This window comes from Mustelus asterias, chromosome 20 (assembly GCF_964213995.1).
Source record: "Mustelus asterias chromosome 20, sMusAst1.hap1.1, whole genome shotgun sequence".
In the NCBI taxonomy this organism is placed as follows: Eukaryota; Metazoa; Chordata; class Chondrichthyes; order Carcharhiniformes; family Triakidae; genus Mustelus; species Mustelus asterias.
Window position 1 is genome coordinate 69,930,320 of NC_135820.1, and position 72,089 is coordinate 70,002,408.

The following is a 72,089-nucleotide window of genomic DNA, read 5'->3' on the forward strand; positions in this document are numbered from 1 at the left end:
TACACATCTTGGGATATTAATGGGGCAATTTAGCATGGCTAATCCACCTCACCTACACATCTTGGGATATTAATGGGGCAATTTAGCATGGCTAATCCACCTAACATCTTTAGATTGTGGGAGGAAACCGAAGCACCCGGAGGAAACCCACGCAGACACGGGGAGAACGCGCAAACTCCGCACAGACAGTGACCCAAGCCAGGAATCGAACCCAGGTCTCTGGCACTGTGAGGCAGCAGTGCTAACCAGTGTGTCACTGTGCTGCCTATACACTGATTGAGCTGACTGTTTCAGAAAACAGTGTGCAGTATCAAAGAAAATCTAAGTCATCTTTTTTATATGTGATGAACACAGAAAATGCAGGAAATGCCCAGGAATTTGGGCAGCATCAGTGCAGGGAAACAAGAGCTAACATTTCATGTTGATGACCTTTCATTGGAACAATCCTTTATCTGTCAATTTAGGTGAGTGTGGCAGGTTGGGTGCAGAAACGACTGAAGTATAAAAAATCCTCCGGCAATCAATTTTGAATGGACCTACCATATATTAAGCTGATCTTTCTCTAGCTGCAACTGCAACACTATTCTGCACCCTCTCCTTTCCTTCTCCCCTATGTACTCTATGAAGCGGTACAGTGGCTCAGTGGTTAGCACTGCTGCATCACAGCATCAGGAACCCAGGTAGAATTCCCAGCCTTGGGTCACTGTCTATGTGGAGTTTGCACGTTCTCCCCGTGTCTGTGTGGGGATGCTCTGGTTTCCTCCCATTGTCCAAAAATGTGCAGGTTTGGTGGATTGGCCATGCTAAATTGCCCCTTAATGTTGGGGGATTAGGGGGGTAAATACAGGGGTAGGGCCTGGGTGGGATTGTTGTCAATGCAGGCCAGGTGGGCCGAATGGCCTCCTTCTGCACTGTAGGGATCCTATTCTATGAGCAGTATACTTTGTCTGCACAGCGTGCAAGAAGCAATACATTTTCACTGTATCCCGATACACGTGACAATAATAAATTGCATCAATTTCGTTTGCTCCTTGGGATAGAAGCTCGCTTTGCAAAAATTTTCAATTTTAACCCAGCAAAAATGTATGAGTAAAAGAAAATGCCTTTTTACCAAAGCATTTGGGAGTGTGAAGGAGAAGCATGAGCAAAGCAGTGATGTGTTTGGAATATTCAACATGCAGAAAATCCTTCAGCAACAATATTGCAAGTGGGGGTTTGCTCATATTAATAATAATAATTCAACAATATGTAGGCAAAACCTATAGGAACCCGGTTGATGTCTTTTAATTGCTATCCTACTGCATATTGAGAATTTATATTGTTGTTCATTGGTGAGATGCTGGCACCATTGACAAGATATTTGTTGTAAGACGTTTAACAACACCAGGTTAAAGTCCAACAGGTTTATTTGGTAGCAAAAGCCTCACAAGCTTTCGGAGCCCCAAGCCCCTTCTTCAGGCAAGGGGCTTGGGGCTCCGAAAGCTTGTGTGGCTTTTGCTGCCAAATAAACCTGTTGGACTTTAACCTGGTGTTGTTAAACTTCTTACTGTGTTTACCCCAGTCCAACGCGGCATCTCCACATCAAGATGTTTGTTGCCCATCCCTGATGTGCACCCTGAGGTGGTGCTTTGATTCAACTTCAATGGCTTGCTCGGCCATTTCAGTCAGCGGTTGAAGAAAAGGTAGGAATCAGGTAGGCAGTGGCGCAGTGGTATGGTTGCTGGATTTGTAATCCAGAGACTCAGGGCAATATTCTGGGCACCCGGGTTCAAATCCCATCACGGCAAAGATGCTGAAATTTGAATTCAATGAAGAAATCTGGAATTAAAGGTCTAATGATAACCATGATTGTTGGAAAAACCCATCTGGTTCACTAATGTCATAGAAATCATCATAGAAACCCTACAGTGCAGAAGGAGGCCATTCGGCCCATCGAGTCTGCACCGACAACAATCCCACCCAGGCCCTACCCCCACATATTTACCCGCTAATCCCGCTAACCTACGCATCTCAGAACTCTAAGGGGCAATTTTTTTTTTTACCTGGCCAATCAATCTAACCCGCACATCTTTGGACTGTGGGACGAAACCGGAGCACCCGGAGGAAACCCACGCAGACACGAGGAGAATGTGCAAACTCCACACAGACAGTGACCCGAGCCGGGAATCGAACCCGGGACCCTGGAGCTGTGAAGCAGCAGTGCTAACCACTGTGCTACCGTGCCGTGCCGTGCAAATCCCGACAATGCAGAAGGAGGCCATTCAGCCCATCGTTTCTGCACCAACTCTCCGACCGTGTATCTTACACAAGCCCTCCCACTCCCCCCCGCCTGTCACCCGTGTCCTTTAGGGAAGGAAATCTGCCATTCTTACCTGGTCTGGCCGACGTGTGGCTGCAGACCCTCAGCAATGTGGCTGAATTGGCCTTGCAAGCCACTTAGTTCTGGGGCCAATTAGGGATGGGCAGCAAATGCTGGCCCATCCGGCGATGCCCACATCCCGTGAAGGAATAAAGAGATAAAAAGGCCAGACGACAGGTAAGGATGGCGGGTTTCCTTCCCTAAAGGCCGTTACTCAACCAGTCATTAACAACAATCTCACAGCTTCAATCATACAATCCCTACAATGCAAAAGGAGGCCATTCGGCCCATTGAGTCGGCACCGACCACATCCCACCCACATATTTACCCTGCAAATCCCCTGACGCTAAGGTCAATTTAGCATAGCCAGTCAACCTAACTCGCACATCCTTGGAGGAAACCAGAGCACCCGGAGGAAACCCACACAGACACAGGCTGAATGTTCAAACTCCACACAGACAGGAACCAAGGCTGGAATTGAACCCGGGTCCTTGGCGCTGTGAGGCGGCAGTGCGAACCACTGTGCCACCACTGTGCTGCCCCAAAGACTGACAAATTCCAGCTTTCAGGATATTCAGAGAATCATAGGATCCCGACAATGCAGAAGGAGGCCATTCAGCCCATCGTTTCTGCACCGACTCTCCGACAGTGTATCTTACACAAGCCCTCCCACTCCCCCCCCCCCCCCCCCCCGCCCCCACCTGTCACCCTGCTTTGTGGTTACTTTTACTGATACCAGCTATTTATTTTCAGATTATTTTCCAAAAACTGAATTCAAAATTCATACTATCCCCCTGGGAATTGATCTCATTGGATTATTAATCCAAATTTTGGGATGACTCATCCAGTTCGTGTAACGGGCACAACAGCCAGAAACCTAGCAGTTTATAAATTGTAACATCAGTCAGTGAAAGTGATTGCAATACCAGTGTCGGATTAGTTAGTTAGGATGAAGCGAGGAAGCTGTTTGTCTGATGCCCTGGTTACGTTGCGCCATACCAGCCTCACAAAGTAACTTGGGCATGCTTCCTTTGAGCACTGCAACCACTTTAGAACTAAGAGGCAGCCAGACGACGGTCTGTTCCTAGCACTTTCACCCTCCTGTGAGAAGTGACACAGGTAGCTCGTTCAGATGATTTACGAGGCAGCATGCGAAAACTGACACTCTAAACCTGTCTTTCTTCACCATATATATATATATATATATATACCTATCAAAGAGGATTATTAACTGTACATTCTGGTTGACACTCCACGCAAAATGCTCCCCAAAAATGGACATGCAGACACATCGGCTGTTGCCCCTCTACAAAGCAGAATGATCATCTTAGGCAGCGAGCAACTGATTGCATTTTACATTTCTCAACCTTATCAATCTGGCTTCTGAGAATGATATTTCCAAAAAGATTGTTCCGAGTTTTCCTGTTCACCGCCAACCCAGCCTATGTGTCTGTGCAGGTCCCACGTTGTATTTTAACAGATGACTCACTTTTAATGTTTTAAAACAAAAACTTATCAAGGTCCCCATTTAAAAAATGGAACAGTTACAAAGAATTATTTTGATTTGATTTGATTTGATTTATTATTGTCACATATATTCGTACACAGTGAAAAGTATTATTTCTTGCGCGCTATACAGACAAAGCATACCGTACAAAGAGAAGGAAAGGAGAGAGTGCAGAATGTAGTGTTACAGTCATAGCTAGGGTGTAGAGAAAGATCAACTTAATGCGAAGTAGGTCCATTCAAAAGTCTGACGGCAGCAGGGAAGAAGCTGTTCTTGAGCTGTTTGGTACATGACCTCAGACTTTCGTATCATTTTCCCGACGGAAGAAGGTGGAAGAGAGATTGACTTTACAATGTTGTATTTTTTCCCATTAACAAAATATATTTTTTAAATGTAACTATTAAATCAGCATGACGAGGGGATTTTCACACTGACATCTTTGCAATGATTTGATTGGATTTGATTTATTCTTGTCATCCGTACTAATATACAGTGAAAAGTATTATTTCTTGTGCGTTATAATTAATGTAAGCCTACTTGTGACGCTAATAAAATTTTGATAATTAGTGAAACTTCACCAGGGAAAAGAAATATTATAACACCTTTCATAGAATCCTACAGTGCAGAAGGAGGCCATTCGGCCCATTGAGTCTGCACCGACCACAATCCTACCCAGGCACCATCCCCGTAACACTATGCATTTACCCGACATTAAGGAGCAATTTAGCATGGCCAATCCACCTAACCCACACATCTTTGAACTGTGGGAGGAAACCGGAGCACCCGGAGGAAATCCACGCAGACATTGGGAGAATGTGCAAACTCCACACAGACAGTGACCCGAGGCCAGAATCGAACCTGGGTCCCTGGCACTGTGAGGCAGCAGTGCTAACCACTGTGCCACTGTGCCACTTGTCACCAAATTCTCCACCTTCACTGCAGCAAGTGTGTGGCGTGAATGGGCAGTAAGATAGTGCCCGATGATATCGTTTCAAATCAGGATGGTGTGTGGCTTGGTGGGGAACTTTCAGGTGATGATATTCCCATGCATCTGGTGTCCTTGTCTTTCTAGGTGGTAGAGATCGTTGGTTTGGAAGATGCTAATGAAGGAGCCATGGTGAGTTGCTGCATTGCATCTTGTAGACGGTGCATACTGTTGCCACAGTTTGTCGGTGGTGGAGGGAGTGAATTTTGGGGTGGTGGATGGGGTGCCAATTCGTAATGCTGCTTTTGTCCTGAATGGCGTCGAGTTTCTTGAGTGTTGTATGAGCTGCACCCATCCAGGCAAATGGAGTGAAACTTGAACCCACAACCATCTGACTCAGAGGCAAGAGTGAACTAGTTCAGAAGAGCCCAATCATGTGTTGGGGCTGAATTAAGATAATTGCAGATCATCAACCCAATGCCAACTGAATAAGTATTGTACCAGAGGAGTGTGGCAGTTCTCCTGTTGGTGACCATTTTCTAAGGATAAATTATTTGACTCGCGGCATCGTGACAAAATATGGGTTCAGAAATCTGCTGTCAGCCACAGATAAGGGCTGGAAATTCACCGCCCCGCCCACCACGGGAATTGGAGCAAGCGAGGGGCGGAACCTTGTTAGGTCCATTGACCTTGGGCAGGATTTTACGCTTTCGGGACGAGCAAGGCCGTAAAATCCCACCCAAGGTCTCTTGGATGTAGCCATCCTTGGACCAATATATCTGGTGACCATGTCTCTGATCTCCATGCCTCTCTCACTCCGATTTGGCCATTGTGTGCCAGTTCACTCTGGTCCGGCAAATTTCCTCTTCATTGAGAATCATAAGACCATGAGACATGGGAGCAGAATTAGGCCACTAGGCCCATCGAGTCTGCTCCGCCATTCAATCATGACTGATATTTTTCTCATCCACATTCTCCTGCCTTTTCCCCATAACCCCTGATCCCCTTATTAATCAAGAACCTAACCATCTCTATCTTAAAGACACTCAATGACCTGACCTCCACAGCCTTCTGTGGCAAAGAATTCCACAGATTCACCACTCTCTGGCTGAAGAAATTCCTCTTCATCTCTGTTTTAAAGGATCGTCCCTTTAATCAGGAGACAGGTGCTTGGTGACAAAATATAAGGGATGGAATGGTACCTGGAGGGCATTCTCCCAAGACGGCAGCAGAAAATGGAGTTTCTAATGGGTATGGTTTGTTGATGTAAGTTAAGGTCCTGCCTACCTTTTCAAGTGGATATAAAATAACCTATAGTTTCTTCAAAGAAAAGCAGTGGAGTTGTCCCTATTTTCCCAGCCAATATTAATTCCTCAGCCAACAAAACAAAAAACAGATTATGTGGTCATTATCTCACTGCTGTGCACAAATTAAGAAGTCTCACAACACCAGGTTAAAGTCCAACAGGTTTATTTGGTAGCAAAAGCCACTAGCTTTCGGAGTGCTGCTCCTTCGTCAGGTAAGTGGGAGTTCTGTTCACAAACAGAGCATATAAAGACACAAAATCGATTTACAAAATAATGGTTGGAATGCGCACAAATTGGCCACTGCATTTTCCAACTTAACAGGGACTACACATCACTGGCTTTAAGTCCTTTGGGATGTGTTGAGAAGGCTGCTATATAAATGCAACAATTCTTTCCAAATTTGTGACTCTTTAAGACAGTTGGTTGAGCACAAGTATCTTTGTCAATGAAATCTTGCTGCTCCTGCTGTGCTAATAAATGAACCAATATGTTCAACGACGTGCTGCTCACAATTGGCCAATCCTCTAGGTGCCCTTAGGGCTTATATTGGCAGAATTGTTCCTGCAAGGTTAGCAATTCAGGACTGCATGGACGTTTGCCAATTTTTTTTGAGCTACAACATAACACCGCCTGGTTCTTTCACCCCCACCCACTTCTAACAGACCAAATGGTGCAGAAGCCATGATCAGCACACTTTAAGACCTCAGCAAGTAGGAAATATGCCTCTTGACTCCACTGAAAAATTAACTGGTAGACATGAACAGCCACGTACTGACCGACTCAAGAATAGCTTCTTCCCTGCTGCCATCAGACTTTTGAATAGACCGACCTTGAGTTGATCTTTCTCTATACCCTAGCTATGACTATAACACTACATTCTGCACCCCTCTCCTTCTCTATGAACGGTATGCTTTGTCTGTATAGCGTGCAAGAAACAATACTTTTCACTGTGTGATAATAATAAATCAAATCAAATCAAAAAGCTGCTTAACTTCTGAATGGCTGAAGACTGAATTTAACCAACACCAGGTATTTACGAACATACGTACTAACCAATGAATTGGAAACAAAAATAGGCCATTTGGCCCTCAAATGTGATTCCGACTTGATAAGATATGGAATGACCTGATTATGGTCGCAACCCTACTTCCCCGTGCACCCCCTGAATCCTATCAATCAAGAATCTATCTGACTCAGTCTTAAAAATATTCACTGACCCTGCTTCCACTGCTCTCTGGGGAAGAGAATTCCACAGGCTAATGACTGTCTGAGAGAAAAATATTCTCCTCATCTCCATCTTAAATAGGAGACCCTGGCTGGAATTTTACATCCCCTCCTGCCACGGAATCGGAGTGGGCGAGGGGCGGACAACTGAAATGTCCGTTGATCTCGGGCAGGCTTTTACGATTTCAGGACAAGCAAGGCCGTAAAATCCAGCCCCTATATTTTCAAATAATGTCCACTAGTTCACTATTCTTTCCCATTAGGGGAAATATCCTTTCAGCATTTACCTTGTCAAGTCCCCTCAGGATCTTACCAATAAGGTGACCTCTCACTCTTCTAAGCTCCAATGGATACAGGTCTAACCTGTCCAACCTCTCGTTTGCTATTAATATCTGTGGAAGTTGGAAGTGAAAATTAAAGGTTACAGGTCCAAAATAGAATTCCAAAATTATAGATGTGTTCGGAGGGACAGCTCCCTCTCTTCAAATGTTAACCAATCAGCTGTACATTTTTAGCAATTCCTAGACTCTAGGGCGGCATGGTGGCATAGTGGTTAGCACTGCTGCCTCACAGCGCTAGGGACCCAGGTCCGGTTCTAGCCTCGGGTCACTGTCTGTGGGGAGTTTGCACGTTCTCCCCGTGTCTGCGTGGGTTTCCTCCGGTGGGTGCTCGGGGTTCGTCCCACAGTCCAAAGATGTGCGGGTTAGGTGGATTGGCCATGATAAATTGCCCCGTAGTGTCAGGGGGACTAGGAGGGTAAATACGTGGGGTATGAGGAAAGGACCTGGGTGGGGTTGTTGTCGGTGCAGGCTCGATGGGCCGAATGGCCTCCTTCTGCAGTGTAGACGCCAGGATTCTAAGAGGGATACAAATCGTCATTGCTTAGTGCAGACATCAGCTTTGCTGCTCTATTCTTTGATTCCTACAGCAAGTCATCACCAACAGAGCCAATGCCATCTCTGTCCCTCGAGTCTCTGACACCAGCTCAGAAAATGTTTCTCTAAAAGGAAAGAAAAAGGAATAAACTGGCCATCAATTGCCAGGCAGGTGAATTTTTTAATATGTGTTTGTGGGATGTAGATGTCGCTGGCAAGGCCAGCATTCATTGCCCATCCCTAATTGCCCTGAACTGAGTGGTTTGCCAGGCCATTTCAGAGAGCGTTTAAGAGCCAGCTACATTGACGTGGGTCTGCTCTAGGTCAGACCAGGTAAGGACGGCATGTTTGACCCAAGTGTTGATCCGTTAGTGTCAAGGCTGAGCTGAACTGATAGGTGACAGGGTAGAGGCTGTTGACGTGAACACAAAAACTATAACATGACCCATCATAAATACCAATACCATGGGCCGCACAGGGGCACGGTGGTTAGCACTGCTGCCTCACAGCACAAGGAACCTGGGTTCGATTCCCGGCTTGGGTCACTGTCTGTGCGGAGTCTGCACGTTCACCTCGTGTCTGTGTGGGTTTCCTCTGGGTGCTCCGGTTTCCTCACAAGGTCTGAAAGGCGTGCTGGTTAGGTGCATTGGCTATGCTAAGTTCTCCCTCAGTGTATCCAAAACCAATTTGGTGACTATTTGATTTGATTTGATTTATTATTGTCACACATATTAGTATACATTGAAAAGTATTTTTTCTTGCGCGCTATACAGACAAAGCATAGAACAGGAAAGGAGAGAGTACAGAATGTAATGTTACAGTCATAGCTAGGGTGTAGAGAAAGATCAACTTAATGTGAGGTAGGTCCCTTCAAAAGTCTGATGAACAGCAGGGAAGAAGCTGTTCTTGAGTAGGTTGGTACGTGAGCTCAAACTTTTGTATCTTTTTCCGACAGAAGAAGGTGGAAGAGAGAATGTCTGGGGTCTTTAATTATGCTGGCTGCTTTTCCAAGGCAGTGGGACACAGTAACTCCATTGCAGTGTTAATGCAAGCCTACTTGTGATACTAATAATTAAAATTAAACTTAAGTGTAATTGCCAGAACCGTGAGTCAGAAACTGGCAGCCTTGATCCACAAGCGACGTGGCATCGCTGTTGCTGGGTATCATTCTAGATCTCATCGGTAATCTTCACCGTTGCTTGTGAAACCACCCTTAAAAGTCCTCTTAACCTGCTGAGCAGGGTGGGCATGATGGGTGGGTCCAGGAGCTTCACCTAAAATCTGCTCTCTCCAAATTTCCAATCATGGACAAAAAAAAACAATTCATTGTCTCAACCGTGGCATTTGAAGAATCAGCTGGAAAGCAGGGAGGCAGTGGGGGAAGTGGGGCGGGAGGGTGGGGTGGGGGGGGGAGGTGGGGTGGGGGGGAGGTGGGGTGGGGGGAGAAGGGGGAGGGTATCTTTTGCTTTTTAATTAATGAGGTGGAGTTGCCCTCACAGAGTTAAAACTCCGCGCTACCTCTTACGTTTTGTTTTTTGCCTGCTCAGATTTATTTAACTGCAGTTGCCATTGTCGACAACAGGATGGATGTGGGCCTGTCTGCGAAATATGCAGAATCCGGAAGGCTCATGAATTTATTCAAGCTTTAATGCAAGAGGATCGGATTTTTTCAGTGTTCTCATAAAATTAACAATTTGATCATTAAATCAGATGACATTCGGAGTTATTTTCAGCATTTTTTCTTTGCGGTGTGCAAACCTTCAGTTTAAAAAAAAAAGTCGGCTGTATTTTGACCCACAGGAGTGAAAGGAAATGGAAATTAGGAGCGACAAATTGGACATTTTCTGGAGTGCGCTTTGCCTGAATTCTTTGTAATTGGAGTTGCCCGTTTTATTTTACTAAAACATTTTCCATTGCATTTGCTCAATATGGATCCATTCGGTATTCTATATTTGTGTGTGCCTGTGCGTGTGTGTAAACTCATTAACATTGAGCTCAATAACTTCTATAACTGCTTTCAAAATGGACGCTAATTCCTCCCTCTCTCCTCATCTCTCTCAATAAGTGTATGGCCATCAATTGACATTACACAATTATACATCCCACACATGACAAATAGCCCACGAAACAATGCTCAAATCTCATCCTGTTGTAAAGATATTTATTTATTAGCGCCACCAGTAGGCTTACATTAACATTGTAATGAAATTACTGTGAAAATCCCCGAGTCGCTACGCTCCGGCGCCTGTTTGGGTACACTGAAGGAGAATTTAGCACGGCCAATGCACCCTAACCAGCACGTCTTTCGGACTGCGGGAGGAAACCAGAGCACCCGGAGGAAACCCACAGGGAGAACATGCAGACTCTGCACAGACACCAACCCAAGCATTGAACCCTAGTCCCTGGCTCTGTGAGGCAGCAGAGCTAACCCCACTGTGCCACCATACCACCCCTAGTTAGGTACAGGCTCTCAACCAACGATGGCTTTAATCATCGTTCTGCTGAATGAAGAAGGAATCTCTACAGTCTCAGAATACTTTTTCCAAGTGGCTTATTTTCAACAAAACAGATTCCCATCCCCTCCCCCCCCCCCCCCCCCCCCCCCCCCGCCAGATTATGGTATTTTCTTGACCGTCGACTGCTTTCTGGGAATGGGGGACAGCGATAAGCTGTTCAAAAGTGCCCAAATACATTTTATGTTTGATTGAGAGATAAAAGTAGAAACTGTTCCCTGCACAATATTGCTTTCCGATTGGTATCTGCAGGCAAGTCAATGCTGGTGAATTTTATTGCCTCGCCTCACTATCTGCATTTATTGATCTGTTTAACTTGAGACCTTTTAACTTGTAAAAGCACCGTTTAACCTGTTTGATCTGTTTTAATATAATAACGCATTCATTTTGTACAAGATAGTGCTCGTTAGCCAAGACCAGCACCTCTACATTGAGAATCTGTCACAACGCAGTGTTGTGAAAACATGAAAGACTGTATATATTTACTCCCACGTGAAGTGATTTTTTAATGTTCCTCTTTTCTATGTGGAAGTCAACCATTACTTAAAAAAAAACCAAATATTCTCAAAATTACTTCAGGGAGCCATTAAATTACCCAATTCCAAAGCAAATAGAAAAGGTTTTTACCTTGTATGGGGCATGGAGCGCAGAGGCTGTTTTCTGGTGCATTTCATTGGGAATCTGTGTAAACGTAAGATATAAAATCGAAAGGTAGATTACATTTATTACTGGTGATCGGACAAATGGATAATGGAAAACACCAATAAATGAATCAATGCATTAGTTTTAATAACCTGAGAATAGTCAATTAGGCCTCGTATACCTGAGCACGAGAGTGAGAAACACAAGAAACAGCTTGCGCACTTCTCCAGTTAGGCCTCAGTTTAGTGTCGCTGAGGCTATTTTGAGTTTTTTTAATAAACTTTTCCTTTTGCTGCATCAAGCACTCCTGACTCAGCAATGACAGAAGCCAGTTACAGGCTAAAACTCCTCGCAGACTGATTTGACTCTCCCTCCCGAAATGGGTTCAGGATTGGGATACACAATTTATCAGTACCATACAAGTGTTGCCTGTTCACTTCAGTTTCTACAGAACTCAGTCAGAGTAGAGTCGGGGGACTAAAATTGTACCTTCCAAGCTTGACTACTAGCCTGCGAGGATCTGCATTGAGGAATCATAGAATCATAGAATCTATAGTGCAGAAGCAGGCCATTCAACCCATCGAGTCTGCACCTACTCTCCGACAAGAGCATCCTACCCAGGCCCACCCCCTACCCTATCCCCATAACCCCACACATTTATCCTGCTAATCCCCCGAACAGACACACGTTTGGACACAAAGGGGCAATTGAACATGACCAATCCACCCTAACCTGCACATCTTTGGTCTGTGGGAGGAAACCGGAGCACCCGGAGGAAACCCACACGGACACGGGGAGAACGTACAAACTCCACACAGGCAGTGACCCAAGCCAGGAATTGAACCTGGGTCCTTGGAATTATATAGGAAGTGAACCGGGAATCAATGAGGAATGGTACACAGAGAGGGAGAGTTAACTCCAAGGTTTTTGAACACTGCACTTGAGGCTTTGTAAAGTAAAGTTTATTTATTAGAGTCACAAGTAGGCTTACATTAACACTGCAATGAAGTTACTGTGAAAATCCCCTAGTCGCCACACTCCAGTGTCTGTTTGGGTACACTGAGGGAGAATTTAGCATGGCCAGTGCCGCTAACCTGCACATCTTTGAACTGTGGGAGGAAACTGGGACATCCGGAGGAAACCCACGCAGACAGGAGGAGAACGTGCAAATTCCACACAGACGGTGACCCAAAGCTGGAATTGAACCGGGTTCCCTGTCGCAGTGAGGCAGCAGTGCTAACCACTGTGCCACCGTGCCGCCCCTCAACTGGATCAACATCAACTGGCACAGATTTTTACGCAGAACTTCAAATCCATATTTCTAGCATGGAAGTGTGTCCAATGCACACACATGTGGCTCCAACCAAAGTACAACATCTGGTAGCTGCTTTTGCAGCGCCCAATGTGTGAAAATGTTGCATTGAAAGCTCGGACTACTGTCATGTAAGGCTTTTTTCTTTAATTCTTTCGTGGAATGTGGGTGCCACCAGCGAGGCTAACATTTGTTACCCATCCCTAACTGCCCTTGAACTGAGTCGCTTGCTGGGCCATTTCAGAGTGCGGCCTAACCTCAACCACGTTGCTGTGGTGCTGGAGTCACAGTAGGCCAGACCAGGTAAGGACGGCAGATTTCCTTCCCTAAAGGACATTAAGTGAACCAGACCGAACAATCAATGAGAGTGGTCATGGCCACCATTCCTGACTTTATATAACTTTATATTTCAGGATTTTAAAAAATTGATGGAATTTAAATCTCACAATCTCCCTGGTGGGATTTGAACCGGAACATTGGACAGGGCCTCTAGAATACTGGTCCTCTGACATTACCACATTGCCACTATCTCCCCCTACAGCAAAAACCTGCTGCCATCTTGCCTCGTGGTTACGGTGTGCAAAGGGGCTTGTCGGGTGCCACAAAGGTCCAGCAACCTGTCTCCCATCAAATTACTAGGATTGCTGAGTGGGAGCGGCAGTGGCTCCATGGAGCATGACCTAGCCATCCCTGGAATCCATCCTCCCACCACTGACATTCCATGAGTGCCCTTGCTATTGCCTGAGCCAGCTAGTCAACCCAGACAGCTGCCGTCCATGTCAACATGATGCAGTCCACAGCCTGGTAATCTAGGCCCAAATCTACCTCAGGTCAGCCTCCAGAGCCAGCTGCAGACTCTTCCAATGAAAGCCAACACCTTTTCAGTAGCGACTGGGCCGGTGCTGCTTAGGTGCATTAGGCCAGGGAAAGGTGCAGAGAAGACAGGCACTGATTGAACGCCCAATGGTGATTAGCTGATTTTTGAATACATCATGGCATGATTTCATTTATAAATTTAATTTGGAATGATGATTTTGTTTTAATTTTGCATTGTGTCCAAGTGGTAAGCTACAAAGGGAAGGTAAAATGGGGGCCATTGGTGAATGGGGAATTGCAGTTACTGGTATTGCATTGGATGTGTTCTTTACGAACAGCCCTTGTAGAAAGGGACTCTCCAGGTTGTCACCTCCCATCCAACTCTTCCTCAGTTTTCCTTTCTCAAGCTGCTGGTAAGGGCTACACCCTCTGGATGCCAAAGTCATGCACCATGCAGCAGACCACCAATAGACTTGAGATTGCTCTGCCAAGTACAGCAGGGATCCTCCAGAATGGTCCAGGGAATGGAAGATATGACTCAGCACATCAATGGTCTGCTCAATCTCTTGGTGTGCGGCAGCATGATTTCCACTATATACATGCTGCCCATGTGTGGGTGGGTTGTTCACGGAATTCTTTAGACGAGTCGTCAAAGGTTGGCATTGTCAACTGTTGGTTTGCGATGACGGCTCGAATTCAACTGGCACAAGAGAATACCGCAGAATAATGGCATCATATCAGCGACTGGAATTGACCTGTATAAATGTTGCAGCCAAACATTGAAGGAGTGAAATCACTTTCAATTCCTGAATAAGGCCGAATTAGCATGATTTTCATAGTTCATAGAGTTCATAGAATCCTACAGTCCCGAATGAGGCCATTCGACCCACTGAGTCTGCACCAATCACAATCCCATCCAGGCTCTATCCCCATAACCCCATGCAATTACCCTAGCTGGTCCCCCTGACACTAAGGGGCAATTTAGCATGGCCAATCTACCTAATCCACACATCTTTGGGCTGTGGGAGGAAACCGGAGCACCCGGAGGAAACCCACGGAGACACAGGGAGAATGTGCAAACTCCACACAGCCAGTGACCCAAGCTGGGAATCGAACCCGGGTCCCTGGCGCTGTGAGGCAGCAGCACTAACCACTGTGCCACCGTGTCGCCCTGCAGTCAAAGGAGACTGACATCATGGGGAAGCCAGGAATCCTAGCAAAACCGTATCCTTGTCTTCGGCAAGAGGGAATGAAGTGTCATAGAAGTCATAGAAACCCTACAGCACAGAAAGAGGCCATTCGGCCCATCAAGTCTGCACCAACCACAATCCCACCCAGGCCCTACCCCATATCCCTACATATTTTACCCGCTAATCCCTCTAATCTACGCATCCCAGGACACTAAGGGGCAATTTTAGCATGGCCAATCAACCTAACCCGCACATCTTTGGACTGTGGGAGGAAACCAGAGCACCCGGAGGAAACCCACGCAGACACGAGGAGAATGTGCAAACTCCACACAGACAGTGACCCAAGCCGGGAATCGAACCCAGGTCCCTGGAGCTGTGAAGCAGCAGTGCTAACCACTGTGCTACCGTGCCGCCAGCTCTCATCGAATAGCAAGCCTCGGTGGCTTCCCACTCACAAGTGTGGATGGCATGCTGTAAGGTGTTGCCAATATCTCCAGCTCCAACTTCTAAAGTGCCAGACGGATAAACGATAATTGCCACAGTCCCCGTCGCATCCACTGGCGACGAGGTCCTACCCAGCACTGAGGTTGGAATTGTAGAGGAGGTGGCAGTGATGATACCCATACTGAAATGTAAACATTTCATACATTGTTCCTCGCTGAGGCTCAGTTAAGTGAATTGCTCCCTGGACACTTGGGCAATTCTGATTGCCCATTGAGAGCCCTTCTTCCCCCTCCTCCTCATGCTCTGCATGACCACTGTTCCTTTTCCAAGTCATGCTGTATTCCAAAGGGCATTGCTACTGGTGCAGCCAGATATGGAAGCAACTGGTTTGTGTCGAAGACTTGATGTGAGCAAAACATCCTTCAGCATCTGCCGTACCGCTCCGTGGCAACAGCCAGAATAAATTAACCAACAAGAATTCTGAAAGTAGTCTTTTAAATAGCATTGTTAGTGGTCCCTTCCTGCTTCTTTGTCTGAGATAGATAAAGAGTCTGTTAATTAGGTGAATGGCCTCCAAAATGGCAATGTTGACATCATACTGAATACTGAAAGGCCTGGATAGAGTGGACGTGGGGAAGATGTTTCTATTAGTAGGGGAGACTAGGATCCGAGTAAAGCGACAACTCTTTAGAACCAAGATGAGGATGAATTTCTTCAGCCAGAGGGTGGTGAATCTGTGGAATTCATTGCCACAGAAGGCTGTGGAGCCCAGTCGTTGAATGTACTTAAGACAGAGATAGATAGGTTCTTAATTGGTAAGGGGATCAAAGGTTACAGGGAAAAGGAGGGAGAATAGAGTTGAGAAACTTATCAACCATGATCGAATGGCGGAGCAACCTCTATAGGCCAAATGGCCTAATTCTGCTCTTATATCTTATGGTATACTGTGCAGTATTGTGTGCTGATTGATGGCATGATCTGCCTTTGCGCCAGGTATCCAGCAGATGCTTAATGCGTCTACGCTCACACCTTCATCAGTATGGTGTTTGGACTGATTTCCCCCCTAGGCATGGGTGCACGTCCCAGATGCCATTTTGGCGTTCTAAGGGCACTCCTGGCACCAAACAAATGGTCAGCTTTGAACCCAATTTCTTGCCCCTCTACCCTGTCCCAACAATCTGCCTGTACTTTTGTATCAAAGAACGTCTCCAACTGCACATGTGTGGCATCTCATTTCCCCACAACAGGCATTCTCTGCAGCCTCCTCCGTGAGTGGTTTTGCCAATTAGTGCTTAATTGCTAGCAGTTTTCTGGCGCAAAGTGTAATCCACAAGAAACTCAGCTCAGCTTCTCCATATTGCATTTCACTTTAGGCATTTATTAAGGCTGCGAAATTAATGGATTCTTATCCCACCAGTTCAAGGCCACGTGTTAACTTAGATCACCACCCAAATCAAAGAACAAAGAACAAAGAAAAGTACAGCACAGGAACAGGCCCTTTAGCCCGTCAAGCCTGTGCCGATCATGATGCCTTAATCAAACTAAAAATAAACCTTCTGCCCTCACTCAGTCCGAATCCCTCTATTTCCTCCCTGTATACGTACCCATCCGGGTGCCTCTTAAATGTTGCTAATGTGCCTCTTTCCACCACCTCCTCTGACAGCGTGTTCCAGGCACTCACCATTCTCTGCGTGAAAAGCGTCCCCCACACTTCTCCCTTAAAATTCCCCCTCTCACCTTGAACCTGTGCCCCCTTCCAGCCTGGGAAAAAGCCTGACTACCCACCCTGTCTCTGCCTCTCGTAATTTTGTGGACCTCTATCAGGTCTCCCCTTCGTCTCCGTCTTTCCTTCAATTGCTTTGAATTTAGACGCCGTTATCTACTCAAATCTTAAAAAGCAATCTTTGTGAGTCCTATATGGTGTCATCTTAACAGCCAAAAAAAGAGAACTCTGTCCCACTTTGTTTTCAAGCCATCCCAGTTACTGCCTCTTATTAAAACATGTTTTTTGGCCCAATTCCAATGTGACCTGTCATCTTGCTGAAAAACACAGTCTGTTACAAAGTTGGGAGTTTTTTTTTAATAAAGCAAAGATAACTTTTTTTGTTGCTTCACGCAATTAATCAGTCGTGTTAAAAAACAAACTAACAAAAGCTAAATCTCTCCAACCTTTCTCTGCGGACTGATCACTCCCACCGCCATCCCCCCTCGTGCTTTGTGCAGTTAAATACACTGAGACTATTTACTGCTCTCATCATAGACTGTAGCAGCCTCCTTCAGCTCACTTTTAAGGGTTGAAGAAGCGAGGGCTCAGTGAGCACCTTGTCAAGGGCATTTAAGAACGGCCCCAAAAAAAATGCTGGCCTTGCCAGTGACACCCACCTCCCGGGAATAAATGTTTCTCAAAACTGCTGGCACGCCGATGCGTTTGTAGTAGTGTAGTAGCCACCTGATAATAGGGCATTCATTCCCTGCAGCTTGGCTTCTCTTTCGCAACATGCTAACTGCTGAGGACCCAGTACGACAATGACAGAATCATTACAGTGCCGTTATCAAATCAGATTAAAAGTGCTTGATGCTTTCTGAATTGTCTTTTCTCCTCTGCAGCAAGTGCGGAAGGGAGGGCCGGTGTGCTCATTTGTATATTTTTTTTTAAATGCCATTAATGATCTTATCCAGTGAATCTGTGATGAAAACAGCGTGTAAGCAAGACTGCCAGAGAGTGTTTTACATGAATGCAGCATTGCATGGTGGTTCGGGAAGAAAATGAATACTTCCTTTCTGGGTGAAATGTGGCGGGGGTTGGGGTGGGGGGGGGGGAGGCATGGCTGCTTGAATTCAGAATACATCAAAAATGTGCCCAAGTCACTATGTGTAGTCTGAAGCAGTAGTTAGCAGGGACTTACTGATATGACCGCTGAAAGGTTTTATACTGCGTTGCTGAAGTAGTCAGAATGTCAACCTAAGCTCACTGTTAGGACAAGTTTATTTATTAGTGACAGAAGTAGGCTTACATTGACACTGCAATGATGTTACTGTGAAAATCCCCTCGTCGCCATACTCCAATGCCTGTTGAGGGAGAATTCAGCATGGCCAATGCACCTAACCGGCACGTCTTTCAGACGGTGGGAGGAAACCGGAGCACCCGGACGAAACCCACGCAAATGCGGGGAGAATGTGCAGACTCCGCACAGACAGTGACCCAAGACAAGTGATTTGATCCAGTGCAGAGTCCCACAACACACCCTGAGAATTTCGGTGTTCATGACCACACTGCACAAGTGGTCTTGCACAACGGCTTGCAATGTCCCAAGGAACTGTGAGAATGCCAGTTGCTGGGTGGACTGGAGCATTGGTACATTTCTTCCTGCAAGTAACAAAATAACTTGCGCTCTCATTGTCTACAAAAGACAGACACACTTCCGTTTACACACAGGTGCACATACACTATAACATCAGCGGAGAGCAAACGAACAAATGTGATGTAAGATTATAGAATCCCTATAATGCAGAAAGAGGCCATTCGGCCCATCAAGCCTGCACCGACAACAATCCTACCCAGGTCCTATCCCCGTAACCCCACATGTTTACCCTGCTAATCCCCCTGACACTAAGCGGCAATTTACCATGGCCAATCAACCTAATGCACACAACTTAACAGCAGTGTAGTATTATTTGTCTGCAACACACAAGAAACAATATTTTTCACTGTATACCAATACATGTGACAATAATAAATCAAATCTTTGGACTGCGGGGGGAAACCGGAGCAAGCCCATGCAGACACGGGGAGAACGTGCAAACTCCACACGGATAGTCAGCTGAGGCTGGAATTGAACTTGGGACCCTGGTACTGTGAGGCAGCAGTGCTAACAACTGTACCACCACAACTGTCAAATTTCACAAATGCAGAGATCTGTAAATCTGTTTTAAGAATTTGTGGGCAGAGAATCATACAGCACAGATGGGAGACATTTGGCCCATCATGTCCCTACCAGCTCTTCAATAGAACTAATTAGACCCAGGCGTCAATTCTTATCCTATTGCTCCGTCATTTGAGTTTACAAGGTGAAGGGATGATTTGATCGAAGGTGTCAACTTACAGTATTAAGGAGATCTAATTGGGTGAATTGGAAGAGATTATTTCTGCTACTTCTTGGGGAGACTAGGGCTGGGAGCATAGTCTAAAAGTTAGAACCAGTGCTTAAGGAGTGAAACTAAAAAAAACTTCATACCTGAAGGGTGGTAGTGATTTGGAATTCTCTTCTGCAAGCAGCAATTGAAGCTAGATTAATTATTCATTTTAATACTGAGATTGTTGGATTTTTGTTAGCCAAAGGTGTCAAGAATTTTGAGGAAAAAGTGGATTTCTGAAGTTAGGTTGCAGATCAACGGTGGTCTCACTGAACGAAGGAACATGCTTGAGGGGCCAAATAGCATTTTCTTTTCTTCCTATGCTCTTGCACAATGGCACAGTGGTTAGCACTGCTGCGTCACATCAGCAGCAGAGACCCGGGTTCGATTCACGACTTAGGTCGTAGTCAATGCGGTGTCTGTGCATTCTTCCCATGTCTGCGTGGGTTACCTCTGGGTGTTCCGGTTTCTTCCCACAGTCCGAAAGACGTGCTGGTTAGGTGTATTGGCCGTGCTAAATTCTCCCTCAGTGTACCCGAACAGGCGCCGGAGTGTGGCGACTAGGGGATTTTCACAGTAACTTCATTGCATGTTAATATAAACCTACTTGTGACACTAATAAATAAACTTTAAATGTTTTAATGTCTATATCCAATTCCCTGTTGAAAGCGATTATTGAATCTCCTTCCGCTGCCCTTTCGAGCAGTGCATTGCAGGTGCTGTTCGCAATGAATTGTGTTCCTGTTTAGCCTTACTTTAGATTGACCGTACAGGGTCAAAAGATCCAGCATCGGCTTGTGTGCAGAATCTTGCCCGATAGTATTGCTATTGCAATACTGAGCCAGACACAAAGAGCACAATATTCCCCTTAATCTGTCAACTTAACCGCCAAAAAATAAGGGGAGATATGGAAAATAAATCGACGCGTGAGTTATTGTTCTGTTTTAGTAGACATGCGGGTCCCAGTTTGCTGTGGTCACTGCATATGCGGTGAATGTTCATGCGCAGTATTTCCGCTCGCCAATGCACAAGGCATTTTATCGGAAACTCCCAGATGACTATTCAAAAGACCCTACATCCTTCAACAACAAACGGAATTTCAAAGCGCGAGATTTTCGTATGGACACCAAAACTATTAAATCAACTGTTTTGTCATTTAAGCTCTGTGACGCTCACTTGATGTTATTCGTGTCGATGTTGCTAATCACGGGACGATGTCGCAGAAATGATGCTATGCAGCTCTGCAGAGTGGACCAAGACCATGTGGGTAGTATTCCCCACTGATGGAATTGGTTAGTTAGCTACGCAAAGTATCGGACTTAGACACATTGCAACAGCCCTGGCGACTTGTATCTGAGCACGCTAAACTCGAAAGACTATTTGAGGGTGACACTTCTATTTTACGTATTATGTGTATATCAACCCACTCTGTTCCTGATCTCTGGCTAGGAACTGCCTTTGCAAATAGTGCTTCACGTCAATGATAATAACCGACTCAGGCATCGCCTCATGCTTGGGATTTCGTTTGCATTGAAGCCAGCGGGGTTTTTTTTGCTTTTTGCAAAATGCATTCTGCGTGTACAACATTGCACATCAATGTCATTTTCTTTCATTCAAAACGATGAGGTCTGCAAAATAATATTTAGATTTCATGATCTGGAGGGATCATCTTTTTATGTATAGTTTATTGCTAGTGGAGGGTTGCATTCTTCTAAAAAAAAAATCAGCAAGCAACATTTAATGTTATGGCGCATCTTTTAACTGGAAAAGGCTTGCAGTGTAACCAGAATAGTAGGCCTTACTTGTAAATCACTGATTCTTGTAATCAGTTTTAATGTGAAACAATGCTTTCAATTTCATACCATTTGTGCATGGTTAAATGTTATTAAAGGCTAATTATCAGTACGGTAAAGCATTGTTATAAATTGCCTTTAATACTGCAGTGTCAGCTATTCTGCTGTGGTGGCTTTTTGACTTCAGGCTTTTTTTATAAACTTTGTTTCGCTTCCTATTATTTAAACGCTTTGGCCCCAAGAAAGCATCCACTATTTTGCAATTTCTGTGGCGGTCTTTTTTTAAACAATATAAAGCCATAATTTTACATTTGCTATCAGTGTGACTCTGTCATTAGCAGTGCTTTCTACTCCGAGCTCTCAGCGTCAGCCCCGAATGCTTTGCACCAGAGAGGAGTGAGCCTCCTCTGGCCAGGGCCAAACGTTATCTCCGCTGAGTGATCCTGTGTATCCAGGATCAGTAATTTGACACCAGCAACTCCTGAAGAGATGTCCTGACCCTTCAGTGTCAAACTCTGGTAACCAACCAGCTCGCTACAGCAAGTCAAGCAGTCAGCCCCAAAACAGCTGGAAACGGTTACTTCACAACAAGACTAACTGATGCACTCTGCTAAATAACACAGCAATTCATACACCCACTGGTGAGAGATTCCAAAATGTTCAATCTCGCAAATTGACAACTTCTCTTTTCTGCCCCCCTTTCCTATTCTGCCCACTTTCATGTCTTTAAGCAGCTCTGTGGTTTCTGCACCAGATGGATTATGAAAGCGGTGTAAAAATAATTTCACCATATTTACCACCATCTAAATATCTATGTGCTTTTTATTAAGCTGGCCTTCAACGCGTGAATATATAAATTCCAGTATATCGATTTACAACCCAAAATGTTTATGTGAAATTATTCCATGAACAGCCGACACACTTACCTGCCGACACAGTTTAAATTATCCATTTCTTTTTTTTTTAAAAAAAAGAAAAAAAATTCAGGATGTACGTCGAGCAAATTTGCAAAGGCTGGGTTTGAATGCTCACTTTCTGAAGCATCAGCTATTTGCCACCTCTCTCAGATTTCAGATGCTACGATCAATGCATCCTGCTGAAATGCTGCCTACAACGTCAATTTCATCCAATTTGCAGCATTACACATTAAACAGGTCCATGTCTCTTTGCCATAACCTTGAAATGGTACCTAATGCACAAAGTTTACGGTTTGTTGCAAACAGAGCGACGGAATGGCAGTAGGAAAACATGAACAAAGGCAGTGATTTTTGTACATTAACCACCTATCCTTTTTTTGCATTGGGATCTTGGTTAAAAGACAATATGCTTTATTGGCACTCTGCTAACTACAGGGCAAACCGGGTAACGTCTTCACTGTTCCCACCATTAGAAATGTCCATTTCATAATGAAAATTAAAATTCATAACAGCTACTGATATGGTATAAACACCTCCTACATAAACGAACTCCGGCCTCTGAAAACTTTCCAACCACACAATATTGAGACAGAATACAGCATGCTAAACATACCAAGGGGCTTTTCTTTCCATTTTCTTATTAATGTTGTTCAATTAGCCCCACTGTTTCATTCAATGCATGCATGAGGGGACATTAATATGCACTGGCAGTTCTCACAAACAATATTCCTCTCAAGCTTTCCCAAGCTAGCATGCAATAACTGGCAAAAAATCAAAATAATGCTCAAACCAGCAACGGTGCCCACTTAACGCAAAGAAAAATTTCAAAATTTGAACTCTTGTGCTTAAGTACCTGGTTTTACAACAGCAAATATATCTAATATGTTACAGATTAAAGGCAATGATTTTCCCAGTGACATGACACACACATTAAAAAAAAACAAATCTGTTATTGCTGTGGGATTGAAAGTATAATTCCTGGCGTACTGTCACAGAAAACTGGAGTGCCATAGGTATGTTCAGGGTGTAGGCACCCAGAGTGATAATGGTATTAGGAGTGGAAATAATGACAACGCGGGTATGTTACAGTTAATAAAACAGATTGGAAATGGTGTATTATGTAACACACTTTGACTGCACCTCTTGACTTTTGTTTAGTTGTGCACTTGTGTGAATTTATTTTTCAATAATGAGCAAATCAAAGAAAGGGGGGAGCAAGTGAAGGTGAGAATAAAAGACATCGGAGAAGCATATGTCAAAATAAATGCCATTTGAATGACTTTAATAAGCATATAATAGAAAAAAAACAGTCTTCACAGAACAAAAGAGAAAAGACAAGAAACCATTTCTTTTTTTTTGGATAACACCACAATATTCCAAATCGGAACAGGTAATGGAAAGGCATTGTCAAAACCCATAAGCTGTCTGCTTATGATCCCTTCAGAATTTATGGGAGCAATTTTTTTTGTGTGAGTACTTAATGAGGTTGCTTCAAAATCACTACAGTCCTTTTTTTTTCTTTCTCTCTCACTCCCTCTTCCCGTCCCCCGGCAAACAAATTTTTAAAAAGGTAAATACGCACAAAACGCAGTCGCGCCGTCCCAGTTTAACTTAACAAAATGTGTTAACTTAACAGATTGCATTTTTTAAAAAAAAACTCAGTTGGATCAGACGCTGTTTGCACCCGCTCGGCAGTTTACAAAGAGAGAGTCTTCATTTTGGTCATCTTAACAGTGCTTCTTATTTTACACTGAACATCCCCCCCCCCTTGCATGACAGAGGCAAAAATAAGAGAGAGAATGCATACTATCTAGAATCAAAAAGTGTACATTTTAAAGCATCACTTTGGTGTAAAAAAGACTTTAGCTGACCAGCTTAGCTAATGAAGCCTTCGTACACTGTCAGTAATAAAAAATAAGTTTCAATTTCAGATGTTTTTTTTTAAACTTTAAAACATTCTCACTACAGTGACTGTATAGTTTAATAGCAAGCATTGGACTTACAACACACAGAACCGAAACTTGACGTTTCTTTTTCTCTCTCTCCCGATTGGCAGGGATTTAGGAAATTTACCGCATTTATAAAACAAATGCAGTTTCCTACTGTGTGATAACAGTTTACAATTGGGAGTATCCAAAAAAAAACTAGTTTTTAAAAAAAAAAGTGTCGTAGTCTTAAAATCTGTTAAACTCTGAAGCAATCACCGCCCATGTACAGAGCGCCAGGTAAAATTAACACATTAATGGCACCAAAATAAAAACACAGATTGTTGCTAATATAAGTTGAGATCTGTCCGTTTTCTTAAAAAAAAACTGCGGCAAAAAAAAACCAAAATAAAAATCGAGGAAAAGAAAGATGCGTTGAAAGTTACAATGTCGGTTTCTGGTAAATGCGGAAAATTGCCCTCAACTTTCCCTCTCCCTCCCTCCCGGAACAAAAAAAAAGGTTTACTTTTTATATATTTAAAAAAAAACACAGCCTGCTGAAATGATTCAGTGCATATGGACACAGTTCTTGTTGCATTTATATACAAGCTGTTTTATATTCGCCAGCTGAAAAACCGAGGATTGCACGAAACAATTGTAGAAAGTTCAACTATTCTTGCGGTAACTTGTGTTCAAATCAGACAGATTAGAAACCAACGCCATGCCCCCAATGGAAAGTAAACCGGTACAAAATAGAAGTGACCGTACATGTCCAGCATGCAGGATTAATTATTTTTGTTGTTTTTTTTTAAAATGCAGGTTTTCTGTTTCTCTACATATAACCAACAGGCAAAATACATGGATGGGGAAGGGGATGGGGGGGGGGGGGTAAATGTTTGCAGATAATTATCTCTCTGGTTCTTTCTCTAAACAATTCTCAAAAGCAGGCAATGTGGATGGGGAGGGTGTTTATAGATGGAGATGGCAGGCGCTTGTGGGGAGAGTGGTGGTGGGTTTGGGGGGGGGGGGGCAACTCACATGAAGAAATCTGGAGACGGTGGGTTGTCGCTGGTCGAGCCAGCTTCTCTGAAGCCAGTGCTGGCGAGTTTCTCGCACTTGAGTTTGTACGCGTCTCGTTCCCGCATCAGCCTCGCCACCTCCTGCTTGAGCTGCTCGACCTGCTGGATGAGTTGGGTCTTCTCGTTCTCCAGCAGGTGCTTTTGCTGCACCCGCTTGTACCTGCACGACTGAGCGTAGCCCCGGTTCTTCAGGGTCCGCCGCTTCTGCTTGAGGCGAATCACGTCGTCCTTGGAGAAGCCGCGGAGGTGCCGGTTCAGCTCCCGCACCGACATGCTGACCAGCTGCTCGTCCGAGAAGCGGTCCTCGGCGTGCAGGCTCGGGTGGTGGTGGTGGTGATGATGCTGGTGGTGGCTGGGGGAGCTCTGGATCTGCTGGGAAGCCGAGGAGGTGGAGGAGGTGGAGGAGCTGCTGGAGGAGGCAGGCGAGCTGTGCTGGTGTTGTTGTTGGTGGTGATGATGATGGTGATGACCTCCAGGGTTGCCCAGCTCCTCGGCGCTCACCCCGGGGTACTGCTGCTGCTGCTGCTGCTGCTGCTGTGGTTGTTGCTGCTGGTGATGGTGGTGGTGGTGGTGATGGTGGCCCCTGAACCCCTCGAAGCCCCCCTGCAGCTGCTGCACGGCGTGGGCGCTGCCGATCAGCGCCTCCACCGCGTCCTCCGGGGTGAAGTTGAGCGCCTCCGGGTTCAGCTGTTGGTAGTTGCTGGTCATCCAGTACAGGTCTTCCAGGTGGGTCTTCTGCTCGGTGGGGCTGAAGCTGGGGGAGGAGGGCACCGAGCTGCAAGGGGTGCTGATAGGGGTGGAGGACACCGAGCCGGTGGGCTGGAGCCGGTTGCAGTGCCTCCCGGAGCGGTCAGTTCCCAGGGGTTCCTTCTTCACGTCGAATTTCATCAGGTCGAAATCATTGACATACTCCATGGCAAGCGGGCTGGTGGGCAACTCTGCATTAATCGCCAACTCTGTAGTCATTGCTTTGAGTCTCTTCTCTGATGTCCCCTGACACTTTCTTAAAAGTCCCTCTTCTTCCTCTGTAATTCTTGGTGTTTGCAGTCCCTCTTCCTTGTTTTTGTAATTCTTGGTCTTGCCTTGTCTCTGTGTGGATAAAGTCCCCTTCTTCGCCTTCTCTCTCTCTTCCCCCCTCTGTTTGACTTTCCAGGGTCCTTTTGCAGAGACTTCTCTCGGTTAAGTCAAACTTCTTTGGATGGCACAGTGCATGGAAGGAGAGAGAGAGAACCAGAGAGAGAGGGGAGGGGAAGACTCCCTTGCCTTGCCTTCCTCGTCACAACGCAGCGATCACTCTCAAAACTGCCCGGAGCTCACATGAAGAAATCAGCCGGCGCCGCTCTTGAAGCCAGACAGGGAAAATAAAACGAACATTAAGAACAAAATAATTAAAAAAATTGTTTTAAAAAAAAGCACAAGGGGGTTTGGGGAAAGAGGCAGAAAGTGCCCCCCGGGGGTTGTTGCCCCTCGCACAATGCTGCAGAGCCCCGGTGTAAGTTCTCTCTGTGTCCCCTCCAGATGAAGCAAGAAAGACAGAAAGCTGCCTGCTTGCAAAAGGCAGGAGCTTTTACACTGCTCGTCTCAGCTTTGCCTCTCTGCAAAAAGGGGAGGGGGGAAGGCAGGGGGGAAATAAATTAAAATAAAAATCTCCCACAGCCAATCTGCCGCTGATCAGCCAGCTTTTAGCACAGATTGCAAATCTCCTTTTTTTTACAGTATATACCCCCCACACACACGTCACCCCCCCAGGAGGCGGGGCTCAGGCCAACCCCCCCGCCAATCAGCGCCTCCACACCGAGGAATTAGCATAATAGGATAGAAACAAGGGAAGTGGAGTTTGACAATTAGAACCAATCAGCTGACAATCAGCTGGGCTGCCCAGTGCTGCCAATCCAGCCTTGCTCAGCCCAAAGACAGTGACACACAGAGAGAGGGAGAGGGAAAGGCTTACAGAGATACAGCGACACTGACACACACACACACACACACACAGAGGGAAAGGCTGACAGAGATACAGAGACACTGACAGAGAGAGAGGGAAAGACTTACAGAGATACAGAGACACTGACAGAGAGAGAGAGAGGGAAAGGCTTACAGAGATACAGAGACACTGACAGAGAGAGAGAGAGAGGGAAAGGCTTACAGAGATACAGAGACACTGACACACACAGAGAGAGGGAAAGACTTACAGAGATACAGAGACACTGACAGAGACACTGACACAGAGAGGGGGGGGAGGCTTACAGAGATACAGAGACACTGACAGAGACACTGACACACAGAGAGAGGGGGGAAGGCTTACAGAGACACAGACACACAGACAGAGAGGGGGAAAGGCTTACAGAGATACAGAGGCACAGACAGAGACACTGACAGACACACTTAGAGAACCGCTTATAGAGACACAGGGACACTAAGAGAACCGCTTACAGATACAGAGACATTTACAGAGGCACTTACAGAGACACTGAGAGAACCGCTTACAGAGACACATACATACAGAGACACTTACAGAGGCACTTAGAGAAACGCTTACAGAGACAGACAGAGATACTTACACAGACACCGAAACACTTAGAGAAACACTTACAGAGACACAGAGACAGACAGACACGATTAGAGAAACGCTTAAAGAGACGCAGAGACATACAGAGACACTTACACAGATACCGAGACACTTAGAGAAACGCTTACAGAGACACAGCCAATTACACTGACACAGGCACAGAGAGAAATGGTTACAGGGCCACAGAGACATACAGAGTCACTTACAGAGACACAGAGGGAAACGCTTACAGAGACAAAGACACTTATACAAACTCAGAGATAAACGCTTACAGAGACACTGACAGACACAGAGACACAAAGACATTAAGTTACACTTTCAGAGACACTGGGAAACACTTACAGAGACAGAGAAACGCTTACAGAGACGGACAGAGACATGGAGAGAAACGCTTACAGAGACACAGATACTTACAGAGATAGACACAGACATAGAGAGACACTTACAGAGACACAGTCAGAGATATACAGAAACGCTTACAGAGATACAGAGACACTTAAAAATGTTTGTCCCTCCCAACCCATTTCTCTCCAGCTCAGCCCAAGGCATATATATACAAGGACATATACAAGAGACATATACAGGATTTCCTCTCCCCAGCTCATATACACAGGTTCCCCTCCCCCATAGTATCCATAGCTTCTATTCCAGTGCAGAAAGAGGCCATGCAGCCCATCGAATCTCTCCAAAAGAGCATCCCACCCAAGCTCTTCCCTCTGCCCTATCCCCATAACCCTGTGCATTTACCATGGCTAATCCACCTAACCTGCACATCTTGGGTCACAAAGGGTCAATTTGGCATTGCCATTCCACCTGACCTGCACATCTGTGGATCTGTGGACTGTGGGAGGAAACTGGAGCACCCAGAGGAAATCCAGGCAGACACCAGGAGTAGGTGCTGAGAAAGGCTATCCGTATAGAGCATCACCTCCCTTCAGCTGTTTTCCCCATCCCATACAGAGAGCCCCTTCCTCAGCCCATATACAGAGCCCCCTCCCTCAGCCATACAGAGAGCCCCTTTCCTCAGCTCATATACAGAGTCCCCTTCCCCAGCCCATATACAGAGCCCCGTCTCAGCCAATAAACAGAGCCCTCTCCCCAGCCCATATACAGAGCCCCCTCCCCAGCAAATAGAAAGAGCCCCCTCCCTGAACCCATATACAGAGCTCTCTCCCCAGCAAATAGAAAGAGCCCCCTCCCTGAACCCATATACAGAGCCCTCTCCCCAGCCCATATACAGAGCCCCCTCCCTCAGCCCATATACAGAGCCCCCCTCAGCCCATATATAGAGCCCCCTCCCCAGCCCATATACAGAGCCCCCTCCCTCAGCCCATATACAGAGCCCCCCTCAGCCCATATATAGAGCCCCCTCCCCAGCCCATATACAGAGCCCCCTCCCTCAGCCCATATATAGAGCCCCCTCCCCAGCCCATATACAGAGCCCCCTCCCCAGCCCATATACAGAGCCCCCTCCCTCAGCCCATATACAGAGCCCCCCCTCAGCCCATATATAGAGCCCCCTCCTTCAACCCATATACAGAGCCCCTCTCCCCAGCCCATATACAGAGCCCCCTCCCTCAGCCCATATACAGAGCCCCCCTCTCAGCCCATGTACAGAGCCCCCTCCTTCAGCCCATATACAGAGCCCCCCTCTCAGCCCATATACAGAGCCCCCTCCCCAGCCCATATACAGAGCCCTCTCCCCAGCCCAGATATAGAGCCCCCTCCCCAGCCCATATACAGAGCCCCCTCCCCAGCCCATATACAGAGCCCCCTCCCCCAGCCCATATACAGAGCCTCCTCCTCAGCCCATATAAAGCCCCCCTCCCCTCCCCTCCTGCCCAGAGCCTCCCACTCCAGCCTATATAGAGGCTTCTCCCACCCACCCCAGCCCATGTATAGAGCCCCCTCACCCCTCCCCCAGCCGGTACACAGAGGCACCTCTCCATTTACCCCCTCGCAGCCAATGCACTCAGGTTCTCTCCACCCAGTTTCCTCCGCAACCCATTTGCAAAGGTTTAAGTCCCACAGCCTCCACTACCGCCCCCCCCCCCCCCCCTCCTCATTTGCAAAGGCCACAGTCGCTCCCAGTCCACTTACAGGGTCTTCTCCCTTCCCTAACCGCCACCACTCTCCCAGGTACACATTAAGCAACTCTTCCGACAGTCAATTAAATTCCTCACTCAACAATTCTCCCTCTCCCTTCTCCACCTCTGCTGCATTCTTGTGACAGAATGTGCACCTCTCTGTCTTGCTGATCTCTCTCTATCTGCTCCTATCTTTCTCCAACTCTGCTATCGTTCTATCTCGAGTCTCGTGTGTTCCTCATTTTATCTTGTTCCCCCTGTTTGATCTTTTAGTCGCTGACTTTCACTCTATCTCTACCTGTCTCCATCTCCAATATTATGTTATCTCTCTCTCTCTTCTCTCTCTGCTTCTCCTCTTTATTGGCCTTCTCTAACACCCTCCTTCCTCCCATTCTTCCTCGCCCTGTCATTCTCCAACACCTCACTTTCTCTTTTATTTTTAAAAAAAAAATTCTCAGTCCCGCCTTCCTTTTATTCTCTCTCTCTCTCCCCCGACACACACCCTCTTGCTAACATTAAACCAGGCATGGCATTCAGAGTTTACCCCATCCACAATCCTCTCTCTTATTTTTTTTTGGAGGGGAGGGGTGTGGAATTAGTGCAAAGTTTGAGTTCTGACACAGACGTTTGAATCCGGGACAGCCGGGACCAGTGACAGCGTGGAGATTAAAAATGAGCCAGGCCGCTATCCTCACGACCTTGCTGTACAGCAGCCAAGAGCAGTGTTTGCTCAGTAAGAGACGGGGGGAGGGAGGGGAGAGGCTGGGGGAGGTGGTAGGGTGCGTTCAAAAGTTGTTCAAATCAAAGGTCGAAACCAGCGCATTTCTGGTTAGGCAAAACACAAGGACCTGTAATAATTCCAAATGAATATCTAAAACTCATAATCAAATTCATGTTATCCTCCTCGCGTTGGCATGCAAGTTAATGTGAACCACTTTACGCCATTCTTAAAATATACTTTACAATTTAGCTCGGAAGAAAATCGTTACGCTGTAGATCGATACTCTTTTTTATCCATCGTTAACAGATTATTCCTCCCCCCCCCCCTCCTCCCCCCGAGGATACTGGCAGTAAAATATAGACCCTCCCCCACCATTTGTGTAATATTTACTGCAAATTAAAGTACTCAAAAAATATATATAATCCAAAGGCTGATTGGCCCCTGGTACAAATGCAGCATACTTTGCTGGGACTCTACATGGATTAGTCTGACTGGCGCTGGGATGTTACACTCACTCACTCAGGGAAAGCTCTACAAAGTGCGACCCCGTGTGTTCAGATCACAACACAGGGGATGAGGACGGGAGCAGGAAAACGCCAGAGTATCAGTCAGCGACACGAACCCGTTATCGTTTCCAGCACAGCCCCGCAGATATTTCAGTATCAGTACAGACAAGGGAGCCGGTTTAAGGAACAAAGGCAACAACGGTTCCAAAGGGGGCAGGGAACCGCCGTACCTTTTCGCTTTGTTAAAAACAAAATGGCATTAAGTTCAGACCTGGTGTATTACCGAATGTCATTTTAAACACTGACGGATACGGCGACGGGAAACAGTTGTTTACATCCAGCACGTTACCTAATGTCCAGAAGTATTCAACACTCCAGCATCTCGTTAAACCTCTGGGTAACGGATTCCTTACAGCAAATGTGCCCCATAGTTATCTGCGTTAACTCATTCCAAATAGTTACAGGTTGCCTATAAACCACCTCCAATTACTTTTTTTGCGCCAACTATTTATATGTCACATTTAAAGATACGGTGTGCAACAATTTGCACAAACGAGATTTAGATTGTCCGGTCAGCAATATTTACAGGAACCGCTACAGCCAGATTTCTCCACATTTAATCTGGTTAGAGCCCTGTTCTCTGATATATAATATCGAAATCAGTTTTTTATTCCCGCAATGCTAGCTGTATCCTTGATCCGGACTCCCTTCCAGATCCCAATTTATTACAGACAGTCGTGTATCTCTTTAACCTGTTCTGTGTGTGTGTGTGTGTTTTAAAAGCAAATAAGGATGTAATTATAACACTGTCTCTGATGAATGTGTACAGCGTTTTGCAACATCCTTGTGCACCGCCTTGGTCCTTTGAAAAGCCCGGCCGTCTCCATCGCTTTTCTCGGGAAGGAATAGCGGGACATTTCTTGGAGAGAGGGAAAACCTTTCTCACTCCGCGGTGAGTCCCTGGTAAGATGCCCCACAACAAATCGCCTCTTAACCCGGAGGGACACGGGAAAAGCCAGAACATCTAACTCAACCATGACAAAAAAAAAGTTTCAAAGGCTAGACTCGCAGTTAGAAAAGATGGAATGGTTTTGGTTGAAGTGTGTGTATATTAATATCAATCAGAGCCAATTAAAAAATAGACCCAATTCAATTAATTATTTACTCACTGCATCTCAGCACTGAACAATCGAAGTTTAAATCGAGATGTCCAATCCCTAAAACAAATAATTATCTATCATGGGCAGAAGCACAGCCAGTTTTAATATTTAAATTTATTTCTAAAACGTGGGTCATAATTTTGAACAAAATAATTTCTATTCTACTTTCCTAGGCGATCGTTTTAGCTAAAAAAAATATAATCGCTAACTTCAGCCGATTTAAGATGGGGTGTTTAAAAAATATAAGAAGTAAATGCAGTTTTTACTGAAAACCAGTGAGTTTCACTCATAACACGGGCTGGGTGCAAACGGGGCGCCAGCCTAACAAAGGGACAGGGACGGAGACTATAGACTTTACCGCAGAAAATTCCTGTCTGCCTGAGACGGAACAGTGATGTTAGCACTAATGTAAGAATCTGAACTTTAAAATAATGATTGCTCCAGTAACAAAAACTCATGGTACAAACTCTTGGCGGGCGAATTTAGAAAACTAATCAATTGGCGATTTTTGCAAGCCACTTTCATACAAGCTGCAATCGAATAGAAAGAGAGAGGGGGAAGAGATATTAAATAATGTCTCTGTGTAGATCCCCACAATAGTACCTTGTTCATAGAGGGTTGAAGGAGAATCCGTTAGATTTCTCCCTCTGGAAAATTAGTTTGACTGGTGCTTGGTCAACATTCTCCAGGCCCTCCCCGTTCTACAGGGGAGACACCGGAAAGCCCAGGGACATTCCTTCCTCTCGAGGTTTAGGTGCCCGGGTCTGTATATTCCAGGTTGCAGAGGGACAGAGTTGAGATCGATTTCATCACGCGGGATTCAGGAATGGACCGCCTCTGCCTGCTATCGGGTTGTCACGATTTAAATACCTAAATGAATGTATAGGCCGGTAAATATGTTTCCACACATACATCACGCTCAAAGACAGGGGCGATTATACGCGTGTCTAAAGGACATGAATTAGAAGGGCGCGCTCTCTATAGGAGTGAAAGAGAGTAGAGGGTGAGTAGAAGCAGTAGAGAGAAAGAGAGAGAGAGAATGAACATTTCACCCCTTGGCTGGCTAATGAACTTCGAAACGAACAGGGTTAAGGGGATTAGACAGAAGCATAGAGATTGGGGCAAAGGCTTTCGTGATCTGTGAGGACAGAAAAAGGGAAGGGTTTATACACATCTGTAGACGGATTTAGATCATACTGAATTAGGTTAATATCGGGTTATTCAAATACAGGACGCACGAAGCTGTTTTGCGAGGAACCCCATCCTTCAGATACAGAGCCGTACCATTTGCTTACAAGCCGTTACAAATGAACTAGCTCCTCTGAGCGAAATAGAGATCACCTGCAGTTATAATCGAGATTGTTATGAGGCTCCCATTTCCACCCCCAGGCTCTGGTGCTGCTTGGGGGGAGAGAAGGGGGGGGGGTGCTCTGGGAGGGAGCCTTGGGAATAGAGCCCCCCTCCTACCCACCACCCCCCCCCCCCACCCCCACATCCACCCCCGCACCCTGTGCTTGGTCCTCCTGAACTCTCTATCCACAAGTGGATCAGTGAACAGCCACGTCTGTCATAGACACACACAGTTTTTAAAAAAAAACACACAACACACACACACACACAGCAACGCGTACACACAAAAATCACACACAAGCTGACAACGCCGGAGATATATGGACAAAGCAGACGCGCTTATTCGTCGCATGCATACACTGAACAACGAAAAAAAAACCAAAGCAGCAGATGATACAGTCTTATCCCCAATGCACACACACACACACACACACACTCACTGAGGCCAACGCATCACCAACTCTGAAAGACAGATAGGAACACAAACATCAAACAAGAAAAATAAAACACGATACCCAACCACAACACATATGCTCGCTCCCACATGTGTGTGTGTGTGTGTGTGTGTTGGTGGGGGGGGGGGGGGGGGAGAGGAGGAGCCGACCCTCCCACATCTGTCATAAGTGTACCGCTTCACCTTCGACCCGATATTTACAGCCACCGTCAGGGCTGTTTGCAAAGAGTTCTGAGAACGGGCAGAAGGCACACGTGAAAACCAACTTCTTTTCTCCCTTAAAGGAGACTTTTGCTTTGTGCAACTCGAACAGAACAGGACAGGGGGGTTTTGCGGGGGGGGGGGGATCGGCTGATTATTTACCCCACTAAATGTCGAATTTCAGCAGAGCTACTAGTCACAGACAGTGGCAGGCTTCTGGACCCAGCCTGAGTTTTGGATTAACATTGACAAAGAACAGGGGATCTCTCCTTAATCCCGAATACACATTAACCCTTGGAAACGCCGCGTTGCCAAACTCTCTCACACACACACACACGTTTCTCCTTGTCACACAACCTACACACAATCTTACACACTTCGAGTGATGGCAAATACACATGGAAAATACTTCATTATTTTAAAGAGCCTTTGGAGTGAGCGGGGAATACAGTAAAATGCAGACACACCAATGTAAAACGCTGCTATTGTGACCTGCCCGTTTGCACACACACACACACACACACACACTTTGGACAAGTTTTAGTTACCGGTTTGGTAATAAGGTATATATAACACGAAGCCAGTCCAAGCTGGACTACACAATGTTGGCATTTAGTACAAGAAACGGGAACGGGCATAACATAGAGAGAGAGAGGGGGGGAATGGGTAAATGAAAGAAGAAATGGGGACAAAGCCAGAGGGTAAATGGATAATTGAAAGGGGGGGAGTGGGGGGAGAAAGAGCGTGCGGGGGAAAGAGTAAGCAAAGGGGCGAGAAATGCACTATTTAGATTTATTGTGTTGCAAACATTTTCCGGGGATAAGATCTGTTCAATAATTCATCGCATTTTTATGCAGGCAAGTTGCCTTGCAGGAGTAGGACTGTCGACGCTTAGCGAGAGGCAATCGCTACATGGATGTTCACAACCCCGGGTTCCTGCAAAGATGAGGCTTTGAGGGTGGGATAATTTAACACTGACCCATGGAACACGGTCGGAGAAATAGCCTAAAAGAGTGGATTTCACCACCGACAATTTAACAGGTTTTAAAATCCAGCGTCCTGTGGTACAGATGACTGTTTAATAGTTAATTTCCCACACATCACTCCCTGCTGTGTTAAAGCTGTAATTATCTTCATTTTCAATTAATGCGGCCCAACATTCACTGCAATAAAGCCAATTCAATTGTAAATTTATTTTAAAATAAAATAGATGGGAGACAATATTTTTTTTGGAACTCCTTTGCACATGTACCCGGGCTGTGCTAAGCAGTTGGGACTTAAATGTCTGATATTGTTTATTCCCGCTCTGAATCTCACTCTCTAAATGATGACTAAATCAGAACCGTCATTTCTGCCCAATGCAATCGGGCTGATTGCTTCCTCCAGTTTCTGTTTCGTGGTGTTAAAAGAGACTGGGGGCTCGGCACCCACTTTTGCAGCCCCAACCCCTCTCTCTCTCTCTCTGTCCTGACATGTGCCCAGGGTTTCAAATTTCCGCCACAAAAACAACACAGATGTCAAAAATTGACTCTGGTTGTAAGGTGCATTTTAGCACACCGGCTAAAGGGGGCCGCCTTGAGTCAGTTCACTCACCAACGAGGGTGGGGCAAATTTGGTGCATCGGGCAGTCAGTGCCAAATGTGCGAGGGGCTTTTTGTGCTCTGTCACGGCAGGTATGATGTTGGCCTGTTAGTGTAAGAGGGTTTGTGTTTGATAGGAATCTATCTAACAGCAGTTAGATAGGAATCTCTTGTCTCTCAGTCCCAAGGCACAGTCTCTCTCTCTCTCCCCTAACGCCGGCTTAGGGAGCCGGGTGTGCAAGGGTTGGGGGTTTGGGGGCATGGGAAAAAGAGAGAGGGGGGGGGGGGGAGATTTTCCTGGGAATTGCAAACTTGTCTCCAATGGAAATCCGATTGAAACACACGCGTGGGAATGGACAAACAGCTAAAGGCCATTCATCCCAACAGGGGGGACAGAATCAAACATCCAACTCACCATCCCCCCCCCCCAACCCCCCACCCCCAGCGCATTGGCAACAAGCAGCATCCACACCGGACATAAAAATAACAGTGGGGTTATTAGAAATGGGTCAAATTTCTCATTTCAGGAGGACTCCTGTTTCTCTAGTTAACGAAATTGCATCTTCTCCAAGTCGCGCTGGTGAGAGTGTCCGCGAATTGCGCTCTTTCTATTAGTCGGTCGTTAATTTACGCCGGTTTTAAAACTAAAACAGGCGATTTTCCTGAGTGGGGTGGGTTTTACTTCTCTCACTGGAGCGCTGCCTTGCAGACCCCATTCTCAAACTCCCCGCGATTTCAGCCTCACTCCTTTACATTCCGAAATTAATCCCATCGAATAACGCAGACAGCAATCTCCCAGAGTGAAATCCCACCAACAGGTCACCCGATGCAGGAAAGCAGGGGCATTGAAGAGGAGGTTGCAGGAGTCGCTTGCAGTGTTTGAACGCACGCTGTGGGTAATTAGGCAAAAGGTGAACCCCCAATCGCTGCAATTGCTAATTCAAGCGGATGAAATCAAGGGACGGTGTGAATCACTGAAAAATCACAGACATTTGGCATGGGTGAAAACCACCAGCGGACCACACACTGACACACAGCCACCGTGTGGCTGCTCTGCCAGGATACCTGATCACGCACTCAACTTGTCATTAAACTTCAATGTAAGAAGGCGGAAAGTGGAGCTTTCTTGTCATACTTCCTAATCAGCAACAATACAGCGCCACTAAATCATCCTTTCTGATGTCAGCTGGAACTTTTATCTGTGACCACCGCGACTCCCTTTTTAGATAAATGCATTTTGCCTCCATCGTGTCAATATCCAGACCTCCACCCCCCCCCCCCCCCCACCCCCCGCGTTCTTATCTTTTGACAACACATTCCCTTTTACACTAACAGGCCAAGTGAGATCGCATTCAGAACAGGGGCGGCATCAGCAGAATATCCACTCTTCACTCACCTCACCAGGTGGCAACTCAATCACAAATCATAGGATAGAATCCCTACAATGCAGAAAGAGACCGTTCGGCCCATCGAGTCTGCCCCACCAAACCCCACATATTTACCCTAGCTAGTCCCCCTGACACTGAGGGGCAATTTATCATGGCCAATCCACCTAACCCACACATCTTTGACTATGGGAGGAAACCGAAGCACCCAGAGGAAACCCACGCAGATACGGGGAGAATGTGCAAACTCCACACAGACAGAGACCCAAGCTGGGAATTGAACCCGGGTCCCTGGCGTTGTGAGGCAGCGGTGCTAACCACTGTGCCACCGTGCCACCCCCCTGCAGGGTCTTCACATCTACATACAACACTGCTTCCACTCAATGTTTAGCCATTGTCAAATCCAGAGTCTCAGAAAGCTCCTTCCTTCCTGCCTCAACACTCCCTGCCTCCATCCCTTCCTTCCTTCTTTACTTCCTCCTTCCTTTCCTCTTCCCTTCCTCCCTTCCATCCTCCTTTCTTTCCTCTTCCCTCCCTCCCTCCTTCCATCCCTCCTCCCTCCCTCCCTCTCCCTTACTTCCTGCATCCCTCCCTCCCTCCTTTGCTTCCTTCCTTCTTCCCGCCCTCCCTCCCTCTTTCCCTCCCTCCTTTCTTCTCTCCTTCCTCCTTCCTTCTTCCTCCTTCCCTCCCTCCCCCTTCCTTCCTTCCTTCCTTCCTTCCGTTCCTGCTCAAAGACACATCAGTCCCAAGACAGGTGTCCACGCTCTTCATGTATCTGTCACCTGCGTGCTAATTCCTGACTGGGAACTCCCAGGTTCACAGCCCTGTTGTGGGACCTCTGCTGTGTGTGATATATATAAATGATTTGGAGGAAGATGTAGCTGGTGTGATCAGTAAGTTTGCGGACGACACAAAGATTGCTGGAGTTGCGGATAGTGATGAACATTGTCAGAGAATACAGCAGGATATAGATAGGCTGGAACATTGGGCGGAGAAATGGCAGATGGAATTTAATCCAGATAAATGCGAAGTGATGCATTTCGATAGATCTAATGTAAGGGGGAGCTATACAATAAATGGCAGAACCATCAGGAGTATATACACACAGAGGAACCTGGGTGTACAAGTCCACAGATCCTTAAAGGTGGCAGCACAGGTGGAGAGGGTGGTGAAGAAGGCATTTGGCGTGCTTGCCTTTATTGGACAGGGCATAGAATATAAAAGTTGGCATATGATGTTGCGGCTGTATAGAACGTTGGTTAGGCCACATTTGGAATACTGCATCCAGTTCTGGTCACCACACGACGAGAAGGACGTGGAGGCTTTGGAGAGAGTGCAGAAAAGGTTTACCAGGATGTTGCCTGGTATGGAGCGTCTCAGCTATGAGGAGAGATTGGGTAAACTGGGGATGTTCTCCCTGGAAAGATGGAGGATGAGGGGTGACCTAATAGAGGTGTATAAAATTATGAAGGGCATAGATAGGGTGAACAGTGGGAAGCTTTTTCCTAGGTCGGAGGTGACGAACACAAGGGGTCACAGGTTCAAGGTGAGGGGGGGCAAGGTTCAACACAGATGTCAGGGGGACGTATTTTACACAGAGGGTGGTGGGGGCCTGGAATGCACTCCCAAGCAAGGTGATTGAGGCGGACACGCTGGGATCGTTTAAGACTTATCTAGATAGCCGCATGAACAGACTGGGAATAGAGGGATACAAACGAATGGTCTAGTTGGGCACATGAGCGGCGCAGGCTTGGAGGGCCAAAGGGTCTGTTCCTGTGCTGTATTGTTCTTTGTTCTGTTCCCATCACCAATTCTCCAAAGAATCCCTACAGTGCAGAAAGAGGTCACTCGGCCCATCGAGCCTGGCCCTATTCCCGTAACCCCACATATTTACCCTGCTAATCCCCTGACACTCGGGTCAATTTAGCACGGTCAAATAACCTAACCCGCACATCTTTGGACTGTGGGGGGAAACCGGAGCGCCCGGAGGAAACCCGCGCAGACGCGGGGAGAACGTACAAACTCCACACAGACAGTGACCCAAGGCCGGAATTGAACCTGGGTCCCTGGCGCTGTGAGGCAGCAGTGCTAACCACTGTGCCACCATCACCACAGGGCTTTGCAAATAGACACTGGGTAGATGCCAGCGTGTGGCTTTGTTTAGTGTGGGATATTGGGGAGCTTCATTGTCCACACAATCTTGATGGGTTGGTAGTTAGATTGCAGTGATGTGTTGAATCGTGATGATTGCGATCACTTTGCAACTGCAGTCTTCATCTGCCTTCACAGCAAGTGAGACACAATCTCCTTTCGCCTGTTCTGCCATTGAGGACTTTTTGAACAGCACTTTGTCTGGCATTTAGCCCTGACTTTGCCAGTACGGTTGTCCACCCCAGGAGCTGGGAGGGCACAATGGCATTGCTCAAGGGATCATAAGAATGTGGAAACCTCTATACCACATCAAGGTGGATCCATTCAGTGATCCTTGTCATTGCCCTGTATATAGAAGTCATGTCAAAAACCAAAGGTCCTTAGTTCAATCTGCTGATGCTTCTTTTTGAGCTGTTTTAGAACCATAGAAATTAGAATCAGGAGTAGGCCATTCGGCCCTTCGAGCTGACTCCAAGATTCATTTTGATCATGGCTGATCATCGAATTCCATATCCTAATCCCCCCTTCCCCCCATATCCCTTGATCCCATTAGCCCCAAGGGCTATACCTAATTTCTTCTTGAAATCTCACAATGTTTTGGCCTCAATTACTTTCTGTGGTAATGAATTCCACACATTCATCAACCTCTGGGTGAAGAAATGTCTCCTCACCTCAGTCCAAAAAGGTTTCCTCCTTATCCTCAAACTATTACCCCTTAGTTTTGGACTCCCCCACCATTGGGAACATTCATTCTGAATCTACCCAGTCTAACCCTGTTAGAATTTTACAAGTTTCTATGAGATCCCCTCTCACTCTTCTAAACTCTAGTGAATATAATCCTAACCAATCATATAACAGACCTGCCATCCTAGGAATCAGCCTGGTAAACCTTCGCTGTACTCCCTCTATAGAAAGGACATCCTTTCTCAGATAGGACACCAAAACTGCATGCAATACTCCAGGTGTGGCCTCACCAACGCCCTATACAATTGCAGCAAAACATCCCTATCCCTATACTCAGATCCTCTCGCTATGAAGGCCAACATACCATTTGCCTTCTTTACTGCCTGCTGTCCCTGCGCGCCTACTTTCAGCGATTGATGCGTGAGGACAACAAGGTCTCGCTGAGTATCCAATTCTCTCAATTTACACACATCCAAGTAATAATCTGTCTTCCTATTATTGCTACCAAAGTGGGTAAATTGGCAGCTTTTGATACTGGTGGTTTGCTATTGCCTTCCACTCTCAGGGACAGAGTGAGGAGACAGGTTCCGGGTCTACCTCTATAATAAGACAACAGCAAAATACTGTGGCTGCTGCGATTAGCTCTGACAAAGGATCATCCTGACTCGAAACATTGGCTTTATTCTCTCTCCACAGGTGCCGTTAGACCTGCTGAGATTTTCCAGCATTTTCTGTTTGTGTCCAAGTCTACCTCAGTCAGAAGAAGAATTGAAAGTATACTGTTTGCATTACTCTGAATCATGTAGCCATGTAGCTAACTGACCTAGCCAGCTCCCCATACTGCAAGTACAATATGGCATTTTATATGTCAGTCCTGACTTGGTGTGTAACACTCTGCTCTCAGAAAGTCATGGGTTCAAATCCTACTCTCAAGATTTGAGCACAAAGGTTGGAATGGTGTTCCAGTGCAGTGTTGCTGCACTTTGGAAGGTGCTGGCTTTCAGATGAATCATTAAATGGGGTGGCACGGTGGCACAGTGGTTAGCACTGCTGCTTCACTGCGCCAGTGACCTGGGTTCGATTCTTGGCATGGGACACTGTGTGGAGTCTGTACATTGTCTACGTGGGTTTCTTCCAGGTGCTCTGATTTCCTCCCACAGCCCAAAAGATGGTCCCCGGATGGGTAGGGGGCTTTAGTTCAGTCGGGCAGCATGGTCGGTGCAGGCTTGGAGGGCTGAAGGGCCTGTTCCTGTACTGTAATTTTCTTTGTTCTTTGTTCTTTTTTGATATGCTGGTTAGGTGCATTGGCCATGCTAAATTCTCCCTCAGCGTACCCGAACAGGCACCAGAGTGTGGCGACTCGGGGATTTTCACAGTAACTTCATTGCATTGTTAATGTAAGCCTACTTGTGACACTAATAAATAAACTTTAAACACTTTCCCTCCTTGGTAGATGTAAAAGCACTTGTTTGAAGTGTTCATGTTATGGCCATTACGCGACTGTTAAGTCAATTATAACATTAAGTTCAAAGATAAGCAGGTGATGGGTATCGATTGAAAAATTGTCTTAAAGCAAGGGACTGTCCACTGCTATGCTTCAGGACTTCCGCGACTGGTGAGCTTTGTGGGGTCTGCAGTATATCATCACCACCGGGGAATGACATTTCAATTTAAATAGTCAAGTTTCCTTTTGATGTTTTGTTTTGGTTACATTGCCCCATCAGGGGCTGTTACCCCATGTCATTTTTGTTTGATTTATTGATCTGTTTCTTTTAAGAGTATAAAAAGGGACTGTTGGAACATGGGTTGGCTGTCGTTAAGAGAGGCAGAGATCTGTCATGCTGCATCCCGTGGATAAACCTACCACCAAGGAAAAGATCTGTGCATTATTTCATGCTTCACCATCTGGCTTGAAACAATTTGTGATGTGGAGATGCCAGTGTTGGACTGGGGTAAACACAGTAAGAAGTTTAACAACACCAGGTTAAAGTCCAACAGGTTTATTTGGTAGTTCCCACTCACCTGAAGAAGGGGCTTAAGTCTCCGAAAGCTTGTATGTGGCTTTTGCTACCAAATAAACCTGTTGGACTTTAACCTGGTGTTGTTAAACTTCTTATTGAATCAATTTAACATGAAGAAGAGCACGCTTGTCCTGCCAATATACAACACCAACCAATATTACTTCATAACAGGTTATCTGGGCATTATCAAATTGCTATTCATGAGGCCTTGCTCTGTGCCAAACTGGCTCCCACCTTTCCTATGTTACAACAGTGACTATGGCTTTTGAATATATTTCATTGACTTTATTACACTTTGTTCTATCCTAAGCCATGAAAAGCATGATGCATAATGAGTCTAACACCTGTCGACACTGCAAAATCCTGGAACTCCCTTCCTAACAGCACTGCGGGTGTACCTACACCACAGGCTCTGCAGGGGTTGAAGAAGGCTGCTCACCACCACCTTCTCAAGAGCAACCAGGGATGGGCGATAAATACCGGTCTAGCCTGGATGCCCACCTCCCACAAAATGAATTAAAAAACACAGCACTTCATTCATCTTGCAAATTCACAGTGAGTATTGTGCAGGCACTGTCCTTTGTTACAAGGCATTCATGTAGCGGCGCATAAAGTTCAGTGGAGCAGAAAGAGAAGTAGACACGTTACAGATATGATTTACAATCTATTCATAAGCATGTACAAAATAGGCATTTAAAGTAAAATATTTTAAGTGTTGCACTGGAATCTGTACTTAGTGGAACGGGATCTCGATCCTCAAGCCATCGATTTTAATTTCGTCGACATGATGCTCAGGTAAAAGGAAATATCAGTAGAAAATGGCGGACTACACAGTGGACCCATCAGCTTCTTAATTCCTGAGCAGTTTCACAATGAATACAATTGTAGAGCCTCGAGGAGCTAAGTTTAACCTGGGTCACCAGCTTCTTGGGCTCGAAACAATTGTATAGATGCCCACCTTTGCCAGGCTGTTCCCTTCCCCAAGGGCACCGCTGGCTTGGATGATATTCAGGTGTCCCAGGTAGCTGCTTTAAACAGGAGTTGTTATTTTTAAAGGGAAGAGCTATCACTCTTGTCGTATGAGAGAGTTTGGCATAGCAAGGGTTAATGTGGGACTGGAGAACAGCACCACCCATGGCATGATGTAGAGAAAGAGACACATGGCCGTAGACAAGAAACAGAGTGGTATGGAGTGAATAAAGGAGAAGTCCGCATGAGGTTAGTTCATAGTCCGGGCTATACTTTGTACACGTGTGCATATACACGTACATGGGCGGCACAGTAGCACAGTGGTTAGCACTGCTGCCTCACAACACCAGGGATCCGAGTTCAATTCCCAGCTTGGGTCACTGTACGGAGTTTACACGTTTTTCTGCGTAGGTTTCCTCCGGGTGCTCCAGTCCAAAAGATGTGCTGGTTAGATGCATTGACCATGCTAAATTCTCCCTCAGTGTACCCGAACAGGTGCCAGAGTGTTGCGATTAGGGGATTTTCACAGTAACTTCATTGCAGTGTTATGTAAGCCTACTTGTGACACTAATAAATAAACTTTATAGTTATGTGTTACCAATAAACACGACTGTTCAATCTTACATGCCTCTGAACCTTAGGAGATAGTGGGCGGCACCTCCAGCCCCTCCCACCGGTGGGATCTTTAGGTCCTGTTAAGATCGACTCACCACTGTGGGTTCCCCGGCAGTGAAGTGGGCAAGCCACTAATAGGCTGTAGACTTCAGTGGGACTGGACAATCACACCAAAGGAAATGTCTCACTGCATCCACCATGGGAAAGTCCCTGCCGGTGGTGGTGGTATTGGGAGGGGTGGTATAAAACCCAGCCAGAATTGTATGGAGAAACTTGAGTCAGAGTCAAGGTTAGCTTTGAGTTTGAGCTTTACTCTGTACATATGTAAATAATTATACATGACAAATAAATTCGACTGCTCAACCTTATAAGCCTCTGAAACTATTAGTGCGACTCACTGAACAAACACTTGCAACAATTCTAATCTTACATTATGCTGAAAACACTCTGGAAAGGTGATCACTAGGAAATTAAGAAGTGGAAATAATGAAAGTGGGATTAAGAAATGGAGCATATTAGGGATGTATTAAGTGATTGTTAAAATCTGTATTTGTTTAATTGAGTTGGAAAGAAACAAGCGTAGCTATTTTCTCAAGCGCAAATACATTTGGAAAGTGTAATATATTTAGACCTGTTGGTAGTTTTCAAGCTAATCTTTCAGAATAATAGTGATTTCAGCTGCTCTGCTATGAGGATATGTGATTGGCACACACTGTAATATTGGGAACATCATGGGAGGCCCATACAGTTCAGCAGAGTTGAAAATAGAGTTAACATTTTGACTCCAATATGAGTCTTCTTCAGAGTCTTCATCAATATGAAACTGTGTTGCATCAGCGTGGAAGGAAGGACAGTTTTCATTGTACCAGTTGCCTCAATTCTCTGAAATGTGGGATATGATTGACTTTGCACTCATAGCAGTTTGGACTCATGAACATGATGCTTCATTTCAATGACTTCACTTCCTCCATAGAAAGCATTCTTTCTGGTTGTATCACAGCTTGGCACGGCTTCTGCTCTGCCCAAGAGCACAAGGAACTACAAAAGGTCGTGAATGTAGCCCAATCCATCACGCAAACCAGCCTCCCATCCATTGACTCTGTCTACACTTCCCGCTGCCTCGGCAAAGCAGCCAGCATAATTAAGGACCCCACGCACGCCGGACATTCTCTCTTCCACCTTCTTCCTTCGGGAAAAAGATACAAAAGTCTGAGGTCACGTACCAACCAAATCAAGAACAGCTTCTTCCCTGCTGCTGTCAGACTTTTGAATGGACTTACCTCGCATTAAGATTATCTTTCTTGACACCCTAGCTATGACTGTAACACTACATTCTGCACTCTCTCGTTTCCTTCTCTATGAACGGTATGTTTTGTCGGCATAGCGCGCAAGTAACAATACTTTTCACTGTATGTTAATACATGTTTACATCAAAATCTACATCCTTATGTGAAATAATGGGTGGGATTTTCTGGCCGCACGCGCCCCAGGACCCGAACTTTCCAGCCGATCTCAACCGACTTTTAAATGGTCCGCCGCATTTTCAGTCTCGCCTGTTACGATTCCTGTGGGGGGGTGAGACGAGAGAATTTGGGCTGATGGGTGTGATTTTCCCACCTCACTCGTCGCTGGGATTTTCTGGTCCTGCTGAAAGTCTTTTGGCTGGGCCGCTGGGCCACTGAATCTCCAACAGAGGGACTTGCTGCAACCAGGGTGGCATGGCGGCACAAAGGTTAGCACTGCTGCCTCCCAGTGCCAGGGACCCCAGGTTCAAATCCGGCCTTGGCTCACTGTCTGTGTGGAGTTTGCACTTTCTGCTCGTGTCTGCGTGGGTCCCTGCTGCTGTGAGGCAGCAAGTGCTGACCACTGTGACACCGTGCCGCCCATCTCCACGGATGCTGTCTGGGCTGCTGAGTATTTGTTGTATTTTTCTGTTTTTTTGTGACAGTTTCTTATTGCCTTCTGCCTCGACAAGTCTGTCCTAATTATGTTTAATCTGGTGTATTTCTCTCTTCTCTTTTTCCTGATCTTTAAAACAGTTTGTACTGATTTTAACTTTTGAATTTCACTGGATACTCTTTCTGCAACACTTCTGCTATTAAACTCTACAAAGAATGCGGCAGTTAAAAGTAAAGTTTATTTATTAGTGTCACAAGTAGGCTTACATTAACACTGCAATGAAGTTACTGTGAAAATCACCTAGTTGTCACACTCCGGCACCTGTTCAGGTACACCAAGGGAGAAAGTAGCATGGCCAATTCATCTAATCTGCACATCTTTAAAGGTTAAAGTCCAACAGGTTTATTTGATAGCAAAAGCGTGTGGGAGGAAACCCACGCAGACACAGGGAGGACGTGAAAACTCCACATACATAGTGACTGAAGCCAAGAATTGAACCCGGGACCTTGGCATCGTGAGGCAGCAGTGTTAACCACTGTGCTGCCCTAAATGTTTTGGGCTCGTATGGGATTTGAACCCGGGATCTCTTGCATTCTAAGGGAATCCCCTAAGCGAGAATCATACCCTTCGGCCAACAAGCCAACAGCCATTCTACCTGTTGCTTTGTTACCTCTGAACCTCGGAACACCGCTCGACAATCACCAGGCAAGACTGTTCTCTTCCTGTTGGGGAGCACTTCAGCGGTCACGGGCATTCGGCCTCTGATCTTCGCGTAAGCGTTCTCCAAGGCGGCCTTCACAACACACGACAGCGCCGAGTCGCTGAGCAGAGACTGATAGCCAAGTTCCGCACACATGAGGACGGCCTAAACCGGGATCTTGGGTTCATGTCACACCATCTGTAACCCCCACAGCTTGCCTGGACTTGCAGAATCTCACTGGCTGTCCTGCCTGGAGACATTACACATCTTTTTAACCTGTGCTTAATGCTCTCTCCACTCACATTGTTTGTACCTTTAAGACTTGATTATCTGTAAAGACTGCATTCCAATCATTATTCTGTAAATTGATTTGGTGTCTCTGTATGCCCTGTTTGCGAGCAGATCTCCACTCCACCTGACGAAGGGGCAGCGCTCCGAAAGCTAGTGGCATTTGCTACCAAATAAACCTGTTGGATTTTAACCTGGTGTTGTTAAACTTCTTGCTTTGTTACCTGGCAGTGTATCCTGTTCTCTTCCCAGACTGAAAACACTTTGAATATTCATTTTGAGATAACAAGTTAGCAGTGACCTCTTCCTGTACCAGTAACTCATCACTTCTTTCATCAAAGTCTTGTTTCTTCTGATGCACCAATGTCAGTAAGATGCTTTTTGTGTTACAGCAAGAAATGTTTGATATTCTTGTCTGCTTTGCTCTTTGAACATTTTTAAATCTCTCAGTTTTTCCTGATTCCAGTCAGATGGGGCTTTATTTACTTATTTTTGAGTAATATCAACAGCTTCCATATTTGCCTTTGTCTGTCCCCTAGCTTTCCAGATCAGTTTAACCCAATCATGTTCAGAACTGAGCCCAGTGATCTCTTTGTCTACAGCTGAATTCTCAGGTTGAATCCTGACAGGTGTGATCAGCTCCTGCGCTGTTTCAGAATAAGAAGTCTAACAACACCAGGTTAAAGTCCAACAGGTTTATTTGGTAGCAAAAGCCACTCGCTTTCGGAACAGGCTGTTCCTTCGTCAAGTGGGTGGGAACAGCCTGTTCCGAAAGCTAGTGGCTTTTGCTACCAAACAAACCTGTTGGACTTTAACCTGGTGTTGTTAGACTTCTTACTGTGTCCAACGCCGGCATCTCCACATCATGACTGTTTCAGAACAGACAGGACCTGTTAATTTAGTGTTAACTGCAATTAATCATTTCGGGTCATTCCGTGGTCTCAATTCCTTCTGGGGCAGAACTTTGATTCATCGAAATCATAGAAACCCTACATTGCAGAAGGAGGCCATTCAGCCCATCGAGTCTGCACTGACAACAATCCCACCCAGGCCCTATCCCCATAATCCAACATATTTACCCTGCTAATCTCTCTCTAACCTGCGCATCCTGGGACACTAAGGGACAATTTAGCATGGCTAATGCATCGAACCCGCACATATTTGGACTGTGGGAGGAAACCGGAGCACCCAGAGGAAACCCACGCAGCCGTGGGGAGAACATGCAAACTCTGCATAGACAGTGACCTAAGCCGGGAATCGAACCCGGTACCCTAGCACTGTGAGGCAGCAGTGCTAACCATTGTGCCACCGTGTCACCCCGGAATTTCTGTTGATCCCTTTTCTGCCTCTTTCAACTCACCTGGCATGGCTTCAGCCCTTTTAACACTCAAAGGTCTTCTCACAAGCCCTTCAACTAAGTGCAATCTTTCCTTCACTGTTCCTTGGCCAGCTGGGGGAACTCCTGGTGCCTGTTTAATTCCATCGGCTTATGATGAGCCATTTTAACCTTCTCGGGGTTGTGTGGTCCCCTGTAAGGCTCCTGCACCTTTTACAGCTGTCTGCATCCCTACAGACCTCTGCTGAAACTGTTCAGTCTGCTCAGCCTCTCTGGCCTGTTCCTGAATGCTTGAGGGTAACACCCTCCGGCCTGCTCGGTCACTTCCCAGTAAATGGTCAATCCCTTGCAAGGGAAAGTTTGAGATAGCAACACCATCGCCAGCCTAGCCACAAGTTCACTCTCAGTGAATTTCCACTCATGGTACCTCAACACCCTCTCCAGTTAATCCCTCCACCGTCACTCTGGAGTCCGTCCTGCTCCTGCACGGGAAATCCTCAATTATCCCCTCCAACGGTATTTGGAAGCAACCAGGATCCCAGAGTATGCTCATTTCCTTTCCCAGTTCATTGAAACTAAGAAGAAGTCATTTACTCTTTACACACAAAATCCGAATAGGGTTCTGTGCCTTCCTTTGTATTTGTGCAAAATATTATGACGTTAGTGACTCTAGATGTGGGCTGTGTTGAACCAACACATCTTTGGACGGTGGGAGGAAACCAGAACACCCGAAGGAAACCCACGCAGACACGGGGGAGAATGTGCAAACTCCACACAGTCACCCAAGGCTGTATTTGAACCCAGATGCCTGGCGCTGTGAGGTAGCGTTGCTAACCACTGTGCCACCATGCCACTCCTAACTTTTACTGACTTCTTGCCAATTCAAATCCTCCTGATCGACAAACACTTGAGCATCAAAAGTTACCATCTTAATTTATTGTTAGTGTGAATGCATTATTCTTAAACAAGATCAAGCACAGTCTTTGGGCGGCACGGTGGCACAGTGGCTAGCACTGCTGCCTCACAGCACCAGGGACCCGGGTTCAATTCCGGTCCAGGGTGACTGTCTGCGTGGTGTTTGCACGTTGTCCCCGTGTCTGCGTGGGTTTCCTCCGGGTGCTCCGATTTCCTCCCACAGTTCAAAGATGTGTGGGTTAGGTGCATTGGCCAGGCTAAATTGCTCCTTAGTGTCTCGGGATGTATAGGTTAGAGGGATTAGCAGGGTGAATATATGGGGTTATAATGATGGATGTCAGAGCCATCGGATGATAGTCATTAAGGCACGCTGCCTGGCTTCTCTTTGGTACCGGGATGATGGTCATCTTCTTGAAGCAGATAAGGACCTCAGATTCTTGTAAAAAGAGGTTAAAGATGCCTGTGAATACCCCTACCAGCTGGTCCGTGCAAGATCTGAGTGCTCGTCCGGGTCCCCCATCTGGGCCAGTCACTTTCCGTGGGTTGACTTTCGAGAAGCTGCTCTGACGTTTGCGATGGTGACCTTGGATACAGGTTCGTTCTGAGGCTTCCGGGGTGGAGGACATGGTCTTTAAAAATTCCTCGATAACTGGCCTTCCCACCCCTCTATAAATTGTGGCCTTTAAGTGGGGAATTACCCAGGCTTGTCTGCTTGTGGTCTCTCCAAGTGAGTCCTTTGTTCAAAGACACTCAGTTCCTGATGGGACATGGCATCGGGAGGGAGGGGCTCACAGAGAACCACCACTCTGCCCTTGCTGCTGACACTGCCTCCCCTAACTGTGACCCCTATCTTTCACCTGTACCTGGGTCCCTGCTTGGTCTGAGGCACTGGGTGGGTTTTGTACCGGCAGCAGCCACTGCCTCCCTCGTTGAGAATACAGAAGATTAGCTAGCAGCTCAGTGGCTTGCAGCACATGGTGGGCAGGACTTCCTCAATCCCAGGGGAAGACCCACCTTTGGCCTGTTACGTGCCTGAGTGGAACAAGACGCCTTCTGAAAATGAGGTGACGCGGATGTCTCAAAGGCCCTCCAGCTGGCTGTCAAGGCCCTCATCACCTCCTCAAGATTCTGCCCAGAAGATGGTGGGGAGGGACACTGGTTTCCGTGGAGACACAGCAGGTGTGGCACACTTATGGATTTTACACTTCTGTGTGGCAAGGCAAATGCTTAAGTAACACATAGCCAGCCCCCCCCTCCACCCCCAACTAAAAGTTGGCCGAATTTGCATGTTGTCGAGTTTTCATTCCTGGGCAACAAGCGGGAGATAGGAAGCAATGGGTGTAAGAATGAGGGGCTGAAATTTATCATGGAGTACAGACTGGAGCCAAGTACAGAACGGGTCCATAGAGGGCCAAATCAGGATTCTCGCCGGGCATCAAACTCATTACAAGTTTCCCAGCCCGCTGCGCCTGGCCAGATTAGGTTTTTCTTAAGTTTATTTATTAGTGTCACAAGTAGGCTTACGTTAACACTGCAATGAAGTTACTGTGAAAATCCCCTAGTCGCCACATTCCGGCGCCTGTTCGGGTACACTGAGGGAGAATTTAGTATACACTTAACTAGCACGTCTCTCAGGCTGTGGGAGGAAACCAAAGCCCCCGGAGGAAACCCACGCAGACACGGAGAGAACGTATAAACTCCACACAGACGGTGACCCAAGCCAGAAATTGAACCTGGGTCCCTGGGCGCTGTGAGGCAGCAGTGCTAACCACTGTGCCACCCTGCCGTCCCTGGTTCTCATCTTGTGTGGGCGAGAACCTGATTGCACCTGCTTTAAATAAATTTTAATGGCATTAGCTTGCTGGAAGCTGAGTTCAACGGCTTCTTGGGATACTCCCACCCCCGCAAAGGAAAGTCCTGTGGACGTCAATTAGTCCTGGTCCTGACAATTGGGGACCAGGCACCTTGAACTCCAAAGAGGGTAAGGAGGTAAGTACGGGTGGCACAGTGATTAGCACTGCTGCTCACAGCGCCAGGGACCTGGGTTCAATTTTGGTCACTGTATTTGTGGAGTTTGCACGTTCTCCCCATGTCTGCATGGGTTTCCTCTGGCTGCTCCGTTTCCTCCCACAATCCAAAGATGTACGGGTTAGGTTGATTGGCCATGCTAAATTGCCCCTTAGTGTCAGGAGGATTTGAAAGTTAATATGTGGGGTTATGGGGGTAGGGCCTGGGTGGGATTGTTGTTGGTGCAGGCTCGATGGGCCAAATAGCCACTTCCTGCACTGTAGGGATTCTATGATTCTACTGTCTGCAATTGCGCTAATGGGCTCCTCTGCCAATGCCAGGCTGCAGAGGAGGGATCTCAAGGGACCTGGGGTTTGAGGGTTTGAGCTGGGGTAAGAGGGTAACCTCAGGGCTCTTCCTTGGGATGAGACTCTCATGGCTGGATTTCTCCTTGTTGCCCTGGAAAATGTAGAAATCACTTAGGATGGTGATTTCAGGTACCTTTCTGGAGTGACCTGGTCTCATTAAAATCCATGCTCCCTGGACATGGAAGCCTTCAAAATCACAACAGCACTCTATTCTACAGTAGGGATTGCCCTTAGTTGATTTCAGAAGCCCCAGGTGTTACCAGACCTCTTTGAAGCGCTTTGAGTGACAGCAGCTGTCAGTTTCAGCAGGGAGGTCCCTTTCTTTCTCTCCTAAGCCCCACCTCCTCTGAAACCTCTTAGAACTGTTTTGATTGACAGGAGCATTCAATTTCACTGGAGCCATTCCCTTTGCTTTCTCTCATAAGCCCTAGCTGCTCTGAAACCTCTTTGAAGTGCGTTAATGGACATCAGCATTCAATATGACGGGGGTGATCCCCTTTTCTAGCTTAAATGAGCACCAGCAGATCTAAAACCTCTTAGAATTGATTTGATTGACAGCTGCTGAGCAGATCAAAGAGTGGATTAGCCTAGATTAGTTTACATAAGGTGCAAATGGTCCATTAGCTGCTAAAATGTTTTCTGACTGCCAGTTCCAGGGCAGATCAAAGAGTTCATTGTTGATTCAATCAGTTCACATTCCATTAAGCCCGAAGTTCTTCCTCTTTTCATCACACCTGTTCTATCTGGCGCGTTTTTTAACACTGCATTTTTTCCAAGTCTCTGACCCGTTCTAGAAAGCAGATATGTTTTCTAATACAATTTTCTTTCCATTGGTTTATTTTGTCTGCAAAGCTTCTCATTTAACCCCTAATATTGCTGCTTTTTTTCCCCTTACTGTTTGTTTTTTAAACTCTGCAAACCTTCAAGATTGGATAGGCTGCAGTTTTCATCTTTGATACAGAGGAAGATGAGGGAAGATTTAATTGAAGTACATTTAGTAATAAGGGGGGCTTGAAAGAGTGGATATAGAAGAACCTATTTGTAGAAGCAGAGTACTCACCATGGGGCATGGATTAAAAGTGATAGGCTGAAGGATTAAAGGGGAGTTGAGGGGAAATTATTTTAACCAGAGAGTAGGGGTGGGATGGAGGCAGAAAGCTTCCAATACATGCAGTGCGTGGTTATCCATTAAAAGTACCATGACCTACAGGACTACTGCCAAGGGTTGAAAAATAAATCTCTTTTAGCCAGCAGACATTTGATAGGCTGAATGGCTGCCACCTCTGCTGTTATTTCTATAAATCTGTAGCCCATCTCTTCACTTCATCCAATGAGACGCTCAAAAGGACCATTCATATTAGTTAAATAAGACATTCAAATAATCCTGCCACTGACATATGGGATGAGAATGCAGAATCTTGTCCATATGAACATTGGCTCATTTGGTCTTTCATTGGCTCTTAGAAGTTTCACAAGTTTCATTTTTGTTGTGGCTCCCTTGGATTTAAGAGTTATGACAATACCACACTTAACAAACATATCAGATCCTATATGTTAATTAATGCACCAACTCTTTCTACATGATTTTGCTTTCTGCTCATCAATGTTCACCTTTTTAAGAAATGTTCATTATATTTCAATGTAATTCATTGGCACTTGGGACATCATGAGGACATGATAAGGTGCTATGCAAGAATGCAAGTCTTTGTAAGATGGTTCTCTCATCAGTTTCAACATCCATGAGTGTGATGGTGGGCAGCTAGTCACTAGGAGGTATGGTATTAGGGTAACAGAGGATGGCACGGTGGCACAATGGTTAGTACTGCTGCCTCACAGCGCCAGGGATCTGGGTTCAATTCCTGACCTGGGTTGCTGTTTGTGTGGAGTCTGCACATTCTCCCCGTGTCTGCGTGAGTTTCCTCCGGGTGCTCCAGTTTCCCGAATGGGAGCTGGAGTGTGGCGACTAGGGGATTTTCACAGTAACTTCATTGCAGTGTTAATGTAAGCCTACTTGTGACACGAATAAATAAACTTTATAGTTATGTGTTACCAAGAAACACTACTATTCAACTTTACAAGCCTCTGAACCTTAGGAGATAGTGGGCGGCATCTTCCAGCCCTTCCCACCAGTGGGATTTTTAGGTCCTGTTGAAATTGACTCACCACAGCGGGTTCCCTGGCAGTGAAATGGGTGAGTCACTAATAGGCTGTAGACTTCAGTGGGACTGGACAATCACACCAAAGCAAATGTCTCACTGCATCCACCACGGGAAAGTTCCTGGCTTGGGTCACTGTCTGTGCAGAGTCTGCACATTTTCTCCACTCACAAAGCCATGCTGACTGTCCCTAATTAGTCCTTGCCTCTCTAAATGTCTGTAGATCCTGTCTTTCAGAACACCTTCGAGCAACTTACCCACTACAGATGTGAGGCTCTCCGGCCTGTCGTTCCCAGGTTTTTCCCTGCAGTCCTTTTTAAACAAAGGCAAGACATTTGCCACCTTCCAATCTTCAGGCACCTCACCTGTGGCTGTCGATAATTCAAGTATCTCTGCTCAGGGACCCACAATTTCCTCCCTAGTCTCCCCAACGTCCTGGGATACGCTTCATCAGGTCCCTGGGATTTATTAACCTTAATGCGCTTTAAGACTTCCAGCACCTCCTTCTCTGTTATTTGTACACTCCACAAGACATCACTATTTATTTCCCCAAGTTCCCTAAGATCCATGCCTTTCTCAACAGTAAATATCGATGAGAAATATTCATTTAGGATCTCACCCATCTCTCGTGGATCCGCACATAGATGACCTTGCTGATCCTTAAGAGGTCCTACTCTCTCCCTAGTTGCTCCTTTGCCCTTGCACTGAGAGGCGTGTGCTTTGGTTAATATTTTATGCGCACATAGTAATTTTATTTTCTCTATATGCCGTGCACGTGACTCCCAAGCGAATGTACGTGTGTTAGCTTTTATTGTCCTGACTGCCACCCAAGAATTGTGCACTGCATGTGTGGCCTGGCCAATACTTATCTCTCAATCAACATCACTAAAAACAGATTATCTGCTCATTATCTCATTGCTTTTGTGAGATTTTGCTGTGTGCAAATTGGCTGCTGCATCTCCTACCTCAGAGTGACTATTCTTCAAAAGTGCCTCATTGGTTGAAAAATGCTTTTGATGAGATGTTAAGCTCATGGGAGCGCTGTATAAATCCAAGTCTTACTTTCTTAGATTTCCACTGAGACCTAAGGAGGAAATAAAGTAATTAAAAAAAGAGGAGCGATCACATTAAAATGAAATTTAAGAATGCATTTATGACATAATCCCCTGTTTTAAGAGAGGAATCAAAGGGTAAGGAGCTGTTGATCGTTTGTTAATGCAGCATTCCATTGGCCCAACACCAGTTAAGCAGTGGTTTCAAGCAGAAAAGAAAAGCAAAGTGACAGGTCCTCAGAAGACAAGTTTTGTAAAGTTGTGAGTTCTGTTTATAAATATCTCGAATGGCAGCCTCTCAGCCTTTGGCATGAACCTAACTTATGCGTTCGAGTTTCTGCTCTTGGTAAAATACCATTACATGTTAGACTTCAATCAATTACAAACGAGAGTGCTGGAATGACTCATGTTCAGGATAGTACATGCCATCAGATCAGAATTAATTAAAAACTCCAGACCTTTAAAGATTAATGAATAACTTTCAAAGAACTCTTGCACAATATATTTCTTCCTCGATCTTGCCTCACTGCTGTTTGCTCAAGCAGATTGTGTTTCGATTTAACCCATTATATATTTTTTTCTGGCATTGCTTTATTTAGATTTTTTTGCATGATATTTAAAGCGAGATGGCGTCAAAACTTGTTGACGTGCGGTGACTTATAGATTCAGGAACAAAACAACTGGAGGGAATCTTATGTTGGAATTAAATAAAGCTTTCAGTGCGCCGTACCAGCTAAACACCCTAACCCCACCCAAAGATGCAAGCCTCCCTTGAAATTACACTTCATAACTCCCAGATCATCAATTTTTCTGGTACAGGTAAAGGACAATTATCTCATTCTCCTATTTTTTTATAAAGTCTATTAAAGTTTAAAGTGTCACAAGTAGGCTTACAACAACGCTGCAATGAAATTACCGTGAAAATCCCCGAGTCACCACACTCCAGCGCCTGTTCGGGTATACTGAGGGAGAATTTAGCATGGCCAATGCACCTAACCCGCACGTCTTTCGGACTGTGGGAGGAAACCAGAGCACCCGAAGGAAACCCACGCAGACACGGGGAGAAGGTGCAGATTCCGCACAAACAGTGACTCAAGCTGGGAATAGAACCCGGGTCCCTGGCACTGTGAGGCAGCAGTGCTAACCACTGTGCCACCTTGCAGCCAATATTTGATGGGTATTTGAGATTTCAATGCCACTGGGCTTTGTGTTTTAAAAAAAATCCTCAAAGGTTGTGAGATGTGAGAAAACATTCAAAACTTTGGGCAACATTTGCAGCTAATGTCTACAATGCGATCAGGTACAGTGGAGTGAAGTTCATTGTCTGACTATCCATTTCTCCACTTTCTTATAACTTTTGAGCAGGGCAGTTACAATAACTCCAAGAGTCGGCTGTAAAGGAACGGTGCTCTGTTGCACAAAACAAAATAAAGCAAAACCACAAGCCTGTGGTGAACACAACCAGGTCCCAACAGGAACTATACAAGAATGGACCACTCAGGGGCCTGTTTTATAAAGGGCTCGGCATATGAATCCCACCCTGGTAAGGTAATTATCACTCACCAGGGAGCTTGTAGTCTACGAATCACACATGCAGGTCAATCGGGGATTGCCAAAGCAAGTCCTGGGGGCTATTACAACAACTAAAGCAAAAAGGTGCGGTGCTGCCTATGTATGCAAATCAGGGATCCTATTCTGGGCGGATGATAAAAATCAACCCACATGTGCAAGAATACGGAAAGGAAGAAAGGAATTCTTGATTGACAATAAAGCAAATGAAAGCACAGTCAAAAGGGACTTTATCACAATTAAATAGCAGGTCAGATATGCAAATAGATCAGCGATGGAAGATACAGGGTGTCCTCACTTTAAGTTGTGACTGCGTTCCTGAAAATTGCCACGTTAAGTGAAACTCCTTAAAGTGAAGCATGTTTTCCCATAGGAATCAATGTTAAAGCCAGAGTTAGGTTCCTGCGGACAATGTTTGCCTGAACAATCTATATAAAAATTGAAACACTGTACCATACAGTGTGAAGAACAGGGTTGTAAGTGACTTTAAAATTGCTGCCTTGCCTGCACGCTTCTTCCTTGCAGCAGCCAGTTTAAACACCAAATTTAAAACAGTTTCCTCGAACACAGGGTATTGTGCAGTACAATGCAGAGCAGAACCTCTGTACGGCAATTAATTCTCAAGTCCACAACAGTTACTCATGTACGTATTGTATAAACAGCAGGGGAATTTGAGAAACAAAGTCTACAGTACATTATCAATGCTGCACAGTTCAGCGGAGAATTCTTTCAAAAAACAAAGTCCATCGAGTTCCTCAACAGGTTAAAAAAAAAGTTTTTAAAATTATGTTTACTTTAGTACAGGGGGATTACCACAAAATGCAGCAAAAAGGTTGATGTTCCTGATGATCAAATCAAATGGCAGCAACACAATCACCAGCTGGACTTTATTCAAAATCACTAGACCTAGTCGCGTGATGAGGTAATCATACCCGGTGTGTGAGATCCATGGGCAACATGGTGGCACAGTGGTTAGCACTGCTGCCTCACAGCACCAGGGACCCGGGTTCAATTCCGACCTTGGGTGACTGTCTCTGTGGAGTTTGCACGTTCTCCTGTGTTTCCTCCGGGTGCTCCGGTTTCCTTCGGGTGCTCTGGTTTCCTCCCACAGTCCAAAGACGTGCAGGTTTGGTGGATTGGCCAAGTTAAATTGCCCCTTAGTGTCAGGGGGATTAGTCGAGTAAATACATGGGGCTGCGGGGATGGGGCCTGGGTCAGATTGTTGTCGGTGCAGACGCGATGGACTGAATGGCCTCCTTCTGCACTGTTAGGATTCTATGATACTAACATGTCTTCATACTGCCCGCATCCTTGAAAACAGAGAATACTGTGCCTTAAATGGGAACACAGTAAGAGTTTTAACAACACCAGGTTAAAGTCCAACAGGTTTATTTGGTAGCAAATACCGTATTTGCTACCAAATAAACCTGTTGGACTTTAACCTGGTGTTGTTAAAACTCTTACTGTGTTCACCCCAGTCCAACGCCGGCATCTCCACACCTTAAATGGGACCCAGACATGAAAATAAAGCCCTTTAAAACTAAACCACTTTAAAAAGGGACACATAAAATGGAGATTTAGGAACACAGGTTCAGCAGTGGACCATTCAGCCCATCGAGTCTGCTTCACCATTTAATACTATCATGGCTGATTGGACAGTTGAATACCTTTTACCCCCACAACCCTTTACATTTTCTTCATCAGAAATGTATCAAGCTCTACCTTAAACATACTCAATGACTGAGCTTCCCTCTGGGATAGAGAATTCCAAAGATTCACAACCCTCTGTGTAAGGAAATTTCTCCTCATCTTGATCCGAAGTGGCACCCCCCTTATTTTGAAATTGTGCACCCTGGTTCTAGACTCTTCAACCAAGGGAAACATCTTACTTGAATCGAGCCTGTTTATTCCTTTAAGTATTTTGGGGATTTTAATGGGATCACACCTCATTCTTTGAAACTCCAGCAAATACAGACCAAGTTTGTCCGATCTCTCCTCATAAGACAGTCCTATCATCCCTGGAACAAGTCTGGTGAACCTTCGTTACACTCATTCTCTGGCAAGAATATCCTTTCTGAGGTAAGGGGACTGAAACTGCACACAGTACTCTAGGTGTGGTCTCATTAAACTCCTAAACAATTGAAGCAATACCTCACTACTCAGTTACTCAAATCCTCTTGCGATGAAGGGTAATATTCCATTAGCGTTTCTCATAGCCTGCTGCACTTGCATGTTAGCCTTCAGTGACTTATGAACAAGGACAGTAGGGTCACTTCGTACATCTACACTTTCTAATTTCTTACCATTTCAGAAATATTCTGTTCCTTCCACCAAAATGGATTATCTCCTATTTTTCCATATTATATTCCATCCGCTATGTTCTTGCTCGCAAACTAAATCAGTCCAATCCTCCTGTAGCCGCTTTACATCTTCCTCATAACACACATTCCCGCCTAGCTTTGTATAATCCGTGAACTTGGAAATATTACATTTGGATCCCACATCCAAATCGTTGATGTATATTGTGAACAGCTGGGGCCCAATTGCTGATCCTTGTGGTACCCCACTAGCCAAGGCCTGCCAACATGAGAATGACCCATTTATTCCTACTCTCTGTTTTCTGCCTGTTAGCCACTCCTCAATCCATGACGAAGTATTGCCTCCTATCCCATGTGCTTTTATTTCATTAATTGTAGAAAGGATATTATCACACTAGAAAGAGTGCAGAAAATAATTACTAGGATGCCACTGGGACTTGATGGTTTGAGCTATAAGGAGAGGCTGGATGGACTGGAGCTCTTTTCCCTGGAGCATAGGAGACTTCGGAATGATCTTATAGAGGTCTATAAAATAATGAGGGGCATAGATCAGTTAGATAGTCAATATCTTTTCCCAAAAGTACGGGAGTCTAAAACTAGAGGGCATAGGTTTAAGGTGAGGGGGAAGAGATACAAAAGGGTCCAGAGGGGCAATTTTTCACACAGAGGGTGGTGAGTATCTGAAACAAGCTGCCAGAGGTAGTAGTGGAGGTAGGTATAATTTTGTCTTTTAAAAAACATTTAGACAGTTACATGGGTAGGATGGATATAGAGGGATATGGGTCAAATGCGGGCAATTGGGATTAGCTTAGTGGTTAAAACAAAAGGGCATGTACAAGTTGGGCCGAAGGGCCTGTTTCCATCCTGTAAACCTCTATGACTTTCTAATTAACCTCCTGTGGGGGACTTCATTTAAACAAGAGAAGGGATGGAGCAATCCAAGTGCTTTATAGCAAGGGAAGAGATCGAGGTTCCATGGAAGAACAATAAGATTAAATTAAATTCTAGACATAAAAGAGCATAAGACTGACAACAAAAATGAAAGCTAGGACAAATATCAAGGGTATCAGCAAGTTACGAACAGGCTGACTAAAACAACAAAGTGGCAAAGTGACAAAATAAAGTAAAATTCAAAAGTGGTCAAGAGGACAAAAAGCTTCTTTAGACACACATTTATAGTAAAATGAATAAGAGACAAGTTAGGCTTAGAATGTGTGATGATAGTAGGCAAGTGATATTTATAATATATATATTTTTTATGTTTCTGGAGAATGTTTCAAATTTCAGCTTTATTCTACAGGCAGTCAGTGTGTCCAGAAGGTATTCAGCTAAAGGGTTGTGAAAGCAAGTTAATTACTCATTTCAGTTAGGAATCTGTTACTTTGATAGAGCTAATGGACTTTTGTTTACACAAAAGGTTCCTTGGGAAGTTGATTGACAGGGGCATGTGATAATGTGATCAATGTCCAGAGCTGAGAGTGGAGCAGAGAGAAATAAACTTTTGATGTTTAGAGTTGGAGTTTTAGCTGATGTCTAGCTAAAGTCAGAGGCATGTGCAAGCTATTCCTGAGATTCTCTCTCCAAAATATCTCTGAAAGCTTCCGAACAAATTAATACAATTTATAGCAAGTATGCCTGGGTTTGCTAACTGTATTTATTTAAAAGTGGGCTTGATTTCTGCACAAATGTAGCTTATTTGGAACTGGAACAGTCATAAGCTAGAAAGTAAAGTTACTTTCTTTCATTTTTAAATATTGTTCAACTGTTAATGGTTAAGCTGATTTATTTGTTAGAGTTATATTTAAACTATTATTAAATAATAAAAATCTTTTACTATAACAGATCTTTAATTTATCAGTGGAATTACTCCTGGAATAAAGCATCCTATCCTCATATTTATAATAAAATAGAAAAATTGTAGGGGTCTAGTATGGCTTTATAATATATTTATACTATACCTTGAGGCTTCTGGTGCAGGATCTGAACAGACATCTAATAGATGCCAGAGATGAGCTTGTCTGGAAGTGTGAGGAAATGATGTGGAGATGCCGGCGTTGGACTGGGGTAAGCACAGTAAGAAGTCTCACAACACCAGGTTAAAGTCCTGGCTGTAGAGATTTGCATTCTAATTAGTATTCTGTAACTTGATTTCTGTGTCTGTGCACTGTTGGAGAACAGATATCCACTCCATCTGACGAAAGAGCTGTGCTCCGAAAGCTTATGGTATTTGCTACCAAATAAACCTGTTGGACTTTAACCTGGTGTTGTGAGACTTCTTACTGTGGGAGGAAACACAGATGTATAAGCAACATACCTCAGTTCTCAGGTAGATTTCAGAAATCCATAGCTGAGGTGGGTGTCCAACATTTACAGATGCATCATAGATTTCTGGTTGTATCACAACTTGGGTTGGTTCCTCCTCTGTCCAAGACCACAAGAAGCTACAAAAGGTCGTGAATTCCTTCACACAGTCCTTCACACATACCAGCCTCCCATCCATTGATTCTGTCTACACTTCCCGCTGCCTCGGAAGTGCAGTCAGCATAATTAAGGACCCCACACACCCCGGACGTATTCTCTCCCACTTTCTTCCATCGGGAAAAATATACAGATCACACACCAATCGACTCAAGAACAGCTTCTTCCCTGCTGCCATCAGACTTTAGAATGGATCTACCTTATATTAAGTTGATCTTTCCCTACACCCTAGCTATGGCTGTAACACTACATCCTGCACGCTCTCCTTTCCTTCTCTATGAATGGCATGCTTTGTCTGTATAGCGCGCAAGAAACAATACTTTTCACTGTATACTAATACATGTGGCAATAATAAATCAAATCAAATCACATGTTGGACAGTTGGTGGTGATTATTAGTTGAGGGACGTGGTAGTGAATAAGTTATTCAAACTTGCGGTAAACAAATCACAAGGACCTTCTGGCTCCACCGAAAGCAGGGAAGGAAGTGTCAGTGCGAACCAGAATTTTCCACTTGGAATCTGCCTAATTTTAAAGGATCTGTTGTGGACAGGAATGGAAAGCTGCCGTGTCATGCCAAACTCTCCACCAAGCAGCATCGCTTCTGTGATTTCTGCAGCCATTAATGTGAGGGGCCAAAATTCAAATGGCACTCCAATAATGGAACGGCATCAAGTATTGCAACTTCTAACAATGTTTTTAAAACACTGCAGAGTGTAAGCAACAGCATTCCTGACAACAAACATTCCTCTGGTATGTAACATATCAACGGTAAGGAGTGCAATCAATCAGAGTGGTGAAATCTATTCCCCCGCCCCTGTGATTTTTATACTTTCATTAGAGAAATAGTTTCCCCTCTTCGTCTCCCTCTACCAGAGGTCGACAATTTTAAAAAATTGATTCATCAGGTGTGAGTATCGCTGATCAGCATTTATTGCCCACACATGATTGCCCTTGCAAAGGTGATGATGAGCCCCTCTCCTTTATCCACTGCAGTCCATGAGGTGCAGGTACACATGTGGTGTAGGGAGTTCCAGGTTTGGACCCAGTGACAGGGAAGGAAAGGCAATATAGTTCCAAGTCAGGATGTTGTGTGGCTTAGAGGTGGTGGTGCTCCCAGCTGTCTGCAGTACTTGTCCTTCCAGGAGGTCACAGGTTTGGAAACGTAGGCAAATTGCTGTAGTGGATACTATTGATGGTGTACACACTGCCACTCTGTGCCATTGATAGAAGGAGAGAAAGTTTAAGGTGGTGAATGAGTTGTCGATCAAGTAGGTTGCTTGTTCTGGATGGTGTCAAACTTCAGTGTTTTTGGAGCTGCACGCTTTCTAGTAAGAGACGATTATTATGACATACTCCTGACAGATGCCTTATAGCTGATGCGCAGTCTTTGGAGATTCAGGAGGTGATTTACTCACCACAGAATTCATTGCATGGGATTTTCCGTACCATCCCATTGGTGGGATCATCTGGTCCCACTAAGTCAACTCAGCTGGGGGCGAGCCATGCAAAATGTCATAGACTTTGTTGGGACTGGAAGATCCTGCCAGCGGCCAATGGTGAGCAGGTGGTGGAAGCAGGCACATTAGAAACATTTAAGAGGCATCTGGATAGAACATAGAACATTACAGCGCAGTACAGGCCCTTTGGCCCTCGATGTTGCGCCGACCAGTGGTACCAATCTAAAGCCCCTCTAATCTACACTATTCCAATATCATCCATATGTTTATCCAATAACCACTTGAACGCTCTCAACGTTGACGAGTCCACCACTGCTGCAGGCAGGGCATTCCACGCCCTTACTACTCTCTGAGTAAAGAACCTACCTCTAACATCTGTCCTATATCTCTCACCCCTCAATTTAAAGCTATGTCCCCTCGTGCTAGCCAATACCATCCGAGGAAAAAGGCTCTCACTATCCACCCTATCTAATCCTCTGATCATCTTGTATGCCTCTATTAAGTCACCTCTTAACCTTCTTCTCTCTAACGAAAACAACCTCAAGCCCCTCAGCCTTTCCTCATACGATTTTCCCACCATACCAGGCAACATCCTGGTAAATCTCCTCTGCACCCTTTCCAACACTTCCACATCTTTCCTATAATACAGCGACCAGAACTGTACGCAATACTCCAAATGCGGCCGCACCAGAGTTTTGTACAGTTGCAGCATGACCTCCTGGCTCCGAAACTCAATCCCTCTACCAATAAAAGCTAACACACCGTACACCTTCTTAACAACCCTATCAACCTGGGTGCCAACTTTCAGGGATCTATGCACATGGACACCCAGATCCCTCTGTTCATCCACACTACCAAGTATCTTACCATTAGCCCAGTACTCTGTGTTCCTGTTACTCCTTCCAAAGTGAATCACCTCACACTTTTCCGCATTGAACTCCATTTGCCACCTCTCAGCCCAGCTCTGCAGCTTATCTATGTCCCTCTGTAACCTGCCACTTCCCTCCGCACTGTCTACAACTCCACCGACTTTAGTGTCATCCGCAAATTTACTAATCCATCCTTCCACGCCCTCATCCAAGTCATTAATAAAAATGGCAAACAGCAGTGACCCCAAAACAGATCCTTGCGGTACACCACTAGTAACTGAACTCCAGGATGAATATTTCCCATCAACCACCACCCTTTGTTTTCTTACAGCTAGCCAATTCCTGATCCAAACCACTAAATCACCACTAAATTTATGGGCACATAAATAGGGAGGGAATAGAGGGATTTGGACTGAGTAAAGGCAGAGGGCTTGTTTTAGTTTAGTTAGGGCATCATGATCGGCATGGCCTTGGAGGGCCAAAGGGCCTGTTCTTGTGCTGTGCTTTTCTTTGTTCTTTGTTCTAAGACTGAATGTTGATAGATAGTCTAAGTGAGTGGGCGGGGGTCTGGCAGATGGAGTACAATGTGGGTAAATGTGAGGTCATGCATTTTGGTTGGAATAAAATGGACTACTATTTAAATGGTAAAAAATTGCAGCGTGCTGCTGTGCAGAGGGACATGGGTGCCCTTGTGCAAGAATCACAAGGAGTTGGTTTGCAGGTACAGCAGGTAATTAAGAAGGCAAATGGAATTTTGTCCTTCATTGCTAGAGGGATAGAGTTTAAAAACAGTGAGGTTGTGTTGCAGCTGTATAGGGTGCTAGAGTACTGTGTACAGTTTTGGTCTCCTTACTTGAGAAAGGATATACTGGCACTGGAGGGGGTGCAGAGGAGATTCACAAGGTTGATTCCGGAGTTGAGAGGGTTGGCTTATGAGGAGAGACTGAGTAGACTGGGGCTATACTCTTTGGAATTCAGAAGACTGAGGGAAGATCTGATAGAAACATATAAGATTATGAAGGGAATAAATAAGATAGAAGCAGTGAAGTTGTTTCCACTGGCGGGTGAAATTAGAACTAGGAGGCATGGTCTCAAAATAAGGGGGAGCAGATTTAGGATTGAGTTGAGGAGGAACTTCTTCACACAAAGGGTTGTGAATCTGTGGAATTCCCTGCCCAGTGAAGCAGTTGAGGCTACCTCATTGAATGTTTTTAAGGCAAGAATAGATAAATTTTTGAACAGTAAAGGAATTAAGAGTTCTGGTGAGCGGGCAGGTAAGTGGAGCTGAGCCCACGAAAAGATCAGCCATGATCTTATTGAATGGCGGAGCATGCTCGAGGGACCAGGTGGACTACTCCTGCTCCTAGTTCTTATGTTCTTATGTTCTTCATGCCTTGTTACATGTGGTCACAGTCTGATTCGTTAACTGAGAAGTTGTAAATGGAACCAAACACTATGCTATCAGCAGTGAACATCTCCACTTCTGATCTTATGATGGATAGTGAAGTAACTGAAGATTCCTAGGACACCACTGTGCAGAATGCCTGCACTGATGTCCTGGGGCTAGGTTGTTGGTCTGAAACAACCACAACTACCTTCCCATATTTTTGCACAACCCTAACTAGGAGAAGTTTGTCTCTGATTAACAATTTGGCTCCTTGATGCCACACTCAGTCAAATGCAATGTTGATGTGGCACGGTGGCAGAGTGGTTAGCACTGCTGCCTCACAGCATCAGGGACCTGGGTTCGATTCCCGGCTTGGGTCATTGTCTGTGTGGCGTCTCCACATTCTCCCCGTGTCTGCATGGGTTTCCTCTGAGTGATCTGGTTTTCTCCCACACTCCAACAATGTGCGGGTTAGGTGGATTGGCCGTGCTAAATTGACCCTTAGTGTCAGGGGGACCAGCTAGGGTAAATGCATGGTGTTATGGGGAGAGGGTCTGGGTGGGACTGTGGCCAGTGCAGGCTTGATAGGCAGAATGGCCTCCTTTTGCACTGTAGGATTCAATGACTCTATGTCAAGTGCAGTCACTCTAACCTCATCTCTGGAATTCAGTTCTTTTGTCCATGTTTAGACCAAAGCTGGAATGAAATCTGGAGCTGAGTGGTCTTGGTGGAGTCCTAACTGAGCACTGATGAGAAGGTTATTGCTGAATAAGTGCAACTTGACACACTGTTGATGACACCCTCCATCAGTTTGCGAATGATTGGGATTGGTCTGATGGGGTAAATTGAATTCATCCTGCTTTTTGTGGACAGGACATAACTGGCTAATTTTCCACATTGCTGGGTAGATGCCAATGTTCAATTAGCACTGGAAATTGACAAATATAACTTCCCTTATCAAAGGAGACAAAGATAAACCAGGAAATTACCGGGCATTTCACTTCTTTCAGTTGTTGGTAAAACACTGGAGTGTGTAATATGTGATTAAAGTATTGGCACTCGGGTTAAGGTAAGACAACTTAAATTTCTAAAGGTTAGGTCAAGGTTGATCAATCTTATTTACACAAGTTGATAAAGTAAATGTGGTCGATAGAATTTCCGATACAATTTTAACAGCACTTGATAAGCTAACTCGTAAGAGACTTATTCCAAGATAATGGCACATGAAATTAACCAGGATACGACCAAATGCAGAAAATGTTTGGGAAGATAGAGGTAAGGATGACAGCGTTCTTGTGGTAAATTGCATTCCACAAGGTGGTGAGGCAAATGCCAACAGCGTTTGTGTAGACTGTCAAAGGGAAATGGATAGGCCAGCATCATGGTCAGATATGTGATAGCTACAATTTGGTGAAGAGAACAACATGAGATAATCTTTTGGAATGCAAATTGAATGCGCGTTGTTGAGAGCAAGCTAATATTGCTGAGAACAGTTCTTTTTTTTATAGACCAGGGATCAAACTTGAAATGACTCAATAACTTGGTGTATTTTACTCAGGAAGTATTGAAAAGGTCACATTTATCCCACACGAATACCTCTCATGATTGCCTGAGGCACCGACAAAGATTATTTCCTTGTTCAAACTTTGCGAGCCACCTCCTTAGAATTTCACACGGTGGCTCCGTGCGACGTCTTTTGTTCTCTCAAGACGCGAAGATGAGAACGCAATGACTCTCGCTGAGGTTCGGTTTGGAGAATTATATCCCCAACAGCTGGCCCTGTGCTGGAAGTCCTTCTGGGCTGGTCTTCAAATTAACCATTAAACGTTGGTATTTCTTCATTCAGATTGTTATTTTGTGGTTCCAAACGAGGTGAGGTCAAAAAATGTTGGGGATGACATGATTTCTAGTTTTAAAAAAGAAACAAACTGGGGGACGCTTAAGATAGATTTAGGGCAAAGCTCAATGCATCAACCAGCCATCCTAACACTACCCTCTGAATTAAAACTACCACTGCGCGATATGATGGGTTCACTTTTGTGGATCAACAATCCTTGTGGATTAGGCAAAGGACAATATGCTCATTGCATCCTGCTCCCAACTGATGGATATTTGAAAGTTTCAAAACCAAAATCCTGAATACATTTGAGATACAGATAAACATTGTATGGTTGGTGGTGGAAGGTGGTGGAAGATGGTGGGGGTGGTAGGGGGGTTGGTGGCATCCATTTGCATATAATGGCCACAAGGCGATTAGGCAGTGTTTCAACATTAGTTCTCCCATTTCTGCTATTTGCATCAATTTTGAGCACGCCAGCCCAAAAAAGATACACGGCCGCACAATGGTTAGCACCGCTGCCTCACAGTGCCAGGGACCTGGGTTCAATTTCAGCCTTGGGTCACTGTCTGTGTGAGGTTTGCCACATTCTCCCTGTGTCTGCCTGGGTTTCTTCCGGGTGCTCCGGTTTCCTGCCACACTCCAAAGATGCGCGGATTAAGTGGATTGACCAGAGAAAAATTGCCCCCTCGAGTCCCAAGATGTGTTGGTTAGGTGGGTTTGCCATGCTAAATTGCCCCTCAGTGTCCCAAGACTTGTAGGCCAGGCAGATTAGCGTAGTAAATGTGTGGGGTTATGGGGATACGGCCCAGGCAAGATACTCTGCAGGAGAGTTGGTGCAGACTCAATTGGCCAAATGGCCTCCTTCTGCATTGTAAGTATTCGATTCTATATGCAAATCAAATTGCGAATACTGCCAGTTGCAATTTGTGGAGCATGTGGAACTCTTGCAGGGATGGTGGTTGGCAGGAAGCAGAATTATTTTGGGGCTTAAGAGGAGCAGGTACATTGGCCTCACAAAGAGTAATTCATGACATCCATCTCCTCCCCTTTTTACCACTGACTTTTATCTCTTCTGGGGCCTATAGATTTCTCAAACGTCCCATGCAGCAAGCCCCACTAACTTCCTCAAATTATGTTGATGGAGCCAGAACCTGAACATGGTTGGAGTCTAACGAGGCCTGCTTTGGCTAGGCTGCTTCACTGAATCCAAACACACTTTGATGGACAATAAAATTCAACCCATAGGTGTAAGAATATGGAAAGGAGAAAATAATTTCTTGATTGGCAAAAAAAGATTAATAGCAAAGTTTAAAGGAACCTTGCCACAATTAAGACCATAAGACACAGGGGCAGAATTAGGCCACTCGGCCCATCGAGTCTGCTCCGCCATTCAATCATGGCTGATATTTTTCTCATCCCCATTCTCCTGCCTTTTCCCCATAACCCCTGATCCCCTTATTAATCAAGAACCTATCTATCTCTGTCTTAAAGACACTCAATGACCTGGCCTCCACAGCCTTCTGCAGCAAAGAGTTCCACAGATTCACCACTCTCTGGCTGAAGAAATTCCTCCTCATCTCTGTTTTAAAGGATCGTCCCTTTAGCCTGAGGCTGTGTCCTCTGGTTCTAGTTTTTCCTACTAGTGGAAACATCCTCTCCATGTCCACTCTATCCAGGCTTCGCAGTATTCTGTAAGTTTCAATAAGATCCCCCCTCATCCTTCCAACGAATACAGTCCCAGAGTCCTCAACTGTTCCTCATATGACAAACTCTTCATTCCAGTGATCATTCTTCTGAACCTCTCCTGGACCCTTTCCAAGACCAGTACATCCTTCCTTAGATATGGGACCCAAAACTGCTCACAATACTCCAAATGGAGTCTGACCAGAGCCTTATACAGCCTCAGAATTAAATTAAATTAAATTAAGTTAAATTAAATTAAATGGCAGGTAAGATATGCTAAAAGAACCCATGGATCAGCCACGGGAGAGGTTTAAACAAGAGAAGCAAGGATATGTAATGACTTCAATCAGACCATTGAGGTTGGCCTATTGGAGTACGAACTCCCAGATTAAGGATCCAATTGATGGGCCAATCCAGGAACCTTTGTCTTGGACTTAACCAAGAGTGTCAGTTCCTCTGGTACCCTCAGAGGCAGACTCCTAACTGCGAGGATTCTGTGTACCACTGTTCGAGTTTGTAAATAAAGGGATTTTGATGAAGGGACTTCTGTCTCCGCAGACTTATTACAGGATACAAACCAAATGCTTGCCGACAGGGAAAGAAAAAGATTGGTGTTCCATGGAGGAACAAGGACATAGATGAAGGAAATGAAGTGGATAAATAGATCTTAAAAAGCATTAATTTTTCACAGTTACTGTGAAAAATCCCCTAGTCGCACACTCTGGCGCCTGTTCGGGTACACTGAGGGAGAACTTAGCATAGCCAATGCACCTAACCAGCACATCTTTCGGACTGTGTGAGGAAACTGGAGCATCCGGAGGAAACCCACACAGACACGGGGGGAACATGCAGACTCCATACAGGCAGTGACCCAAGCCGGGAATCAAACACGGGTACCTGGTGCTGTGAGGCAGCAGTGCTAACGATTGCGCTACTGTGCCGTCCAAAAGTGTCATGTAAGAGAATTATGCCAAGGTGAAGGCAAATGGAATTAAACAGAATGTGGCCACATGGGAGAAATCAGTCAGCATAAAGCAGAAAGAAGCAGTCTTCTCACTGATCTTAAAGGTGTGTGAATGCATTCTGCCAGATGGTAATTAGCAATATTGTTTGAAACAAAAGTGGAAAATTTAATCGCATGTGGTTTCTTCCAGGCTCAGGAGTCTGTGCCTGCCTAGAAGGGTGAGTTAAAATTGTGGACCACCTCCTTAAGATTTCCCAATACAGTATGTTGCAATTCAGAACCGAAAGATAGTCCCTTAGGGTTTGCTTTGAATTTGTTCTCGATCCTAAACAAAATTCTCTGCCATAATTACCCACTACTAATTTACAAAGTCAGATGTCCAATTTTCAGTTTGTTGGCTAGCTTGCAATAGTTATTGGAAAAGTCTTTTACTAGAAGGTTCAACAATGCCAGCAGCAAATTTAAATAAAGAAGCAAAATATTGCATGCTTGAACTTGTTGGCAATTGGCTGTTGAGACAATTAAAGACTCCTAATCACTTAATACAGTGGGTCTCACCATTTGTTCTGGAGAGGTGCTCACTTGTTTCAACATGTGATCCGAAAAGAAAGGTTAAATTTAATTATACCCACTTTGCAAAGCACCTTCAAAAAATTAGTTATGGAAGAAGATGGTTGAGACAGGTTGATGAAATTGCAACACAAAATTGCAATTGCTTGATGATCTCCCACCAACTCCTTGCAATATTCTCATGCTATAATCCTTCAGTTTTGCCAAGAGTGGTTGCCTGGAAATGTAGAAAAAAAACATGCAAGCAGTGGTTAGCACTGCTGTCTCACAGTGCCAGGGATCCGGGTTCAATTCCGGCCTTAGGTGACTGTCTATGTGGAGTTTGCACATTCTCCCGGTGTCTGCGTGGGTTTCCTCCGGGTGCTCTGGTATGCTCCCACAGTCCGAACATTTGCGGTTAGTTTGATTGGCTATGCTAAATTACCCCTTAGTGTTAGCAGAATAAATGCATGTGGTTTACGGGGATAGGACCAGGGTGAAATTGTTGTTGGTACAGGCTCCATGGACCAAATGGCCTCCTTCTGCACTGTAGGGTTTCTATGACTCCATGTGGTTTGCACATGGAGCTGTTGCCAGGACAGAGTAGAAAATGAAACTCAGGCAAGAGCCTGTGAAACACCCCAATGAAATTACCATCAAATCATGTGGCTGGCTCGTAAAGCAATTATGCAACCAATTAAATGTATGACAGCATATTGGCAATTGGTTACTCCTGTATCTATCAACTCAAAATGCACTGATCTAACCAATATCCACGAATCCCTGACCTAACCTCTTCTTGGCTGTCTGTAACCATTGTCTGAGTGACTGGAAGCCAAACTTAACCTCATTTTGAAAGTTGGAACACTGAAGATATGTAGGAGCAATGGAAGCATTCATAAGAGTTCTTCCAACAGAGAAGACCTGCATAACCGAGATGTGCCACAGAAGCCATTGGTGTTCTCTATAGAAAATTGCAGGACATACGAGTGAGACAACTATTCATTCAAATTAACTCTCCATCTTCTTAATTTCTACTGTATTAACTCCAATGACTATTCAAGCTGACCCAAGTGCTTAACAGTCCATGTGTGAAAATGGATTTGCAAGGTTCCCAGTATAATTCAGGAGAACACAGCAGCATATTGCATATTTACCCTCTAGCAGGCGATCTCCTTATTGCTATTTTGTCTCACCCTGCGCTTTCTTGTCAACTCTACCATCATTTCTAACCAAAGTTTGAGTACCTGGTGCATGAGTTTAGTGACAGGAGGTCCCAACATTTGGCACTCTGGTGAGAGCTGCTCCAACAAAGCAATGAAGCAGGTAACAGAAATATATCAATCTCCAATTTAAAAATAAAAATGGACCCATCATCAATTGCAACTTCCAAACTTCTACCACCCGTTTATATGTGGAAGTGCTTCTTAATTTCATTCCTAAAAGGTCTGCTTCTAATTTTTAGACGTTGCCCCTTCATCCTAGACTCCACGACCAGCAGAAACAGTTTCTCCCTATCGAGCATATCTTTTCCCCTTCATATCCTGAGAACTTGGGATGAAATCACCTCTGGACCTTTTAAATTCCAGATAATACAGTTGTAGCTTGTGCAACCTCTCCTGGTAATTTAACCCTTCCTTTGCAAATATCATCCCGGCAAATCTACAGTGCACTGTTTCCAGCACTTAAATGTTTCACTTCTTTTTTGGTGAACTGAACTGACTGCTTTTTTCAAGGTAATTCTGACCAGAACATCTTCCACTTTGATAATCACCTTTTTTGGCTTACATTGCACTACCTTGCCCACCCTATCTGCTTTGTTAGTTGCCAGCCTTCATTGGTTGGACAGATCTGGTCTTGAATCATCCTGAATTATGATTCAAGACAAACACATATTGTCTCTTTTCCTTCCTCTGGATGACAGTTTACATTCATTGTTAAATTGTCATCTGCTACCTTTCCGCCCACGTACATATTTCAACCCACATGTAATTTGTGCGCTATCTCTTGCAAGTCCATTTCCCCTCCTAGTTTGGGCTCGACTGGCATGTTGATGAATTTGCATTTCTGTTACGAACTATAGACCGCAAGATGTGTTATGTTACAATGATGGAGGAAAAACCCTGGACACAGCAATATTGGACTTTAAACAAATAGGAACTGGGTGGAATTGTGGTCGGTGTAGTCTCAATGGGCCGAATGATTTCCTTCTGCATTGTAGGGGTTCTATGATTCTATGAAGACCTGAGCTTTATATTTTAAAATGGGTACAAACCCATTTTACAAACCCATGGTTGAGAATGTACTGATAGCCACTGACAGGAATGACTACACAATATTTTCTGTAAGGAACAATGGATCTCTCCCTGCCTTTCCAGGAAACATTTCTAAAAGCACCCAAAGACTGCTTACCATCCCCACTAAAGACAAAGGAACATAATGGCTCTCTCATCCAAGGACTCTGTGTACAGTTGCCTAGATTATGCTCGTGCATTCTGGATCTCCAGTTGGAAAATACAAAAGAAGAGGTTAAAAGCCTGCTTGCCACCAGCCTGTGGGGGTCGTCTGTCTGTCTGTCTGTGTGTATTTGTTGTGAGAAAAACAGCTTGAGGTTTTCCACATTGAAGGTATGTGATACAATAACCAAAGCAAAAATAACCATATTTTGCAGGAATGTCTCAAAGCTCTCTCTCTCTCTCTCTGACTGAAAGTTTATCAGGCAGCAGAAGGATCATAGCTGGAAGAAGAACTGAAATTTCTCTACCAAACCAGAGAACACCTAAACCAAAGAATCAACTATTCATCAGCAGAACTCAACTATACTGAAATCAATCTGTAGT

General features: G+C 45.3%; 1 protein-coding gene and 1 long non-coding RNA gene across 2 annotated transcripts; one reads left to right on the forward strand and one right to left on the reverse strand.

Moving 5' to 3' along the window:
• Positions 1-23,213: 23,213 nt before the first annotated feature.
• mafba (MAF bZIP transcription factor Ba) lies at positions 23,214-33,896 on the reverse strand. Its single transcript, XM_078236784.1, has 2 exons — positions 33,793-33,896; positions 23,214-26,303 (listed from the first exon to the last, which is right to left on the reverse strand). The coding sequence occupies exon 2, from the start codon at positions 25,926-25,928 to the stop codon at positions 24,918-24,920; it is 1,011 nt and encodes a 336-aa protein (XP_078092910.1). The 5' UTR covers positions 25,929-26,303; positions 33,793-33,896; the 3' UTR covers positions 23,214-24,917.
• LOC144508607 (uncharacterized) lies at positions 32,626-45,820 on the forward strand. The gene is made up of 3 exons (XR_013500307.1): positions 32,626-33,005; positions 42,139-42,383; positions 44,413-45,820. It is a non-coding gene; the product is annotated as an uncharacterized LOC144508607 (long non-coding RNA).
• The last annotated feature ends 26,269 nt before the right edge of the window (positions 45,821-72,089 follow it).

Coding starts and splice junctions, on each gene's coding strand:
- mafba (XM_078236784.1), bottom strand. CDS start 25,928: ATGACTACAGAGTTGGCGATTAATGCAGAGTTGCCCACCAGCCCGCTT.